Here is a 60,948-nt window from a genome sequence, read left to right on the forward strand (position 1 = left end):
CCTGTGATACAGTCAAAAATATTTTTCTTTTTCATTGTTTTTTTGACCTTTGGAATTAACATAGCAAAATAAAAACCTAAAACCAAACTAAACAAAGCAAAAAGAACAAAGCTCCTTTAATAAACAAAGAAACTGTTTAGGCCTTAAAAGAGAGAGATCAATGTATAATTGTGGGATGAGTAAGTTCTTTCTAAAATATAACATGAAATTCAGAAAACAAAAATAAATTCATAAAATTGACCACATTACTCTTGTATGGCAAAAATACTGTAAAATAGTCAAAATATAACAGATACTTTCTTTAATATGTAAAGAGATTAAACAAGGTAATAAGAAAAAATGAAAATTACGAATAGCAGGCAGGTCAAGAAGAAAAGGTAAGGCCGGGCACAGTGGCTCATGCCTGTAATCCCAGCACTTTGGGAGGCTGAGGTGGGCGGATCACCTGAGTCAGGAGTTCAAGACCAGCCTGGCCACCATGGTGAAACCCCCGTCTCTACAAAAAACACAAAAAATTAGCTGGGTGTAGTGGCAGATGCCTGTAATCCCAGCTACGTGGGAGGCTGAGGCAGGAGAATTGCTTGAACCCAGGAAGTGGAGGTTACAGTAAGCCGAGATTGAGCCACTGAACTCTAGTCTGGGCAACAAGAGCAAAACTCCATCTCAAACAAAAACAAAAACAAAACAAAACAAGAAGAAGAAAAGGTATACAGGCCAGGTATGGTGTCACACGCCTGTAGTCCCAGCTACTTGGGAGGCTAAGGCAGGAGGACCACTTGAGCCTAGGATTTTGAGGCTACAGTGAGCTATGATAGCGCCACTGTACTCCAGTTTGGATGACAGAGCAACTCTTCTCTGAAATAGAAAGGAAAAAAGGTATACAGATCATCAATAAACATAAGAACAACTTTATCAAATTACCAAAAGTAAGTAATAATAATACCAGTGTTGGCCAGAGTGTAGGGAAACAGACATCCATTGTAGGGGAGAGTATAAATTTGTGGAAGCTTTTGGAAGGATATTTTGCTAATAGCTAGAGTAAAAATGCTAACCAGGCAATTATACTGCTAATTTAATATATGAATGTAGTCATAAAAGTCACTAAGATATAGGTACAAGAATGTTCTTTATAACATTATTTATATATATGTATGTATATATAAATCTCATAAATGGGGCTAGTAAATAATCCTATTTCCAAAAAATTCAGCAATTAAAATGCAAAAGTATTTCCTGGATAGACTATTTAGTGGGAAAAGCAAAGTACAGGACAGTGTGAAACCATCTGTGTAAAATTTTTGAAAGGATATGTATGTTTTTCTTTTTTCCTTCCCCTTCTTGTTCCATATACAAGAAGCTATCAGGCTGGCTCACACCTATACTCTCAGGACTTTGGGAGGCCGAGGCGGGCAGAGTGCTTTAGCCCAGGAGTTCAAGACCAGCCTGGCCAGAATGGTGAAACACTGTCCCTACTAAAAATACAAAAAAATTGGCCGGATGCGGTGGCTCACGCCTGTAATCCCAGCACTTTGGGAAGCCAAGGCGGGTGGATCACCTGAGGTCGGGAGTTCAAGACGAGCCTGACCAACGTGGACAAACTCCGTCTCTACTAAAAATACAAAAAATTAGCGGGGCACGGTGGTGCATGCCTGTAATCCCAGCTACTCAGGAGGCTGAGGCAGGAGAATCACTTGAACCCAGGAGATGGAGGTTGCGGTGAACCGAGATCGCACCATTGCACTCCAGCCTGTGCAATAAGAGCAAAACTCTGTCTCAAAAAAAAAAAAAAAAAAAAAAAATTAGCTGGGTATGATGGCTTACTCCTGTAGTCCCAGCTACTCGGGAGGTTGGGGTGGGATCACTTGAGCTTCAGAAGTCGAGGCTGCAGTGAGCCATGATCGTACCACTGCACTCCAGCCTGGGCAACAGGAGTGAGACCCTGTCTCAAACAAAACAAAACAAACAAAAGCTATTAACAGTTCCCACCTTTGGGTAAAGGGATTAGAGATTTGGGGATCAGAGAATGGGGAGGAAGATATGAAGATGTTTGTTTTTCATTTCTTTCTGTATTGTTTCATTTTTATTTACTTTTTTCTTTTTGAGACAGGTTCTGGCTCTGTTACCCAGGCTGGAGTGCAGTGGCACGAGCTCACCTCTCCTTCCCAGGCTCAAGTGAGCTCAAGTGAGTCTCCTACCTCAGACTCCTTGGTAGCTGGGACTACATGCAGGCACCACCACGCATGACTAATTTTTCTATTTTTCGTAGAGGTGGTTTCACCATGTTGCCTAGGCTGGTCTAGAACTCCTGAGCTCAAGCAATACACCTGTCTTGGCCTCCCAAAGTGCTGGGCATGGTGGCGCATACCTGTAGTCCCAGCTACTTGGGAGGCTGAAGCAGGAGAATCGCTTGAAGCGGGGAGGTGGAAGTTGCGGTGAGCCAAGATTGCGCCACTGTGCTCCAGCGTGAGCACAAGAGCCAAACTCCGTCTCAAAAAAAAAAAAAAAAGCGCCTGTGTTATTTTCACATGTATTATTTTCGTGCTTTACAAATGTAAAAATGTAAAATAAGTGAAGCTATAGGGAAAAACTACCATAATATATTTTATCTAAAGCTAGGATACCGGTTATTTTGTTGTTTGTTTTTTTCCTCTAAGAAATCATGAGGTATAGGCCGGGTGCGGTGGCTCAAGCCTGTAATCCCAGCACTTTGGGAGGCCGAGACGGGCGGATCACGAGGTCAGGAGATCGAGACCATCCTGGCTAACACGGTGAAACCCCGTCTCTACTAAAAAAATACAAAAAACTAGCCAGGCGAGGTGGCGGGCGCCTGTAGTCCCAGCTACTCGGGAGGCTGAGGCAGGAGAATTGTGTAAACCCGGGAGGCGGAGCTTGCAGTGAGCTGAGATCCGGCCACTGCACTCCAGCCTGGGCGACAGAGCGAGACTCCGTCTCAAAAAAAAAAAAAAAAAAAAAGAAATCATGAGGTATATATACAGTTTTGTGGCTTCACCACTGTAATCCCCAAGGCTTTTCCAGTAAGGAACAAAGTAGAAAGTGTAAAGTATAAATGAACAGATTATTTGAGATTCATCAGTTCCCTGCACATAGCTCTCCCTTAGCCCCAATTACTATTCTTTCTACTTCAGGCTAAGAAATCACCCCATGGTTTTGAAAGTATTAAGGTATCATTTTATAGCAGAAGAACTAGAATCACAGGAGAGTTATAGGGACAGAATTAGAATTCCAGCTTCCACCTGTTTATTCTCTAGTAGAGAAAGGTAATGTTGTGAAATGGTAGACTGGGGACCACAGTGTTGTATTATAATAAGCTTAAGTTAATGCCAGTGATCTGGTTTGATCTTAAATGAACTGTAATGATTTGAAAGAAAGTACAAATCTTAAGATGTTGCTATTCCTTCTCTCCTTGTTCTAGATTGTTTTTCTCTTTTTTATAGTCTTCCTTAGAACTTTCCTCAATCGCTTGTCAGTTCTTGGAATTAGGTTTTCTTACTTCTTCCCAAATCACAGATGTTTTCCCACCCTGTAAAATCCAGGGACTGGCTGGCCGGAGTGTTACCGCAATTGTGTTCTTCTGGAGGAAATCCTTTCTTTATCTGCCAGGAATTTCTGGCTCCAAACTGGGGAAAAAAATTTGGTGCACTGCCAGGTAATTGCCTTCTTCCTTTTCCCTTTAGCTGTCTGCAGGCGACTAGCTGGAGCCCAGGGGTAAAACCACAGCCTCCAGGATTGGGAGGGAGCAACTTTCAGGGATCCTGAAGGTTAAGGCCAATCACTTATCCTCCATACAGACAGGACCTCATTTAAACGACAACCTAGCCTTTGTTAGTGCCTTCCAAAAGGAGAACTCATCTAAACTTTGTTGATCACGAATCTCAGTGTTAAAAACCACTATCATAAAATTTTTTCTTTCATCTACACCAGAGGTTGGCAAACGTTTTCCCAAAAGACCAGTTAATATTTTAGTTTTCACTGACTATATGATCTCTGTCGTGACTGCTTAACTCTTCCATTGTGGTGCAAAAGCAGCCACAGAGAATACCAAAACAAACGCGTGTGCTGTCTTCCAATAAAACTGTCTTCATGGACACTGAAAATTGAATTTGATTTTATTTTCCCATGTCATGCAATATTATTATTTTTTCCCCATCCCTATATAAATGGGAGAACCATTCTTAGTTCATAGGCAGTATAAAAACAGGTAGCAGGCTGTATATAGTTTGTTGGCCCCTGATCTTTTTATTTTATTTTATTTTATTTTATTTTATTTTATTTTATTTTATTTTATTTTGAGACGGAGTCTTGCTGTCTCCCAGGCTGGAGTGCAGTGACGCGGTCTCGGCTCACTGCAAACTCCACCTCCCAGGTTCACGCCATTCTCCTGCCTCAGCCTCCAGAGTAGCTGGGACTACAGGCGCCCGCCACCATGCCCGGCTAATTTTATTTTATTTTATTTTTTTTTTTTTTTTGAGATGGAGTCTCGCTCCGCCGCCCAGGCTGGAGTGCAGTGGCCGGATCTCAGCTCACTGCAAGCTCCGCCTCCCGGGTTCACGCCATTCTCCTGCCTCAGCCTCCCGAGTAGCTGGGACTACAGGCGCCCGCCACCTCGCCCGGCTAAGTTTTTGTATTTTTAGTAGAGACGGGGTTTCACTGTGTTAGCCAGGATGGTCTCGATCTCCTGACCTCGTGATCCGCCCGTCTCGGCCTCCCAAAGTGCTGGGATTACAGGCTTGAGCCACTGCGCCCGGCCTTTTTTTTTTTTTTTTTTTTTTTTTTTTTTGTATTTCTAGTAGAGACGAGGTTTCACTGTGTTAGCCAGGATGGTCTCAATCTCCTAACCTCATGATCCGCCCGCCTCAGCCAACCAAAGTGCTGGGATTACAGGCGTGAGCCATCGCACTTGACCTGCCCCTGATCTTAACAACTGGTTTTCCTTTTTTGTTTTTTTGAAACGGAGTCTTGCTCTGTCACCAAGGCTGGAGTGCAGTGGCACGATCTCAGCTCACTGCAACCACGGCTTCCCAGGTTCAAGTAATTATCCTGCCTCATCTTCTCGAGTAGCTGGGACTACAGGCGTGCACCATCACACCTGACCAAATTTTTTTGTATTTTTAGTAGAGATTGGGTTTCGCCATGTTGGCCAGGCTCATCGAGAAATCCTGAACTCAGGTGATCCGCCCACCTCAGCCTCCCAAAATGCTGGGATTACAGGCATGAGCCACCATGCCTAGCCAACAACTGGTTTTCAAACTGTGTTTTGGCAAGCCCTCTGAGGAGAGAGCTCGCTGGGCTAGGGAATCCGTCTTCCAGTACCCTTTTTTTCTGTTTTATATATTGTCCTTTCAAATTTTGTTTCAAGGGTTCTATAACCAAAACTTTAAAAATCACTAACCTAAGCAGAATCCCTTCTTTTGCAACTTTAGCCCATTTACTTTTGGTCTTCTCAGTGCAGGTGGAGAAGAGCTGGTTATTTGACTTTTTTTTTTTTTTTTTTTTTTGAGATGGAGTCATACTCTGTTGCCCAGGCTGGAGTGCAGTGGCATGATCTCGGCTCACTGCAATCTCCACCTCCTGGGTTCAAGCAGTTCTTCTGCCTCAACCTTCTGAGTAGCTGGGATTACAGGCACCTGCCACCACACCCGGCTAACTTTTTGTATTTCTAGTAGAGATGGGGTTTCACCATGTTGGTCAGGCTGGTCTCGAACTCCTGACTTCATGATCAGCCTGCCTCAGCCTCCCAAAGTGCTGGGATTACAGGTGTGAACCACTGCGCCCTGGCTATTTAACTCATTTTATAGGCCTCTCAAGGAAGTCATTAAATAATTGAAAGCTCAATCTTAAACCTTATCCTTTCATATACTTCATAAGTCTGTCATATTTTTCCAATCCTTTAATTTGTATTTATGACCCTTCTCTCCAAAATCATACAAATTTGCACACAGTGAAATAATACTCCAGATGGAAGAGTACCTTTCTATGTATCCCAGCATCTTTCCCTTATTATTCGGGGTCACCAGCAGCACCATGGCCAGAGGGAGTGTCCAGATAGTGCTAGAAGAGAGGCAAGAGGCAAGGCCAAGTTTGATGAGAGGACTAAGAGAGTCACTAAGTGGGAAAATAAAAAAGTCCTGAGGTCAGAATCCAGGAAAATCTCGCTCTGTTGCCCAGGCTGGAGTTCAGTGGTGCGATCTTGGCTCACTGCAACCTCCACCTTCCGGGTTCAAGCGATTCTCCTGCCTCAGCCTCCAAAATACCTGGGATTACAGGTGCACAGCACCACACCTGGATAATTTTTTTGTATTTTTAGTAGAAACGAGATTTCACTGTGTTGGCCAGTCTGGTCTCGAACTCCTGACCTCAAGTGATCCACCTGCCTCAGCCTCCCAGAGTGCTGGGATTTACAGACGTGAGCCACCTCACGCAGGCTTTTTGGTGTTTTTTTTTGTCTGTTTGTTTTTGAGACAGGATTTTACTCTGTCACCCAGGCTGGAGTGCAGTGGTATGATCATGGCTTACTGCAACCGTGACTTCCCAGGCTCAATTGATCCTCCCGCCTCAGCCTCCCGAGTAGCTGGGACTACAGGCACTTGCCACCATGCCCAGCTAATTTTTTGTACTTTTAATAGAGACGGGTTTTCACCATGTTGCCAAGGCTGGTCTTGAACTCCTGGGCCCAAGCAATCCACCCACCTTGACCTCCCAAAGTGCTGTGATTTACAGGTGTGAGCCACCACACCCAGCCTGTATGTTTGTTTTTTGTTTTTGAGGCAGGGGTCTTGTTGTATTGCCCAAGATACAGTGCTATGTTACTCAGGTTGGTCTCAAACTCCTGGCCTCAAGCAATCCTCCTGCCTCAGTCTCCTAAAGCACTGAGAGTACAGGCTTGAACCACCATGCCCAGCCAATACATTTTAGTGAGTCATAGCAAATATTTATATTAAAAGATAATTAAAATCACCCAAAATTCTACCACTCAGAGACAATCACTATTACAAAATTTGGTAATTTTAAAATTTTGTTATTATTATTATTATTTGAGATGGAGTATCACTCTGTCGCCCAGGCTGGAGTGCAATGGTGCCATCTTGGCTCACTGCAGGCTCCGCCTCCCAGGTTCCAGGGATTCTCCTGCCTCAGCCTCCCGAGTAGCTGGGATTACAGGCATGCACCACCACAGCCAGCTAATTTTTGTATTTTTAGTAGAGACCGGGTTTCACCATGTTGGCCAGGCTGGTCTGGAACTCCTGACCTCAGGTGATCCACCCACCTTGGCCCCCCAAAGTGCTGAGATTACAGGAATGAGCTACCATGCCCGGCTCATATATAAAACATTTGTATACACAGTATTGTCACTTTTATGTCCCATGGACAACTCAAACACACTATGTGCCCCCCCAAAAATAAAATTCTCCATCTCCCCTAAACCTGTTTCACTGTCACCTACTGTTCACTTCCAAACCTAGGAGTTCATGACCCACCATCTCCCTCACCATCCCACGGATCACCAACTCTCCTTGTTAGCTCTTCTCTTCCAGAAGTCATCCTAGTAACACTCTGACCCATTCTTTCTAAGACTGAAGTCTAGCACTTAAGAAAATATAAAATAGGCTGTGTGCAGTGGCTCATTCCTATAATCCCAGTACTTTGGGAGGCCAAGGTGGGAGGATTGCTTGAGCCCAGGAGTTAAAGACTAGCCTGAACAACATAGCAAGACTCCATGTCTACAAAAAATTAAAAAATCAGCAGGGCATGGTGGTGTGTGCCTGTGTACCCAGCTACCTAGGAGGCTGAGGCAGGAGGATCAATTGAGCCCAGGGGGCTGAGGCTGCAGAGAGCCATGATTGTGCCACTGCACTCCAACCTGGGCAATAGATTGAGACCCTGTCTCAAAAAAAAAAAAAAAACGAAAGCCAGGCGCGGTGGCTCACGCCTGTAATCCCAGCACTTTGGGAGGCCGAGGTGGGCGGATCACAAGGTCAGGAGATCGAGACCACAGTGAAACCCCATCTCTACTAAAAATACAAAAAATTAGCCGGGCACGGTGGTGGGCACCTGTAGTCCCAGCTACTCAGGAGGCTGAGGCAGGAGAATGGCGTGAACCCGGGAGGCGGAGCTTGCAGTGAGCCGAGATCGCGCCACTGCACTCCAGCCTGGGCGACAGAGCGAGACTCCGTCTCAAAAAAAAAAAAAAAGAAAATATGAAACATGTTTATTTCAAGAGTCTACATTTGCATAACTAAAAACTGGGCTCCCCAATGCAGGGTGCCCAGTGTCTCTGTCAGCTAATATTGTACTACCCGCTGGAAAATGAAAGTTGCCATTTTCAGGGAAACCAATAAAAACGGGTGTGAAGTCATGTTTAGTCATTTTGAAGTCAGAGGTCTATGTTCGAGAGTTGAATTCTAGAGGCCTCCAGAAATAAAAGGGGTACAGATTAGCTCTGAAATGAGTTGGTTGCAGAGGTGTCCAAATATAATAATGGTGAATATACCTTGCAATTTAGAATCTAAGGAAGGGTTATTTGGAAGTGGGTAATTAGTCTCAACTAACATTGGTGCCACTTCTCCTTACAGCCTGAGGAAACTGTGGAGGGAGAAGGTACCCAGATGACAGATCCACTTTCACTCTGCTATACGAATGATAATAGGTAACATTTATTGAGCACTGGGTGTGTACTAGGCATAGTGCTAACAGCGCTCTTTCTTTTCTTCACACCACCACTGTAAATTGAGGCACGTGCAAAACAAGAGGACAGAGAGGCTTAGCGAGGTTAGCTACTTTGTCTAAGGTCACATAGCTAGAAAGTGCAAGAGCTGGGATTGGAACCACGACCATGCAACTTCAGAGTCCTAGTTCTTAAGGCATTCAGCCTTTGCTGCCTATAACCATGATTCCACAGTAAGAACCAGGGTCAGAGAGAAGAGGAGGTGACCCAAGAGGATGATCCATCATAGTCTTGTGGAAGGTAGGGGCCTGGGAATAAACCCACTCCAAAGGGAGGAAAACTCCAGTCCAAACTGTGCCCCCAAAGCTTCTGCATTTGAACGAAGGCCTGAAACAGACATCTACAATAGAATGAGCCAGTTTGGACTGTTGAAGAGGCTCTGAGTAGGGAGTTAGCTACCCTGAAGAATAAGGCCAGAAATTTGCCAATTACCCAATTTCCGAGTGTCCACTACAGTCAGGGCAAGTTCTTCACCTGCTGCTCATCTCCTAATTTAGCCATCCATATGCACAGTTAACAGAACCTTTGGATTCCAAAAAAACACTGTTATTATATAGTATTCACTTCAACAACCTATTACCCTTGCCAGTTTCCAAATGACTGAAGATTAGTTATACACTCACTCAGCAGTTATTTACTGATTCTGTCTCCCAGACACTGTGTCAGATGCTGGAGATGTAGTGGTGAATGGGAAAACCAGAGTCCTTGTTTTCATGGCATAAAGGGGAGAAAGCAGATGGTATTTGAGTACTTTACAAAGTGTAAGGAATGACATGGTGGGAAAGTACATGAGTCTACACAAATACATAGCAAAGAGACTTTCCAACTCAGAAGTCAGGGAATGTCTCCTTGAGGAAATTACTTTTAAGTTTAGACTTGAAGAAAATAGGCCTTTGCCTATTGATAGGGTAGGTAATATTAATCGAAGGTGAAGAATCAGCTGGGCACGGTGGCTCATGCCTGTAATCTCAGCACTTTGGGAGGCCAGGGCGCACAGATGGTGTGGGCTCAGGAGTCTGAGACCAGCCTGGGCAACACGGTGAAACACCCATTGCTACAAAAGAGTTTTTAAGAAATTAGCTGGGCAGGGTGGTGTGTACCTGTGGTCTCAGCTACTCAGGAGACTGAAGTGGGAGGATCCCTTAAACCCAGGAGGTCAAGGCTACAGTACGCCAAGATCATGCCACTGCACTCCCCCCTGGGTGACAGAATGAGATCCTGTCTCGACCAAAAAAAAAAAGAAAGAAAGAAAAGAAAAAGGGTGAGCAATCTAGATGGAAGGAAAGTAGCCTTGGAGGTAGAGAAACTGCCAGAGGAGAAGAGTGAGATCAGCAGTTGGAAAGGAAAATGGGATTCAGGCAGAGGTTTTTTTGTTTTGTTTGTTTGTTTGTTTTGCTTTGAGTTGGGGTCTTGCTCTGTCGCCCAGACAGGAGAACAGTGGTGCTATCATAGCTCACTACAGCCTCGAACTCCTGGCTCAAGGGATCCTCCTGCCTCAGCCTCCCATGTAGCTGGGACCATAGGTGCCCCCTAGACAAAGGTTTTTGTCGATGATTTTGTTTTACAAAATGGGAGAGGTTTGAGCATGCTCGTGTCTAATGGGAAGGAGCCAGTTGAGAAGGTGAGACTGAGACAGTCTTATCCATAGTAGAATCTTATGCATAGTGTGAGGTCCCTAAGAAGATATGAGAGAAGCCAATCTAGGGCTCAGGAGCAGCATTTAGATTTAGGAAGGAGAAGGAAACTCTTTTATAACACACCTGAAGAAAATGAGGGTTACGGATTTGGACGGTTTGCCATTTGTTAGTGGGAGTTGGATTCTGTCTTTTCCGGAAAGGAGTGAGATCATCTGCTGAAAGTAAGGGGGTACATAAGGCACTGGGGACTTGAGGAGGCTTGGAAATAGCCACTGTGAAGGGTTGTGTCTGTGAATTTAGAGGGGCACTGGTCTGCCCAGGTGTGGGTTTTTATCCAGCAGCATTCAACAGCCCAAGCGTGGGTAGCTAGAAAGCTAAAAGTTGGAGTCATCCAGGCCCAGGGCTTGCCAGGCAGATGCAATGAAGACAAAGGGGCAAAGGAATATAGGACATCGGCAAGAAAGTGGGTGAAGTCAGGGGCTATGGAATATAAGTTTGTGCAGAGGGGGAAAAGACAAGAGAGGGCCAAAGAGAGAGAACACAGATGGGTCCATGGACTAGAGAGCAGAGAACTAGGGAAGTGGGAATAACTGAGCAGCTCTACTCTAAACATACACTGAATCTGATCGCCTTCTACCATCTCCGCTGCTACCAACCTGTTATAAACTATGATCATCTGTCTCCTGACCACTGAAATGGCTTCTTCCTTCTTGATCCCTCTGCTTCAATTCTTATTACCCTGCAATCCATTTCTCATTTACATTAAAATTGTTTTTTGTTTTTTCTTTTGAGATGGAGTCTTGCTCTGTCGCCCAGGCTGAAGTGCAGTGGTGCAATCTCGGCTCACTGCAACCTCTGCCTCCCAGGGTCAAGAGATTCTCCTGCCTCAGTCTCCCAAGTAGCTGGGGCTACAGGCGCTCACTACCACACCTGGCTAATTTTTGTATTTTTAGTAGAGATGGGGGGGTGGGTTCACCATGTTGGCCAGGCTGATCTCAAACTTCTGACCTCAGGTGATCCACCCGCCTCAGCCTCCCAAAGTACTGGGATTACAGGCGTAAGCCACTGCCCAGCCTCAAATTATCTTTTTATGTATAAGTCTCTGGTGCCAGCCAACATCATGTGCCTCCTCATGATGCACTGAAGAAAACACAACATCAGTTTTGTGGTTTTCCTGACAAAAATGGATATCTGATTAGAATCACGAGGAAACATCAGACAAACCAAAATGGAAGACCATTCTACAGAATGACTGCACTCTTTAAAAATGTCAAGGTTGCCGGATGCGGTGACTCATGCCTGTAATCCCAGCACTTTAGGAGGCCGAGGTGGGTGGATCACCTGAGGCTGGGAGTTCAAGACCAGCCTGACCAACAAGGAGAAACCCCATCTCCATTAAAAATACAAAATTAGCTGGGCGTGGTGGCGTATGCCTGTAATCCCAGCTACTCGGGAGGCTGAGACAGGAAAATTGCTTAAACCCGGGAGGTGGAGGTTGCGGTGAGCCGAGATTGTGCCATTGCACTCCAGCCTGGGCAACAAGAGCGAAATTCCATCTCAAAAAAAAAAAAAAAAAGTCAAGGTTGGCAGGGGGTGGTGGCTCACCTCTGGAATTCAAGCACTTTAGGAGGCTCAGGTGGGAAGATCACTTGAGGCCAGGAGTTTGAGAGCAGCCTGAGCAAGACAGTGAGACCTAATCTCTACAGAAAAATTTAAACATCAGCAAGGTGTGGTAGCACATGCCTGTGATTCCAGCTACTCAGGAGGCTGAGGCAGGAGGATCAATTGAGCCCAAGAGGTTGAGGTTGCAGTGAGCCATGATCATCCCACTGCACTCTAGCCTGGGCAACAGAGAGAGACCCTGTCTCAAAAAGGGGTGGGGGGAAATGTCAAAGTTGGGAAGACAAAGAAAGACAGAGGAACTGGTCTAGATTAAAGGTGACTAAAGAGATAATAATGAAATACAGTGGCCTGGCACGGTGGCTCACGCCTATAATCCCAGCACTTTGGGAGGCCAAGGAGGGCGGATCATGAGGTCAGGAGATCGAGACCATCCTGGCCAACATGATGAAACCCCGATTTTGTAAAAATACAAAAATTAGCCTGGCATGCACCTGTAGTCCCAGCTACTCGGGAGCCTGAGGCAAGAGAATCGCTTGAACCTGGGAGGCAGAGGTTGCAGTGAGCCAAGATTGTGACACTGCACTCCAGCCTGGGCGACGAGTGAGACTCCGTCTCAAAAGAAAAAAAAAAGAAAGAATACAGTGCTTTGTCCTGAAGTGGATCTGGACTAGGACACAAGTAGCTCTAAGGAACATTACTAGGATAATTAAAATGTGAACATGACCTGCAGATAAGATTAATAGTACTGCTGTTCCCATGTTAAATTTTCCAATTTTGACAATTAAAGTGACCTAAGAGAATGTCCTTGTTTTTAGGACATACGTGAAGTGTATTTAGGAGTGAAAGGACATGATCATCTGCAATTTACTCTTAAATGATTGAGAAAAAACTGTGTGTACATAAAATGTGTGTGGTGTGTGTGCATGTGAGAAAGAGAGAATTATGAAAGGAATGAGGGTAAAACGTAAACAGTTGGTGAATTTGAGTAAAGGGTATATGGGAAAAGTTAACCCTCCAAAAAAAAGTAATCAGTCATGTTAGTTCCCTGGTTGCAACCCATCAATGTCTTCCCGTGACAGTAAAATGAAAACTCCTCATTAGGGCCTACACCATCCCTGAAATATGCAGCCTGCTTGTTTATCTCTTTGGCCTCATCTCCTTTCATTCTGTTCTTTGATCACAGCCTTCCAGCCACACAGATTTTGTTTCTGATTCTGGAGCACTTAAGCTCATTCTTGCCTCCAGGCCTTAGGACTTCTGTCTCCCTCTGTCTGAAATACTCTTCCTCCAATTCACAGGGTTCATTCCTTATCATTCAGGTTGGAGTACTTGTATTACTTCCTCAAAGGAGCCCTCCCCAGCTACCGTTCTAACGTTGCCCCATCTCTCTCCCCAAAAGTTTTCAGCATACCAATTATTTACCTATGTCTGCCTCCTCCAGTAGACTGTAAACGTCCAAAAGCAGGATCTGTGTGGTCTTATGCATCACCCTCAATCAAGAGCAGGACCTATTTCCTCTTCTGTATCACCCTATCTCCTGTACCTCATTCAGTATAACAGGACATGCTCAGGGCTGAGCGCAGTGGCTCATGCCTGTAATCCCAGCACTTAGGGAGGCCAACGCAGTAGGATTTCCCCAAGGTCAGGAGTTGAAGACCAGTCTGGCCAACATGGTAAAACCCCGTTTCTACTAAAAAATATAAAACTAGCCTGGCGTGATGGCAGGCACCTGTAGTCCCAGCTACTCTGGAGGCTGAGGCATGAGAATCGCTTGAACCCGGGGGGCAGAGGTTGCAGCAGTGAGCTGAGATTGCACCACCGCACTCCAGCCTGGGCAACAAGTAAAACTATCTCAAAAAAAAAAAAAAAAAAAAAAAAAGACATGCTCAATAAATCATTTCTGAAGTCATAAACAAACAAGGAAGGAGACTGTGAACAGAGTATATTAGTGAAGAAAGTGGACCAGTGCTAATGAGCTCCATGTGTTAAGAGTGGGTGATTCGAGGGTCGGGCGCGGTGGCTCGTGCCTGTAATCCCAACACTTTGGGAGGTGGAGGCAGGCAGATCACCTGAGGTCAGGAGTTCGAGACTGGCCTGGCCAACATGTTGAAACCCCATCTCTACTAAAAATACAAAACTTAACTGGGCATGGTGGTGTGTGCCTGTAATCCCAGCTACTCAGGAGGCTGAGGTGGGAGAATTGCTTGAACTTGGGAGGCAGAGGTTGCAGTGAGCAGAGATCAAAGCCACTGAACTCCAGCCTAGGCAACAGAGTCAGACTCCGTCTCAAAAAAAAAAAGAGTGGGAAAGTCCCTGATGCGCAGTGGAAGCAGCTCCTTAAATGATGAATGGGCGGGGCACGGTGGCTCACGCCTGTAATCCCAGCACTTTGGGAGGCCGAAGTGGGTGGATCACCAGGCCAGGAGTTCGAGACTGGCCTGGTCAACATGGTAAAACCCTGTCTCTACTGAAAATACAAAAATTAGCCTGGCATGGTGGCGGGTGCCTGTAATCCTAGCTACTCGGGAGGCTGAGGCAGGAGAATTTCTGGAACACAGGAGGTGGAGGTTGCAGTGAGCTGAGATTGCGCTATTGCACTCCAGCCTGGGCAACAAGAGTGAAACTCCATCCCCCCCAAAAAATAAAAATAAAATGGTGAATGAAGAAAGTAAACGTCTATGAAGTATGGAACAATGATGGTGCATTGGAGAAAAATAGTTTCTCCTGCCCCCTTATGTCCCTCCCTTCTTTGGAAGCTGGAAAAGAAGCTGCCAGGGATGAACGCCTTTGCTTCTCCTCATCCTTGGAAACCATTAAAACTGCATCTGAATCTTTGCTGCACTCCTAGAGTATGGACTGGAAAATAGCCCAGAGGTGTAAAAATCCTGACTTTGATTCACAAGCATGCTTGAAAGAAAAGAGAAAGGAAGGAAGGAAGGAAAAGAGAAATTGTAGCTATGACCTAACCATAGCCAAAAAAATCTCTTTGACTTCCAGTGGTTTGGTGTTAATGGAAGCCTTTTATCTTCAGCACTTTGTGCTTGTGCTGCCAAGCGGAGGAAGGGAAAGTGCAGAAAGCTCTGTCTGCATAATCATGTGCTTGCTGGCCCTCCCCAAATCCAGAGCCACATGAAGGCTCACCCTCCTGGCTCTGGGAGCCCTAGGCTAGCTTGAGAAATCAGTGGGAAAATGTTCCTTCAGATGTCAAATCCACCTTCTCTCAGAAAAGGACAGATAAATAAAGCCGTAGGCAAGGACAGGCAGGCCCTTAGGTTGCTTATGCGAGTATTCTAAAAATCTCTTTATCAATGCTTAGCCTAGATTTGGTAGACCAAATGCTAATATGTTTTGCCCTAAAACACAGTTTATAAAATTAAGAGATCCTTTTCCAGGGGACCTCAGCCTCATGGCCTCTGTATCTCTTGTTAGGACCACTTCCTTTTTTTTTTTGAGACAGAGTCTCGCTCTGTCGCCCAGGCTGGAGTGCAGTGGCCGGATCTCAGCTCACTGCAAGCTCCGCCTCCCGGGTTTATGCCATTCTCCTGCCTCAGCCTCCTGAGTAGCTGGGACTACAGGCGCCCGCCACCTCACCCAGCTAGTTTTCTGTATTTTTTAGTAGAGATGGGGTTTCACCGTGTTAGCCAGGATGGTCTCGATCTCCTGACCTCGTGATCCACCCATCTTGGCCTCCCAAAGTGCTGGGATTACAGGCTTGAGCCACCGCGCCCGGCCTAGGACCACTTTCAAGGAGGAATAATTTACTCAAAAGTGCATTTTAGGCTGGGCATGATGGCTCATGCCTGTAATCCCAGTACTTTGGGAGGCTGAGGCAGGCAGATCACCTGAGGTCAGGAGTTCGAGACTAGCCTGACCAACACGGAGAAACCCCATCTCTATTTAAAAAAAAGAAAACCAGGCCGGGCACGGTTGCTCATGCCTGTAATACCAGCACTTTGGGAGGATGAGGCAGGCAGATCACAACGTCAGGAGATCGAGACCATCCTGGCTAACACGGTGAAACCCCGTCTCTACTAAAAATACAAAAATTAGCCGGGTGTGGTGGCGGGCGCCTGTAGTCCAGCTACTCGGGAGGCTGAGGCAGGAGAATGGCGTGAACCCAGGAGGCGGAGCTTGCAGTGAGCTGAGATCGCGCCACTGCACTCCAGCCTGGGCAACAGAGTGAGACTCCATCTCAAAAAAATAAAAAAATAAAAAATAAAAATAAAATTTAAAAAAATTAGCTGGATGTGGTGGTGGATGCCTGCAGTCCCAGCTACTCAGGAGGCTGAGGCAGGACAATCACTTGAACCCAGGAGGCAGAGGTTGCACTGAGCTGAGATCATGCCACTGCACACCAGCCTGGGCGACAGAGTGAGACGATCTCAAAAAAAAAAAAAAAAGAAAAGCATTTTATCCTGTGGTTCCCTCCAAATAATTACCTTTTCTCCCATTTTCTATAAGAATTATTTAAATAACCTTTTTATTTTGGAATATTAGATTTACAGAAACGATGCAAAGATAGTACAGAAAGTTCCATATACCCCTTGTTCATTTTCTCTTGTTAACACATTACTATGGTACATTTGATTCCATTTAAGAACTGACATTGTTTGTTACTATTAACTAAACTTGGCACTTTGCTCAGATAGTTTTTCCCTAATGACCCTTTTTCTGTTCCAGATTCCATCCAGGATACCACATTACATTTATTCATCATGTCTGGTCAGATACTGTGTAAAATGTCCCTCAAATTTGGTTTGTCTGGTGTTTTCCTCACATGTAGATTGGGATTATGGGTTTTCAGAAAGAATACCTGAGAGCTGAAGCACCCTTTTCATCGTGTCAGGGCAGACGACATACACATGGCATCAATGGTAAAGTTAACCTTCACTGCTTAGTTAAGGCAGAGTTTGCCAGCTTTCTGCATTGTGAAGTTCCTGTTTCTCCCTTTCTGTAATCTATTCTTTGGAAGCAACTCCCACTAAGTCTAGCCTACCTTCAAAAAGGTAGAAAGGGAATTGGGAGGGAATTAAGCTCATTTCCTGGAAAAGGGAGTATTTACAGATGTTATTACTGTTATTATTTTAAAATTCAGACAAGGTCTCATTCTGTCACCCAGGCTGGAGTGCAGTGGCACCAACTGCAACCTCCACCTCCCAGGCTCAAACCGTCCTCCTGCCTCAGCCTCCCAAGTAGCTGGGACTGCAGGCATGCATCACCCTGGCTATTTTTTTGTTTTTAGTAGAGAAGGGGTTTCACCATGTTGTCCAGGCTGATCTCCAACTCCTGAGCTCAAGCGATCCTCCTACCTCAGCCTTCCAAAGTGCCAGGATTACAGGCATGAGCCACCGTGCTCAGCGGGAGTATCTACTTTTTTTTTTTTTTTTGAAACGGAGTCTCGCTCTGTTACCTAGGCTGGAATGCAATGGTGCGATCGTGGCTCACTGCAACCTCCACCTCCCGGGTTCAAGTGATTCTTCTGTCTCAGCCTCCCGAGTAGCTGGAACTACAGGCATGCACCACCAGGCCTGGCTAATTTTTGTATTTTTAGTAGAGATGGGGTTTCCCCATGTTGACCAGACTGGTCTCGAACTCCTGACCTCAGGTGATCTGCCCACCTCGGCCTCCCAAAGTGCTGGGATTACAGGCATGAACCACTGTGCCCAGCCAGACCTACATATATTAAATGGGATTATTCTGTCTGAAAAATTAGTTTATTCTTCTCGACTAATTTTTATTCATTAATGGCCGGGTGCAGTGGCTCACACCTGTAATGCCAGCACTTTGGGAGGCCAAGGCAGGTGGATGGCTTTTAACTCAGGAGTTTGAGACCAGCCTGGGCAACATGGTGAGACCCCTGCCTCTATTTTAAAAAGTACAAAAATTAGCCAGGCATTGGTGGCTTGCACCTGTAGTCCCAGCTACACAGCTACACAGGAGGCTGGAGAATCCCTTGAGCCCAGGAGGCTGAGGTTGCAGTGAGCTGAGATTGTGCCACCTGGGTGACAGAGTAAGACCCTGTCTCAAAAAATAAAATAAAATAGAATAATAATTTTTATTCATTAATGTATTTATATCAGCCTGAACTCATATTTACAGTAGGCCTGTGGTATCCATGGATGGGTTCTGTACCATAGATTCAACCAACCATGAATCAAAAAACATTAAAAAAAAAAAACAGAAAATGAAAAATAACAATGTGACATTTAAAACTAATATGCATTTTTGCCGGGCGCGGTAGCTCACGCCGGTAATCCCAGTACTTTGGAAGGTCAAGGCAGGCGGATCACCTGAGGTTGGGAGTTCAAGACAAGCCTGACCAACATGGAGAAACCCCATCTCTACTAAAAATACAAAATTAGCTGGGCGTGGTGGTGCATGCCTCTAATCCAAGCTATGTGAGGCTGAGGCAGGATAATTGCTTGAACCTGGGAGGCGGAGGGTGCAGTGCACCAAGATCGTGCCATTGCACTCCAGCATGGGCAACAAGAGTGAAACTCCATCTCAAAAATAAATAAATAAATAAATAAAAACGAATATGCATTTTTAAAACAACACAGTATAAATACTATTTACATAGCATTCACATTGTATTCGGTATTGTAATTAATATATAGATGATTTAAGGTATAAAGGAGCATGTGCATAGGTTATATGCAAATACTACACTATTTCATTTCAGGGACTTTAGCATCCTTAGATTTGGTATTCCTGGGGGTCCCAGAACCAATCCCCAATGAATACCAAGGGACAACTATACTCATTTTATACTTTGGTTTATAATCCAATACTATGTTGTTTATTTTGTTATTCATATTGTTCCAATTTTAACCATCAGGAGCTCTTCCAAGTTGGTCCTTTGACATGCACATCTCTTTGACATGCACACCTTATTATAAAATATTAAAAATATAGAAATGAAAGATAATCACTTATCTTTGGAGGCACTTTATTTTTAATGTTACATACATGGGGATGCACTCAGTGTCTCATGCTTGTAATCCCAGCACTTTGGGTAATCCCAGCACCCGGTTAATTTTGTATTTTTAGTAGAGACGGGATTTCTCCATGTTGGTCAGCCTGGTCTCGAACTCCCGACCTCAGGTGACCTATCCACCTTGACCTCCCAAACTGCTGGGATTATAGGCATGAGCCACCGCGCCCGGCCATATATATATACACACACACACACACACACATACACATATATACACACACACATGCACACATACATATATATGCATATACACACACACACATATATGTATATATAGATATATATATATATTTTTTGGATGGATTCTTGCTCTGTCACCCAGGCTGGAGTGCAGTGGCTCAATCTCCACTCACTGCAACCTCCGCCTCCCAGATTCCAGCAATTCTCTGCCTCAGCCTCCCAAGTAGTTGGGATTACAGGCACCCGCCACCACGCCTCGCTAATTTTTGTATTTTTAGTAGAGATGGGGTTTCACCATGTTGGCCAGGCTGATCTCGAACTCCTGACCTCATGATCCACCCGCCTTGGCCTCCCAAAGTGCTGGGATTGCAGGCGTGAGCCACTGCGCCCGGCCCACTTACCAATATATTGTTAGATCTTTCCCATGTCACTATATACATTTTTTTTTCAAATGCAAACAGTCTTTATTATGAGAAAGCAGTGTTATCTAGAAAAGTCACACACCAGTTTCTTTCTAATACAATGACAAAGCAGGTTTCTTAAATAATTTACAGAGAGCAGAAATTGCTCTTGAATAGGGCTACCCCTCCCGGCACACCCACAGTGCTCTGCATTGAACATATACAGAGGTACCAGTGAGTCCAGGGTCTTAAGCCTGGAAATATCTCCTATGCCTTCCTCCGAGTCCCTGGTAGGGAAAGCAGGGATGAGAGTGGGACCCCCAAGAGCCTTGGCACTGGAAACACAGCGGGTGAGTGATTCTGCAGATGACTCCCCCAAAACCAGGCACCTGGGTGCACAGCTAAGAGCTCTGTAACATCTGATACTAGCACTTCACGTTATAGATGAGTCAAATACAAGGCTCAAGGTCAAGTGTATGATGAGTTTCTAAGCTCAAGAGTCCCCTGAGAAATTCTCCCCACCTCTGCAAGGTCTTCCCAAGACACTCTTAAGGCTGTGGCAGGCAGTCACTGATGTATCCAGATGTGGCCGGAGCAGGGGAGGCTCTGGACCCCTTGTTAGTCAGGTCCTTGTTAGCAGTGGCCCAGGGGTACTGACGACTCCTGGGGGCTTCCTCCAGGAAGCTCATGGGGAAGCACAGACACCTTGGGTATGAAGCCTTGGCGATCAGACAGGGCTTGTTTCCTGCAGGCCACTTCCTCAGCTATGAATGAGAGAGAGGATGTCAGCACCACTCTCTTCCGCCATAATGGCTTCATCTAGCTTTTGGGACAGCTTCTAGAAATGCTGAATTCCTGCCCCCATAGGCTCTAGGTCACTGTCAGACTGGCTGGGAGAGCAAAGGGGCTATGCTGAGGAGTAGGGGCTCCAGAAGGCAGCCTCCCACGTCGACCGCCATAATGGGTAGGCATGGGAGCCTATCTGGGCAAAGAGGTCATGATGCTCCTTTTCCCAGAGGTCTGTGGCTCGTGGGCAGGGGCGTCTCCAGACAGCCGGGTGCTCTTCTGGCTCAGGCTGTGAGTTGGGGATCCACTGCCCTTCTGTGCCCCTCTCTTCCTCCTCCTGGGCTTCACTTGGATTGCCACCAGCCACTTGGTGCCACTTTGGCAGGACTCCTGGATTCTCTGGGACATGGCACCCAAGGCACTCTTAGCTGAGTGAGCTATAGCCTGGAAGCCCTGCTACCCTGGCTCTGGGGTTTCCAGGCATTTCCAGGAAAGGCCTGCGCAGAAGTGGAGGTTGATGGCTCTCAGGGTCAGCCTCCTTTGGAACTGTCTGCACAGAGACCCCAGGGCCCACGTGGAGTTATCCTGATGGCTGGCTGGCCACAGGCTGCAGCTCCTTGCTGTCCTCCAGCTGCTCCTGGTGCTGGAGAGATCTCCAGTGCATAGAGGTCCCCATTCTCTGCCACCGAGAAGCCATCTGCCTGGCCAAGAGTGTTCTCTGCCCACTAGACCCCAACACGACCAATGCCAGTCACAACCCAAGCACAGCTGCTCCTCAACCACTGCCCACTATATACATTTAATGGATATTTAACTCCCTTTCTACTGTTTTTTTGTGATTATAAACATCCTTGTATATATTTAAATCATTACTTTGTGCCATAGCAACTAAACCAAGCTTGTTTCCAGACTGCAAATTCCAGCTTCCTAAGTCTTTACTGAAATAATTCAGCATGATTTTTAAATGCACTTACAGTGCCGACCTTATAGCCTGCATCATGGTAAAAACCAAAGCAGCTGAAGAAGGATTCCTGCTTATGATGTAAAAATGGAGGCAGAAGACATAAATCTAAGGCAATATATAATTTAATATGACAAAATTATGATATAGAGGGTATGTAATTGCTGAAGGAATTCCAAAGAAAGAAAAATAAATTCTGACTTAGCTAATGTTGGTGTCACATAATCAGTTTATATGTGGCAAAGACTGTTGGTGCTCACCAGTGATTGTATTCTTTTCTTCTTCCTGGCCTACAACCAGAGTCCCTCTTCCAGCCTCCAGTGCAGTTAGGTGGGACCATGTGACTGTGCTGGCCCGTGGAATGTGAGCAAGAGTGGTGGGCACCACTTCTAGGTCCATAAAAACCTCTCAAGCACAATCCTCACTCTTTGGCCATCCCTTCTCTTGCTGAATGGAGATGACAAAGAAAGGGACAAAGAAAAGAGTGGAACCACAAGATGGAAAAAGCCTTTGTCCTTGAGTAATCATATGGAGCAAGACCCCTTCCCTTATGCTACCTCCTTCTCCCACCATCCCCTCTCTCTCCCTTCTTACTTCTTTCCCTCTCTCTTCCTTCCACTCCTCATACCCTTCCAGCAACCCACATTGGACTGTGAACAAGAGAAATACACTTTTATTATGTTAAACTACTGGAATCGCAGGGTTTATTTATTACAGAAGCTGGAATTATTTAACCTATCTAACATACAATGGAATAGACCTATGGGGGGTTTATTTACCTGAAATGCCCTTCTTCTTGAGAACATTTCCCCTTCTTCAAAAATGGAAGTGGGTCTGTATAATGAAGAATTAACTTAACCCTGGCCAGGTGCAATATGGCTCATGCCTATAATCCCAGCACTCTGGGAGACCAAGGCAGGTGGATCACTTGAGGTCAGGAGTTCGAGACCAGCTTGGCAAACATGGAGAACCCCGTCTTTACTAAAAATACAAACAAATTTGCTGGGTGTGGTGGTGCACCCCTGTAATCCCAGCTACTTGGGAGGCTGAGGCAGGAGAATCATTTGAACCAAGGAGGCAGAGGTTGCAGCGACCCAAGATCACACCACTGCACTCCAGCCTGGGCGACAGAGCAAGACTCTAGCACAAAACCACCCAAAGAGAGTCCTGGCCTTTGCCCTCGGCTAGAGGGGAGGTGACCTCCAGGCCCCAGAAATGTCCTTTGTGATAGGAGTGTCTGTTTGCTTGGCGTTCTGGCTAGTGGGCAGTCTAACAATGGGATTTAGGCTCTGGGTCATGCTGTTTCAGTTCTAACCTCTGGAGGAACTGGAGGCTAAAGGTACTAACATGACTCTGGGAGAGGAGTATACTCAAGGGAAGCCACAAAAGCAGTGTGTGATCGAGCCCCAGTAAAAACTCTACAGACCTCAGACTCAGGCTCCAGTGAACTTCCTTGGTTGGTAATGCATGTGTGTATTGTCACACATCGTGACCAGGAGGAGATAACACTGTCCATGACTCCACAGGCAGAAGATGACCAAAGTACTACACGTGAACCTCTCCTGGACTCTGTGCTATGTGTCTCTTCCTTTGGCTGATTTTAATTTCCATCCTTTCTCTATAATAAACAGTAATTGGGAGTATAACTGTTTTCAGTGACTTCTGTGAGTCTTTCTAGAGAATTGTCAAACCTGGGGTGTCTTGAGGAAACCCCTGAACTTGCAGCTGGTGTCAGAAGTAGGGGTAATCTTGTGGGGACTGTTCCCTCCAACCTCACAGTTTGGCTAACCCTGAGTACAGCCCTATAGTTAAATTTACACTATGTGAACTGTCTGCCTTGGCTGTGGCTAATTGGACTAGATAATGGGTAAACACTCAACTCAAGACAAATCAATAGGCCGGGCGTGGTGGCTCACGCCTGTAATCCCAGCACTTTGGGAGGCTGAGGCGGGTGGATCACGAGGTCAGGAGATTGAGACTATCCTGGCTAACACAGTGAAACCCCGTCTCTACTAAAAATACAAAAACAAAAAAAAATTAGCTGGGCATAGTGGCCGGTGCCTGTAGTCCCAGCTACTTGGGAGGCTGAGGCAGGAGAATGGCGTGAACCCGGGAGGCAGAGCTTGCAGTGAGCCGAAATCACGCCACTGCACTCCAGCCTGGGCAACAGAGCGAGACTCTGTCTCAAAAAAAAAAAAAAGACGAACCAATAAGCATCTTCTGGACATTTGGACTAAGATCTAATATGTTTCTATTAAGTGCTTGAACCAAAATGTCATGAAACTTAAAATATATCTGTGGCCCTTTCTCACTAAGAGCATAGAGAGGGCTGGGCACGGTTGCTCATGTCTGTAATCCCTGCACTGGGAGGCCAAGGCAGGCAGATCACCTGAGGTCAGGAGTTCAAGAGCAGCCTGGCCAACATGGTGAAATGCCGTCTCTACTAAAAATACAAAAAATTAGCTAGGCATGGTGGCATACACCTGTAATCCCAGCTACTTGGGAGGCTGAGGCCGGAGAATTGCTTGAACGCAGGAGGCAGAGGTTGCAGTGAGCAGGGATCGCGCCATTGCACTCCAACCGGGGCAACAAGAGTGAAACTCTGTCTCCAAAACAAAAATAAATAAAGGAGCACAGAGAGGCAGAGGAAGCTACAAAAATAGAAGGAAAGTGAACAAATGGGAGACCACATGGTTCCAGAGAGACACAGAGATGGCATGGACTAAGTGGCTGTCATGATTCTTGATACCTTTCTAGTTTCTGGTTCCAGTTCCTCCTGAGCCCTGACTACTTCCTATCCCTGTATCTTTATAATAAATTATCTCCTAGGAATGTCTCTCCTGCTTGCAGTGAAAAAAGCCAGCTGGGCACTATGGGTCAAGACCAGCCTAGGCAACAGAGTGAGATCTTGACTCTACAAAAAATTTAAAAATTAGGCAAGCGTGGTGGTGCACACCTGTAGTCTCATCTACTGAGGAGGCTGAGGTGGGAGTATCGATTGGAGCCCAGCAGATGGAGGTGGCAGTGAGCTACGAACGCAGCACTGCACTCCAGCCTGGGCAAGAGTGAGATCCTGTCTCAAAAAAAACAAAAAATGAAAGAAAATAGCCTGAATTAAGATTATATATAAATTTTTTGAGACAGAGTCTCACTCTATTGCCTAGGCTGGAGTAAGGTGGCACAATCTTGGCTCACTGCAATCTCTGCCTCCTGGACTCAAGCAATCCTCCTGCCTCAGCCACCTGAGTAGCTGGGATTACAGGTGCCCGCCACCACGCCCAGCTAATTTTTGTATTTTTAGTAGAGATGAGGTTTCACCATGTTGGCCAGGCTGGTCTTGAACTCCTGACCTCAAGTGATCCACCTGCCTTGGCCTCCCAAAGTGCTGGGATTACAGGCATGAGTCAACACACCCAGCCAAGATGCTACATATTTTCAAAGTGCTTTGCATATAATATGAGGCAATAAAGTATACAGGGAAAAAGTGCCAAATCTGTGCTCTAGACCTGCTCAGCCACTTTCATGTTCTTAAGCCTTTGACACCTCTCTGGGCCTCAGTTTTGTTTTTTTCTTCTTTCCTTTTCTTTCTTTTTTTTGAAATGGATCTCATTCTGTTGCCCACGCTGGCATGCAGTGGCACAATCATAGCTCACTACAGCTTCGAACTCCTGGGCTAAAGGGATCATCATCACATCTCAGCCTCCTGAGTAGCTGGGACTACAGGTGGGTGCCACCACGTTGGTTGGGACTTAGTTTCATTATCTGTAAAATGCAGTGTGGTCCTAGATGGTATCTAAAGGCAGTTACACTTCTAATTTTCTTTAATTAAATTTCATGTGATTCTCACTCTAACCACATGAAGTCAGCAGAACAAATATTATCTCTCTTTCACAGATCTGCTAATCGAGTCCTCAGAGATAAGTCTGAACCCAAGGGAAATGAGACCTAAAAGCATCCCATGGGCTAAGGATAGAGTGGTGGAGCAGTGTAGAAGAATGTGGGGCTTTAAACATTCATTCTTTCTGAAAAATAAAGGGAAACTCAAATGAGAGATCCTACCTTGCAAAAAAATGTTTTATCTTTCTCTAAACCTACTATACACACAATGACTTCAGCACTATTTTTATCAGACAAAATCATACCAGTGTGAGCCAAAAAGTCCTAAAAGGAATAATAAATCATACATAGGCAGTTGCAGCCAGAATTATCCTAATCTAGGGATAATTCTGTCCAATAAAGTTAAAGGATTGCCTTGAAGTTCCAGAGCATGTTAGCAGTAGAGCTAGACAGAAACCCAGCCTTCTATCCCCAGGACTGGGCACCCTACAATGTTAAAAGGCTGCAGGGGTAAGGCCACAGTTGAGGACATCTCAATTTTCCCTTGGTAGCTATTCATGACCGATGCAAAGCCCTAGAGTCACTGTAAGCTTTGCCACACAACTCTGCCATGTAATACATTTTTTACAAAGGCAAGCAACCTCTTTGAAGTTCTTTCTTCTTCCCTCCCTCCCTGCTTTTTCTCTTTCTTTTCTTTTTCTTTCTTCTTTCATTCTTTCCTTTCTTTCTTTTTCTTTCTTTCTTCTTTTCTTTCTTTCCTTCTTTCTCTTTTTTTCTTTCTTTCCTTCTTTCTCTTTCTTTCTTTCACACGCTCTCTCTCTTTCTTTCTTTCTTCTTCCTCTTTCTTTTTTTGTTTTTTGAGACACAGTCTCGCTCTATTGCCCAGGCTGGAGTGCAGTGGTGCGATCTCAGCCCACTGCAACCTCTGCCTCCCAGATCCAAGCGATTCTCCTGCCTCAGTCTCCCAAGTAGCTGGGATTACAGGCGCCCACCACCATGCCCACCTAATTTTTTGTATTTTTTAGTAGAGATGGGGTTTCGCCATGTTGGTCAGGCTGGTCTTGAACTCTTGACCTCAGGTGATCCACCCGCCTCGGCCTCCAAATGTGATTACAGACATGACCCACCATGCCCGGCCTCTTTCTTTCTCTCTCTTTTTCTTTTTCTTTTCTTTTCTTCTCTTTTCTTTTCATTTCTTTCCTTTCTTTCCTTTTCTTTCTTTCAACAGTGTCTTGCTCTGTCGCCCAGGCTGGAGTGCAGTGGCGCCATCGCAGCTCACTGCAGCCTCAACCTCCCAGGCGCAAGCTGTCCTCCCACCTCAGTCTCCCGAGTAGCTGGGCTAATTTTTCTATTTTTTGTAGAGATGGGGTCTTACTATGTTGCCTAGGCTGGTCTCAAACTTCTGGCCTCAAGTGATCCTCCCACCTCAGCCTCCCAGATTGCTGACATTACAGGCATGAGCCACTATGCTGGGCCAGACTCTTTACTTTCCACACTTCTCCCCAATTTGATCATTCAAACCTGTGTGCTGAATGATGCCTTCGGAAGGTTGAATATTTTATCTGCTAAATGCTTCTCTTAGCTAGGATTTGGAGTCTAGTGAGCATGGGTCAAGCTGGCAGCATTCAATGTCACCCTCCTTCGCTGATAACTCAGCTGCCTTGTGCTGAGAGAGGCACTCCACCTTGGGCCCTGAACATGCCTGCATTCTCTTGCTGAGTAGGCCAGTCCACAAGACTTTCAGGCTCCTGATACCGAGCAATGTCTATAGCTACTCACACAGATATAACTAGGCCAAGGCAACTACTGTAATTACCTGTAACTGCTTGCTCCCTAGAGGGAGTGGGGATTGGCTTGTTTGCTACTTGCTCAATAAGTGCTGAGCCCTTGGCCCAGGGTTCCTCTGCTGTAATGCAAACCACTGCAGATACATGTGTCGTCTGGGCTTATTGTGTTGCCCCATTAGAACCTGAGGGCAAGGGAAACCAATGCAGATAGGCTGACACATGCTATCTGCTGTGCCATGAGTAATGAATTCCTTTGTCTCTGACCAGGGAGTGTCATGACTATTGCCAGCATCCATGAAACAATGACAGGCTAACATATTAGCTTGCAAGTGGCCTTCATAGTCCTTGCAGCCTCTTCTCCACTTGCTCCACTTTTGCACTCAACCAGAAGTCTCCCAGCCTCTGGTCCCCTGGTGCATGGGGCTACTTGACTCTTAGTATTTGCAGAGAAGCTAAGGCTGTGCAAAAGCTATGGACATCCAATCTATAGAGCCCTTAATTCGTGATTCATTCTGCAAATATTTACTAAGGACCTATGCCAGGAACTATTCTATGTGATGCAGATACAACAGTGAACAAAATAAACCAAGTGCCTTTACTTATGAAGATTGCCTTCTAGTGGAGGAGACAACCAATTAAGACAGTCTCGTCTATATATATATACTTAAGAGTATATAAATTTTCCCAGCACTTTGGGAGGCCGAGGCGGTCAGGAGATTGAGACCATCCTGGCTAACACGGTGAAACCCCATCTACTAAAATATAGAAAAAATTAGCCAGGCGTGGTGGCGGGCGCCTGTAGTCCCAGCTACTCTGGAGGCTGAGGCAGAAGAAAGGCGTGAACCCAGGAGGCAGAGCTTGCAGTGAGCTGAGATTGTGTCACTGCACTACAGCCTAGGCGACAGAGTGAGACTCCATCTCAAAAAATATATATACATAAATTTTCTGCGTTTTTTTTTTTTTTTTTCCTTTTGAGACAGAATCTTGCTCTGTCACCAGGCTGGAGTGCAGTAGCATGATCTCGGCTCACTGCAATCTCTGCCTCCTGGGTTCAAGCAATTCTCCTGCTTTAGCCTCCCAAGTAGCTGGGATTACAGGTGTGTGCCACCACACCCAGTTAATTTTTGTTTTGTTTTGTTTTGTTTTTTTTGAGACAAAGTCTCGCTCTGTCGTCAGGCTGGAGTGCGGTGGCATGATCTCAGCTCACTTCAACCTCCACCTCCCGCGTTCAAGCAATTCTGCCTCAGTCTTCCAAGTAGCTGGGACTACAGGTGCGTGCCACTATGCCCAACTAATTTTTGTATTTTTAGTAGAGATGGGGTTTCACCATGCTAGCCAGGATGGTCTCAATCTCCTAACCTCATGGTCCGCCTGCCTTGGCCTCCCAAAAGTGCTGGGACTACAGGTGCATGCCACCATGCCCAGCTAATTTTTGTATTTTTAGTGGAGACTGGGTTTCACCATGTTGGCCAGGATGGTCTCTTGACCTCAAGATTAGCCCGCCTCCACCTCCCAAAGGGATGGAATTACAGGCGTGAGCCACTGCGCCTGGCTTAATTTTTGTATTTTCAGTAGAAATAAGGTTTCACCATGTTGGCCAGGATGGTCTTGATCTCCTGACCTCGTGATCCGCCCACCTTGGCCTCCCAAAAGTGCTGGGATTACAGGGGTGAGCCACCGCGCCCGGCCTATAAATTTTCTTTAATGAGGTTACTTTACCTTTTTAATTTTAAAAAAAAGAATGTTTATTTATTTTATTTTAAAAATTTTTTTGAGACAGAGTCTTGATCTGTTGCCCAGGCTGGAGTGCAGTGGTGTGATCTCACTGCAACCTCCAGCAAAAGAGAGTGTTTAGATATTAAAGTTTTGGGGCCAGGCATGGTGGCTCCCACCTGTAATCCCAGCACTTCGGGAGGCCGAGGCAGGTGGATCACCTGAGATCAGAAGTTCGAGACCAACCTGGCCAACATGGTGAAACCCCGTCTCTACTAAAAATACAAAAATTAGGCTGAGTGCAGTGGCTCACACCTGTAATCTCAGCACTATGGAAGACCGAGGCAAGTAGATCACCTGATGTCAGGAGTTTGAGACTTACCTGACCAACATGGAGAAACCCCATCTCTACTAAAAATACAAAATTAGGTGGGCGTGGTGGCACATGCCTGTAATCCCAGCTACTTGGGAGGCTGAGGCAGGAGAATCGCTTGAACCTGGTAGGCAGAGGTTGAGGTGAGCCGAGATCATGCTATTGCACGCCAGCCTGGGCAACAAGAGTGAAACTCCATCTCAAAAAAAAAAAAAGACCAAAAAAAACCCCACAAAAATTACCTGGGCGTAGTGGTGTGCACCAATAGTCCCAGCTACTTGGGAGGCTGAGGCAGGGGAATCGCTTGAATCCAGGAGATGGAGGTTGCAGTGGGCTGAGATCTTGCCACTGCACTCCAGCCTGGGCAACTGAGTGAGACCCTGTCTCAAATAAATAAATAAATAAATAAATAAATAAATAAATAAATAGATGGCCGGGTGCGGTGGCTCACGCCTGTAATCCCAGCACTTTGGGACACTTAGGTGGGCGGATCATCTGAGATTCGGAGTTCAAGACCAGCCTGACCAACATGGAGAAACCCTGTGTCTACTGAAAAAATACAAAATTAGCCAGGTGTGGTGGTGCATGCCTATAATCCCAGCTACTCGGGAGGCTGAGGCACAAGAATCGCTTGAATCTGGGAGGGAGAGGTTGCAATGAGCCAAGATCGTGCCATTGCACTCCAGCCTGGGTGACAAGCAAAACTCTGTCTCAAAATAATAATAATAATAGTAAAGTATTTTGTCCTCAGCATCCTAATTTATCCCTATAGAAGAGCCAGAGGATTCCAGGCAAGATTATATAGGAACAGTGCTCAGTAATGTGATTTGAAGAGCATCATATATGCTTTCTTATTTAAAAGTATCTCCTTTACTTGCCTCGTTTCTCTGGAGAAACCTTTACTACAAACTCCAGTCTTTGTTTGGTGGCAGTTCTACCTGCCCTCAGACTTCTCAAGGTCTCCCCTTCAAACCCTCCTACTCCTTTCACCCCCAGGAATCCTGGGGCAGCTGTTCCATATATAATATTTTCCCATCATAACATATATGTTAACCCTAAATTGGTAAGTATAAAAGATATGTGCAAAGGGGAGTGGAGATCCACAGGAGGGAATGGCAACTCTCTTAAACAAGTCTAGAAAGGGTTTACTGGGAAGGTTGCAGGATAACTGGGATTTGAAGGATGGTTAGAATTTTGCCAGGTGAAAACAAAAAGGTTTTTCCAGGGGGAGGGAATAGCATGAACTTTATTTAATTATAAAATTTCTTTTTGAAATAGAAATATTCCAGTTAAGGATGGCCGGGCGTGGTGGCTCATGCCTGTAATCCCAGCACTTTGGGAAGCTGAGGCGGGTGGATCTCAAGAGATTGAGACCATCCTGGCCAACATGGTGAAACCTTATCTCTACTAAAAATACAAAAACTAGCCGGGCATGATGGCACGTGCCTGTAGTCCCAGCTACTCGGGAGGCTGAGGCAGGGGAATCGCTTGAACCCAGGAGGTGGAGGCTGCAGTGAGCCAAGATCACCCTATCAAGACTGTTTTAATAATGATGATTCCAAAGTGAAAAAGTAACAATAGTATTTTACATTTATATAGTGTATTAGTCTGTTCTCACACTACTTATAAAGAACTACCTGAGACTGGGTAATTTATAAAGAAAAAGTATTTAGTTGACTCACAGTTGACCCAATTTACAGGAGGGATGGCTGATGAGTCCTCAGGAAACTTACAATCATGACAGAAGGGTGAAGGGGAAGCAGGCATAATCTTCACACGGTGCAGCAAGAGAGTGCGAAAGGGGAAGTGCTACACACTTTTAAACAACCAGAACTCTTGAGAACTCACTATCACAAGAACAGCAAGGGGGAAATCTGATTCAGGCTGGGCCGTGGTGGCTCATGCCAATAATCCCAGCACTTTGGGAGGCCGAGGCAGGCGGATCACCTGAGGTCAGGAGTTCAAGACCAGCCTGGCCAACATGGCAAAACCTCATCTCTACTAAAAAATACAAAAATTAGCCGGGTGTGGTGACAGGCACCTATAATCCCAGCTACTCGAGAGACCGAGGCAGGGAGAACTGCTTGAACCTGGAAGGCGGAGGTTGCAGTGAGCCAAGATTGAGCCACTGCACTTCAGCCTGGGTGACACAGCAAGACTCCATCTCAAAAAGAAAAAGAAAAAGAAATCTGATCCAATCACACCATGATCCAGTCACCTCCCACCAGACTCCTCCAACACTAAAGGTCATAATTCAACATAAGATTTGGGTGAGGACACAGAGCCAAACCATATCATATAGAATTTTAGAATGTTCAGTGGACATTTTTGCATTCGTTAATTTATCTGACCCTGACTGAAGTAGTTAAAAGACACTAAGACTCAAAAATATTTTGATCACTAATTCACAGATCACTCTCCTAACGAGTAAAGCTGGACTAGAATCCAGGCATCCTGATGAGGTCTAACATTATTTTCCTTGTTCTTCTGGAACAAATTAACCCTCAGGGTGACATTCAGAGACTTTTAACAGAATCTACAGGAAGGGATATAGCCAATAGTTCCAGGCAAAGATTGTGAAAAAGTACAGCTTTCTGAAAAACAAAGGGCCAAACCATGTAATGTTGGATGACTGTTTTTGAATTCCCTTGATTTCCTATCAAGTTGAGTCCTGCACAGACATTGAGGTTCACCCTTTGTTTATAACTTGGCTTGAGTCACTAAAGGCAGCTGACCAGCAGCTGTAGTGCAGCCCAAACACCTGAGGGCTGATTTCTTCCCACTTCTGCTTTATGATGAAAATTTCTTGAGTGAGTGAGTGGGTGTTATTTGCTGAGAAGCAGCTTCACTGAAAAATGCCTAGCAGACAGCAAAGGAGTCCTTGTTTTTTTCTTTGTTATGTTTCTTTTTCTCAAGAAATTTTGAGTAAATAAGAAGGGAAACTTAGTTGAAATTTTTTTATTATAACTTGTTTGGGTTAAACTCTGTATTACTTACTTTCTTTTTTCTTTTCTTTTTTTGAGACAGAGGCTTACTCTGTCACCCAGGCTGCAGTGCAGTGGCACGTTCATGGCTCACTGCAGCCTCAACTTCCTGGTTTCAAACGATCCTCCCACTTCAGCCTCCTGAGTAGCTGGGACTACAGGCATGTGACACCATGCCTGGCTTTTTTTTTTTTTTTTTTTGAGACAGAGTCTCGATCTGTTGCCAGGCTGGAGTGCAGGGGCACAATCTCGGCTTACTGCAACCTCTGCCTCCCGGGTTCAAGCAATTCTCCTGCCTCAGACTCCCAAATAGCTGGGACTACTGGCATGCACCACCATGCCCGGCTAATTTTTTGTATTTTAGTAGAGACAGGGTTTCACCATGTTGGCCAGGGTGGTCTTGGTCTCTTGACCTAAGGTGATCAACCCACCTCGGTCTCCAAAAGTGCTGGGATTACAGGGATGAGCCACCGTGCCCGGGCTGGTTTTTATTTTTATTTTTTTGGTAGAGGTTTTTGCTGTGCTGCTTAGGCTGGTCTGGAACTCCTGGACTCAAGTGATCCTCCTGCCGTGGTTTCCCAAAGCGCTGGGCTTACAGGCCTGAGCCACCACCATGCCTGGCATTGATCGTTGTTTACTTCCATTTATTTTATTATAGCTTTTCCTGTTCAAACGTTTTTTGTTTGCTTTATTACAGACAGGGTCTCACTCTGTCACTCAGGCCAGAATGCAGTGGCATGATTATAGCTCACTACAGCCTTGAATTACTGGCCTCAAGTTATCCTCCCACCTCAGCCTCCCAAAGTGCTGGCATTATTACAGGCATGAGCCACTACGACTCACTTCAAGCATCTTTTAAGTTAAAAAATTATTTAACTTAACCTCCAAATTAGGAGGTCTGCTGGAGTACTTCTCTGAATAATATTTTTCTATAAAGTGTACATGTGTACTATACTTTGAGTCCTTGAATGCCTGAAGGTGTGACAGTACTTTCTATGGGACTGCATGAGAAGTACAGCTTAACTGGATATAGGATTCTTAGGTCACAATGATTTTCCCTCAAACTTCGCAGATGTTACTTCGCCATATTTTGGCACTTGGTGTTAACGTGGAGAAGTATGATGATATTTGATTCATATTCTCTGATGTAGTCTTTTTAAATAAAGTGTCTCAATATCTGAGATTTCTTTTTTCTGTCCTTAAAATATTTAAAACTTCTGACTACTGAAGATTGGAGATTACCAAACATTTGGAAAGTACAGAAAATTTAAAGTATAAAATTTAAAATAACCCATGAACAAATACTTCACGATAACTCTCATTAATATTTATTGGTGTGTTCCCTTCCAGTCCAGGCCAGACTATTTTAAAATAATAATGGATATTTAACGTATCTATTCAACGTATTTAAAATATTTTTAGAGCATTCAAAAGTTCCTCTATACACTCCAAGTGAGAAGCCTTGATGATAATGACTAACATCTATTCAGTAATTCTACATGCCAGGCATTCTTCTAAACGTTTTACATGTATTAATTTAACCTTTATCATAAGCCCATGAGGAAGACAATATTTATCTTTTTTTTTTTGTGAGACACTGCTTTCACAGACCGTACGTATTCATACTGAAAATCAAGATCAAACGGGCTTTTGCTATTCTGCTCCACGGGAGGTTTGTCCTCCCTGAGCTCGCCTTAGTTTTTTGTTTTGTTTTGTTTTTTTTGAGATAGTCTCACTCTGTTGCCCAAGCTGAAGCGCAAAGGCACAATTTCAGCTTACCGCAACTTCCATCTCCCGGGTTCGAACGATTCTTGTGCCTCAGGCACCTGAGTAGCTGGGATTATAGGCGCCCACCATCACACCCAGCTTTTTTTTTTTTTTTTTCCGTTTCTTTGAGATGCAGTCTCACTCTTGTTGCCCAGATTGCAGGACAATTGTGTCCAGAATTGGTGGGTTCTTGCTCTCACTGACTTCAAGAATGAAACCACATACCCTCATGATGACTGTTACAGTTCTTAAAGATGGTGTGTCTGGAGTTTGCTCCTTCTGATAGTCAGACATGTTGAGTTTCTTCTTTGTAGTGGGTTCACGGTCTACACTGTCTTTACGAGTGAGGCTGCAGACCTTCGCGGTGAGTTTTACAAGTCTTAAAGCAGCGTCTCTGGAGGTGCTCTTTCCTCCCAGTGGGTTCATGGTTTCGCTGGCCTCAGAAGCGAAATTACAGACCCTCAGAGTGAGTGTTACAGCCCACAAATGTGGCATGAACCCAAACACCGAGCAGCAACAAACTATAGTACAAAAACCACAACAACAAGCACGCCATGCTACAAACGAAAATCAAAGCCCATTGTTAAAGGAAACGCAGGCAGCCTGCTTTTATTCCCTTATTTGACTCCACCCACATCCTGCTGATTGGTCCATTTTACAGAGAGCTGATTGGTCTATCTTACAGAGAGCTGATTGGTCCATTTTACAGAGAGTTGATTGGTCCATTTTTGACAGAGTGCTGAGTGGTGCATTTACAATCCCTGAGTTAGACACAGAGTTCTGATTGGTGCATTTACAATCTTTAGCTAGACACAGAGTGCTAGACAGAAAAGTTCTCCAAGTCCCGGCTAGATTAGCTAGATACAGAGTACTGAGAGGTGTATTTACGAACCTTGAACTAGACACAGGGTGCTGATTGGTGTGTTTACAAGCCTTGAGCTAGACACAGAGTGTTGATTGGTGTATTCACAATCCCTTAGCTAGACATAAAGGTTCTCCAAGTCCCCACTAAGGAGCGCAGCTTGCTTCACCTAGTGGCTCCCACGCAGGGCCGCAGATGGAGCTGCCCGCCACCTGTGGGCCTGCACTTCTCAGTCCTTGAGCGGTGGATGGGAGCGGGCACCAGGGAGCTGCGGCCGGCGCCCTTGGAGGAGGGTCAGGCCTCGCGGGAACCCACAGGTAGGGGTGGCGGCGCGGGGCTGGGGGGGCCCTCGGGCAGCGGCAGGCTGCGCGGGAGGGCCGGCACTCCTGTGGGACGCGGCGCACCCTCCGCAGCTGCTGGCCCTGGTGCTAAGCCCCTTACTGACTGGGGCCCGCAGCGCAGCGTCCCCCGGCTGCTCTGAGTGCGGGCCCGCCAGCCCGCGCCCACCCGGAACTCACGCTGGCCCGCCCGCGCCTTGCGCAGCCTCGGTTTCCGCCTGCACCTCTCCCTCCACACCTCACCGCAAGCAGAGGGAGCTGGCTTCAGCCTCGGCCAGCCCGGAGAGAGGCTCCCACAGTGCAGCGGCAGGCTGAAGGGCTCCTCAAGCGCGGCCAGAGTGGGCGACGGGGTTGAGGAGGCGCCCAGAGCGAGCGAGGGCTGCCAGCATGCTGTCACCTCTCACAATGGCGTGATCTCAGCTCACTGCAACCTCCGCTTCCAGGGTTCAAGTGATTCTCTGCCTCAGCCTCCTAAGTAGCTGGGATTACAGGTGCCTGCCACCACGCCTGGCCAATTTTGTATTTTTAGTAGAGATGGGATTTCACCATGTTGGTCAGGCTGGTCTCAAAACTCCTGACCTTGTGATCCGCCCACCTCAGCCTCCCAAAGAGCTGAGATTACAAGCATGAGCCACTGCGCCCGACCCATTATCTTTACTTTTTTCTTTTTTTCTTTTTTTTTTTTTTGTTTGAGATGGCATCTTGTTCTGTCGCCCAGGCTGGAGCGCAGTGGCGCGATCTAGGCTCACTGCAAGCTCTGCCTCCCGGGTTGATGCCATTCTCCTGCCTCAGCCTCCCGAGTAGCTGGGACTACAGGCGCCTGCCACCACACCCGGCTAATTTTTTTGTATGTTTAGTAGAGACGGGGTTTCACCCTTAGCCAGGATGGTCTCGATTTCCTGACCTCGTGATTCGCCCGCCTTGACCTCCCAAAGTGCTGGGATTACAGGCATGAACCACCGCGCCCGGCCTCCATTCTCTCTACTTTTCATATAAAGAACTTAAAGCAGCAGGGCATGGTGGTTCAGAGGCTGAGATGGGAGGACCGCTTGAGCCCAAGAGTTTGAGACTGGCCTAGGCAATGTAGTAAGACGTTCTTTCTACCAAAAAAAAAAAAAAAAAAATTAAAAATTAGCCAGACATGGTGTCAAACACCTGGAGTCCCAGCTACTTGGGATGCTTGAGTCTGGGAGGTTGAGACGGCAGTGAGTGATGATCATGCCACTGCACTCCAGCTGAGACAACAGGGCAAGAACGTGTCTCCAAAACAACAAAAACAAAAACCCAAAACTTAAAAACAGGCTAACTGACTTTTTCAAGGTCACAAAACTAGAAAATGACAGAACTGAGACTTTATTTCAGGTGATCTAACTTTAGGGCCCATATACTTAATCATTTATCTGTGTTACCGCAACTGAGTTTTTGTGAAGGCTCAGTTGAAGCAACTTTTACAGTTAGTTGGGAAAGTTCAATGCCATGCTGGTACAGCTAGTCTGGCTAGGACACCTAAGAATCCAGACTTCATAGTGGCTACCACACTCTGGAGACCATTTTTCTGTACTGAACCATTAATAGAGGGCCAAAAAAGGGCTTTGAGGCTGCTGTGTATATGCATACACTAAGTTTTGGTGATTTTAAAACATATTCCCCAGTTTTTTGAAACTGCTCATTGAGTGGTGGTCTTTGTCTCCTTTCCTTGAACTTGGAGGGTCTTTGTGACTGCATCATGACTCTACATGTGTTGCAAGGCTAGATTATGAAAATGTCATGCAGCTTCCAACTTGGCCTCTCGGCATGCTCACTTTCAGAACTTAGCCATTATGATGAGAGGAAATCCAAGCAACTCCACGGAAAAGCCACATGACAGCACAAACTAAGGTCCAGTCTGAGGGGCAGCATCGACCATCACACATGTGAGTAAACAAGCCTTCAGACAATTCCAGTCCCAGCTGCCAAGTCACCCTCAGCCCTGAAGTCTTCCTAGTTGAGTCTCTAGATATCCTAGAGCATAGATAAGCCATCCCTACTGAGCCCTCCTCCAATTACAGATTTGTGAGCAAAATACATGGATTATTATTTTAAGACACAAAGATTTGGGATAGTTTGTTGAGCAACAATGGTAACTAGAAAACCAAGTATATATTACTCTCCTCATCACATGCTTGCTTATACACACACACCAGGCTCATTGACTTTACCTGATGTTTAGTCAGCTGCCTATACAATACGTTTGGCCCTTTTTCCCTGAAATTGCTTTCCAGCTAACTTTGAGCTTAATTTCTTTTTTTTTTTTTTTTTTTTGAGACGGAGTCTCGCTCTGTCGCCCAGGCTGGAGTGCAGTGGCCGGATCTCAGCTCACTGTGAGCTCCGCCTCCTGGGTTTACACCATTCTCCTGCCTCAGCCTCCCAAGTAGCTGGGACTACAGGTGCCCGCCACCTTGCCCGGCTAGTTTTTTGTATTTTTTAGTAGAGACGGGGTTTCACCGTGTCAGCCAGGATGGTCTCGATCTCCTGACCTCGTGATCCGCCCGTCTCGGCCTCCCAAAGTGCTGGGATTACAGGCTTGAGCCACCGCACCCGGCCGAGCTTAATTTCCAAAGTAAGAGCAAAGACTAAGACACACAGGAAACACAAGGCTGCTAGCCTGTAGTTGAGTCTGGTAGTCCAAATATCTACTCTCCCCTTCTTTGGCCATAGAAACCCCATGTGATTTAGTTCTGGCCAACAGCATGGATTGAAAAGTTGCTGTGAGTATTAAATGAGTTATACATGCAAAGTACTTAGAACAATACCTGGAACATAAAAATTTATCACTGTGAATGAGGGAGCTGCTTTGGTCTTGAGGGCATTGTGAATTGGACAAAGTTGACCTAAAAGTTTTAATAATGCAAGAGGAGTAGATTCTACTCCCCAAATATCTGAGAATCCATCCTTTCAGCCTTAGCTCAGACCTTTATTGGTTCTCACTTTGGTTTTTTTGGTAAGCAGCTGCCAAAAAAAGTCTCTCTGCTTTATTTTCCTTCAATTCATTCTTTTTTTATTAAACAAGTATTTGAGTGCCTGTTATGTTCATTATAATCTAATCACAGTTAATTATTTAATGACAACAGTGTTAAGTTATATGTTTGTTTGTTTGAAATGAAGTCTCGCTGTGTCACCCAGGCTGGAGTGAAGTGGCACGATCTTGGCTCACTGCTGCAACCTCTACCTCTGGGGTTCAAGTGATTCTCCTGCCTCAGCCTCCCAAGTAGCTGGGACTACAGGCATGCACCACCACGCCCGGTTAATTTTTGCATTTTAGTAGAGATGAGGTTTCCCCATGTTGGCCAGGCTGGTCTTGAACACCTGACCTCAAGTTATCTGCCTGCCTTGGCCTCCCAAAGTGCTGGGATTACAGGTGTGAGCCACCACGCGCAACCAATAAAGAAATAACATTTCTCCAAAGAAGATACACAAATGGCCAATAAGCACATGAAATGATCCTTAACATCATTAACCATTAGGGACATGTAAATCAAAGCCACAGTGAGATCCCCATTCATACCCACTAGGGTGGCTAAAATAAAAGTGATAGACAATAAGAAGTATTGAGAAGGATGTGGAGAAATTGGAACTGTTATATATTGCTGGTGAAATTGTAAAATGGTACGGCTCCTTCGGAAAACAGGAAGTTCCTTAAAATGTCAAACAGAATTACCAAATGAGCCAACAATACTGCTTCTAGGTATACGCCCTAAAGAACTAAAAACAGGTGTTCAAATAAAAACTAATATACAAATGTTTATAGCAACAGTATTTGTAATAGCTAAAAAGCTGGAAAAAAAAATTGTCCATCAATGAACAGGTGGATAAACAATATTATTCAATCATAAAAAAGAACTAAGTGGCTGGGCACGGTGGCTCATGCCTGTAATCCCAGCACTTTGGGAGGCCGAGGTGGGTGGATCACAAGGTCAGGAGTTCAAGACCAGCCTGGCCAACATAGTGAAACCTCGTCTCTACTAAAAATACAAAAATTAGCTGGGCGTGGTGGCAGGCGACTGTAATCCCAGATACGTGGGAGGCTGAGGCAGGAGAATCACTTGAACCCGGGAGGTGGAGGTTGCAGTGAACCGAGATTGTGCCACTGCACTCCAGCTTGGAGTGAGACTCACAGAGTGAGACTCAGTCTCAAAAAAAAAAAAAAAAAAGAAAAGAAAAGAGAATTAAGTATAGATACATGCCACAACATGGATGAACCTTGAAACATGCGAAGTGAGAGAAGCCAATCACAAGCAGCCATATATTGTGTAATTCTATCTATATAAAATGTCCAGGGTAGGCAAATCCATAGAGACAGAAGTAGGTTGATGATTATCAGGGGCTAGAGGGAGGGGGCACTGGGGAGTGATTGCTAATGGGTAAGGGGTTCCTTTTTGCAGTAATGAAGTGTTCTAAAATTAAGTAGTGGTGAAAGTTGAATTGCAGATTATATAAAAACCACTGAAATGTGTACTTCAAAAAGGCGAATCTTATGAAATATGAATTATATCTCAATAAAGCTGTCATAACAATTGTTTTGAATGAAGAAGGGCTCTCCGAACACATAACCGAGAAGCCATAAAAGACTGATATGTTGGACTCCATAAAAACACAGCCTCTCACTCCTGGTCTCAAGGGATCCTCTAGACTGCAGGCTCACCACCATGCCTGGCTCCTACAAATGTTTAAGAGAGAGAAACGCCCCTATATCACTTTAAAAATGCAAATTAAAACCAAAACAGGCCAGGTTCAGTGGCTCACACCTGTAATCCCGGCACGTTTGGAGGCTGAGGTGGGTGGATCACCTGAGGTCAGGAGTTCGAGACCGGCCTGGCCAACATGGTGAAACTTCGTCTCTACAAAAAATACAAAAATTTGCCAGGTGTGGCGGTGCATGCCTATAATCCCAGTTACTCGGGAGACTGAGGCAGGAGAATTGCCTGAACCCAGGAGGTGGAGGCTGCAGTGAGCTGAGATTGCACCAGTGCATTCCAGCCTGGGCGACAGAGCGAGACACTGTCTCAAAAATAAATAAATAAAAATAAAATAAAACCAAAATAAACAATTATTTTTACCTACTAACTGCCGAAGCTTTAAACATTTTATAATACTCAGTATTGGTCAGAGAGTTAAGAAAAAGACACTTTTGATGGTAATGTAAATTAGTAGAAATATTTTTAAGGACAAAGTGACTTCTGTTATAAAAAGAAAGTATGGGCTGGGCGCAGTGGCTCACACCTGCAATCCCAACACTTTGGGAGGCCGAGGCAGGTGGATCATGTGGTCAAGAGATCAAGACCATCCTGACCAACATGGTGAAACCCCGTCTCTACTAAAAATACAAAAATTAGCTGGGCATGGTGGTGCGTGCCTGTAGTCCCAGCTACTCGGGAGGATGAGGCAGGAGAATCACTTGAACCGGGAGGTGGAGGTTGCAGTGAGCTGAGATCAGGTCACTGCACTGCAGCCTGGTGACATAGCGAGACTCTGTCTAAAAAAAAAAAAAAGAAAGAAATTTGGCATACCAAAATTCTAGTAAAAGCACAGATATATACACAAGGATGTTCATCAGAAAACTGGAAATAAATGTCCTTCAAAAATGATTGGATCAGTAAGTTATGATCTAGTCATAAAGTGGAAGATTATAATGCCACTGAAGAGATAGATCTACATGGAAAGATTTTCAAGATTTGAGTGGGAAAAATAAAAAGCCAGTTGCTGGCAGGACTGGGACTAAGGTGTGGCAAGGCCTTGGCCTACGGTACAGTGCTTAAGGTGACACTCACAATCAGGGTGGTACAAGTGCAGAGTCAGTCCCTGTGAGTGAGTGCCTCCTTAAATAGTACATCCTAGTCTCTCTCCTGTTGCCTCACTCTCGGCCCTCCAGAATAGTGTGCATTATAGAACCACATATCTATATGTAATAATTATTTAAACAAATAAATATATGTAATTGTATAAATCAGTACACACTTTTGGGATAGCATATACGTATGTATATTTATACATTAGTTTTATTATATATAGGTTATATAACATTTATTGCTTATATACACATTAGTGAAAGGGAAAATATTGGAAGAATAGATACCAAACTATTAGCAATCATGTTTCTGTGGTATGGGATTATGGGGGGTTTCACTTTCTTATATACTTGTATTAGTCCGTTTTCACACTGTTATAAATATACTATCTGAGACTAGGTAATTTATAAACAAGAGAGGTTTAATTGACTCACAGTTCTGCCTGCCTGGGGAGGCCTCAGGAAACAATCATGGCATAAGGGGAAGCAAGACACCTTCTTCACAAGCTGGCAGGAGAAACAGCCACTTTTCAGCCATCAGATCTTGTAATAACTCACTATCAGAACAGCATGACTGGGCACAGTGGCTCACCCCTGTAATTGCTGCGCTTTGGGAGGCTGAAGTGGGTGGATCACTTGAGGTCAGGAGTTCGAGACCCACCTGGCCAACATGGTGAAACCCCTTCTCTACTAAAAATGTAAAAATTAGGCTGGGCGTGGTGGCTCACACCTGTAATCCCAGCACTTTGGGAGGCCAAGGCGGGTGGATCACGAGGTCAGGAGATCGAGACCATCCTGGCTAACATGGTGAAACCCTGTCTCTACTAAAAATACAAAGAATTAGCCAGGCATGGTGGCGGGCGCCTGTAGTCCCAGCTGCTGGGGAGGCTGAGGCAGGAGAATGGCGTGAACCCAGGAGGCGGAGCTTGCAGTGAGCGAAGATCACGAGACTGCCCTCCAGCCTGGGCGACACAGCAAGACTCCGTCTCAAATAAATAAATAAATAAAATAAAAATTAGCCGGGTGTAGTGGCATGTCCTGTAGTCCCACCTACTGGAGAGGCTGAGGCACGAGAATCACTTGAACCTGGGAGGCAGAGGTTGCAGTGAGCCAAGATCGAGCTACTGCACTACAGTCTGGGCAACAAAGCGAGACTCTATCTAAAAACAAAAATGGTGTGAACCCGGGAGGCGGAGCTTGCAGTGAGCTGAGATCCGGCCACTGCACTCCAGCCTGGGCTACAGAGCGAGACTCTGTCTCAAAAAAAAAAAAAACAAAAAAAAACAACAACAATTACATAGTTTTTGGTTATACTAAAAAACAAGAAAGGTTTTAAAAATAATAGCATGGGCCAGGGACGGTGGCTTACACCTGTAATCCCAGCACTTTGCGAGGCCGAGGCGGGCGGTAACCTGAGGTCGGGAGTTCGAGACCAGCCTGACCAACATGGAGAAATCCCATCTCTACTAAAAAACACACACGCACACAAAATTAGCCAGGCGTAGGGCTGAGACAGAATTGCTTGAACCTGGGAGGCAGAGGTTGCGGTAAGCCAAGATCGCACCATTGCACTCCAGCCTGGGCAACAAGAGTGAAACTCCGTCTCAAAAAAAAAAATAATAATAATAATAATAGCATGACCATACAAAAGTATTTGATATGCTATATATGTGTGAATACTGAATTGAGCACTTTGTGTAACTATTGTTGCTATATAGATACTATGTGAGGATGAAATCATGAAAAAGATTAATGAATATTATATGCTTTTGAAACATGTATTTAAAAAATTATATAATAGCATTCCCTCTGCTAAATTACATTCTTGCCAAGTAGAAATTCAAGTTACACAAGCAAGAGCCTATTTTAACTTTTGGATGAATGTTGTCTTCCCATATATATATATGCCTTACCTATCTGCTCCTAGAAAAGATAAGGTTAAATGTCTTTCACATGGGAATTTCAAAGAGTTTAAGGGCAATAATTAGTCCTCATAATAACTCTGTGAAGTGTGTGTATTTTATCATACCTATTTTCACGTGAGAGAACCGACAGGCTAAATGGTTTCCTGGTATTCTGTACTCTATTATTTTTGAAACTAAGACTGTTATTGCTTCATTGGCCGCTTTTTTTTCTTTGAGAAGTAATAAAGCAACGTTGGGTCAATAAACCAAACAAAAATAGCTATTTACCTGTCATTTTTTTTTTTTTTTTTTTTTTTTTTGTGACACGGAGTCTTGCTCTGTCGCCCAGGCTGGAGTGCAATGGCATGATCTTGGCTCACTGCAGCCTCCTCCAGAGTAACTGGGGTGTGCCACCATGCCCTGCTAATTTTTGTATTTTTAGTAGAGGAGGGATTTCACCACGTTGGCCAGGTTGGTCTCAGACGCCTGACTTGAGGTGATCCACCCACCTTGGCCTCCCACAGTGATGGAATTACAGGTGTGAGCCTCTGTGCCCAGCCACATGTCAAATTTTTTTTTTTTTTTTTTTTGAGACAGAGTCTTGCTCAGTCGCCCAGGCTGGAGTGTGGTGGCGCGATCTCGGCTCACTGCAAGCTCCGCCTCCCGGTTTCACGCCATTCTCCTGCCTCAGCCTCCTGAGTAGCTGGGACTGCAGGCACCGGCCGCTGCGCCTGGCTAATTTTTTTGTATTTTTAGTAGAGACGGGGCTTCACCGTATTAGCCAGGATGGTCTCGATTTCCTGACCTCGTGAACCGCCCGTCTCGGCCTCCCAAAGTGCTGGGATTACAGGCGTGAGCCACTGTGCCCGGCCTACATGTCAAATATTTTTAAAATAATCCCAGCACTTTAGGAGGTCGAGGCAGGCGGATTACGAGGTCAGGAGATCAAGACCATCCTGGCTAACACGGTAAAACCCCGTCTCTACTAAAGAATACAAAAAACCGGGCGTAGTGGCGAGCGCCTATAGTCCCAGCTACTTGGGAGGCTGAGGCAGGAGAACGGCATGAACCCAGGTGGCAGAGGTTGCAGTGAGCCGAGATTGCGCCACTGCACTCCACCCTGGGGGACAGAGCAAGACTCCGTCTCAAAAAAAAAAAAACAAAACAAACCACACGCACAAGGATAGTATTTTTATTTTTTGGACTTTCTAAGCAGTCTTTAGCATTTTTAATTTACTCTATACCCAAATAGTTGATTGGGACAACATTTTCTTTCCTTTTTTCTTTCTTTCTTTTTTTTTTTTCCCATTTTTTTGAGACAGGGTCTTGCTCTCTCACCCAAGCTGGAGCACAGCAGCATGAACAGGACTCACTGCAGCCTCGACTGCCCACGCTCAAGTCATCCTCCTGCCTCAGCCTCCTGAATAGCTGGGACTATAGGCACAGGCTGCCACACCTGGCTCATTTTTGTATTTTCCTGTAGAGATGGGGTTTCACCATGTTGCCCACAAAGGTCTGGAGCTCTTGAGTTCAAATGATTCTCCTGCCCTGGCCTCCCAAAGTGTTGGGATTACAGGCATGAGCCACCATGCCCCGCCAGGACAATGTTTTCTAAATTAAAATATATTACAAAATAAAGAAATAATCAGAGTAGCTCTGCAGTAGCTTCACCTGAGATTTGCTCTGAATATTTCTTTAATTATAAGAAATGTACTTACAGATAAGTAATGTGGTTTAGTGACTAGGAGACCTATTTTTAAAGATCCTGTCCTGGCACACTATAAGAGTATGATACATTTTTGGAACAGACAGGGTTTAAATGTCTTTCACTGGTGCCACACACTATGCTAACCACTTTATATATATTATCTCATTCAATCCGCAACATGGTGAGGTAGTTTCAGCCATTATATTTCTCATTTTACAGATAAAGAGAGAGCCCAATAGTGAGACTTATTTAACATTACATAGGAGGTAAGAAGTTAGGCAGGATTCTAAACATCAAGCCATTTTGATCTTGCTATTTTCACCTCATTTTTTGCACTCTGAACTTGAATCACATATGTGATTTTGACCTGCCATTTTGAACCCTGTATGTATGAATATACCCATGTAAACTATTGTTATAACCAGTTTAATTCTTGATCAAATTTCTCTGCAGTACAGTGAAACTATTTCCAATTTTTTTTCTATTCTCATTTTTTTTCTTCCTTTTTTTTTTTTTTTTTTTTTTTTGAGACAGAGTTTCACTCTGTTGCCCAGGCTGGAGTGCAGTGGCCTGACCTCAGCTCACTCCAACCTCCGCCTCCCAGGTTCGAGCATTTCTCCCACCTCAGCCTCCTGAGTAGTTGGGACTACAGGCATGCACCATGCCCAGCTAATTTTTGTATTTTTAGTAGAGATGGGGTTTCACCATGTTGGCCAGGCTGGTCTCAAACTCCTGACCTCATGATACACCTTCCTTGCCTCCCAAAGTGCTGGGACTACAGGCGAGAGCCACCGCGCCCAGTCTCTGTTCTCGTTTTTATTTTACCAAAATTATGCTCAGGATAAATTTTTTCCATGTGTATTTAAAGATAAGATTCATTTCAGTCATTAGGTCTTTTTTTTGTAATTTAGAGATGGGTGTCACAGGCACCATCATAGTGCAGGACAGCCTCGAACCCCTGGCCTCAAGGGAGCCTCCTGCTTCAGCCTCCAAAAGTAGCAGGGACTATAGGCATGCACCTTTATGCTGGGCTATTTTAGACATTAGGTTTTTATCCTCATCAAACTCTGTCCATTTTAACTACTGCTATTGTGAACCTTCTTTTATAGCTGTTATTTCTGTGAAATTTGAGTTTTTCCTCTGACAGTCAAAACATTCATTGGATTAACATGGTAGGGTCGAAACATTCTTTTTTGCCTGGGATATAAGAATTCAGGCTGGGCACAACGACTCACGCCTGTAATCTCAGCACTTTAGGAGGCCAGCGCAGGAGTATCTCTTGAACCCAGGAGTTCAAGACCAGCCAGGGCAAGAGCAATGTATCAAGACCCCATCTCTACAAAAAAAAAAAAAAAAAAGAAAAAAGAATTCAATAAACGTCATTTTTTATGATAGTGATGATGAGACAACTAATACCTGCTTTAGCCCCCTCTCAGGAGGCTCCAGTGTAGAAAGATGTGACAGTGATTTGTAATCCGTGAAAGTTAAATAAATGCCTTTTTACTAATTGTTAAAATAAGTTGTAAAAATCCATCCTCTGAAACTTCTGAAAGGCAAGCACCTTCCTATTCCTGCTGTGATGTTATTTGCAAATATGCTTGCAGCCAGGATAGGCAGGCACTTGTAGTCCCAGCTACTGCGAAGGCTGAGGCAGGAGGCTCCCTTAGGAGCCCAGGAGTTTGAGGTCAGCCTGAGCAACTTAGTTGCAAGACCCTGTCTCCAAAAAAAATTTTTTAATTAAAAATAAATTCATTCTTGTAAGGACATTAAAAAAATATATGGTTGCAGACATCAACAGATTTCTAAGTATATCCTAGTAACACTTTACTCACTGCTGTCTTGTCATTTGTTTTCTAGCCCAGCCTCATTAATTTTTCTTTCTCTAGCCCTAGCATTGAAATCCTTTGTGATATAGAGACCAGCTTTGGCACTCTAATGGTTTCTTTACCATTGGTTATCCGTTTCGTCATCTTGATTGCTGTAACTGTTGCATAGGATTGAGTGAAATAGCATTACTGGCTGGCAGTTCTTGAGAAAAATTAAAACAAGCCCATTACCAAATGGATTTTGTCTCAGCAAGAGTGCAGGTACACTATTATCATAGGAAAATCTCCTCTTATCATAGCTCTCTGTCTCTTGCCTAATGCACCCCTGAAAGGTTTTTTTTTGGTTTTGTTTTGTTTTTTCAGATGGAATTTTGCCCAGGCTGGAGTGCAGTGGCGCGGTCTCGGCTCACTGCATTCTCCACCACGCGGTTTCAAGCGATTCTCCTGCCTCAGCCTCCCGAGTAGCATACAGGCATGTGCCACCATGCCTGGCTAATTTTGTATTTTTAGTAGAGACAGGGTTTCTCCATGTTGGTCAGGCTGGTCTTGAACTCCCAACCTCAGGTGATCCGCCTGCCTCAGCCTCCCAAAGTGCTGGGATTATGGGCATGAGCCACTGCGCCTGGTCAAGAAAATTGTTTTAAAGATGAGGTTGTATTAGGGTTCTCTAGAGGGACAGAACTAATAGGACAGATGTATATATGAAGGGGAGTTTATTAGGGAGCGTTGACTCACAACGATCACAAGGTGAAGTCCTATGATAGGCCGCCTGCAAGTTGAGAAGCAAGGAAGCCAGTCCAAGTTCTAAAATCTCAATGGCTAATTTTGTATTTTTTAGTAGAGACGAGGTTTCAACATGTTGGTCAGGTTGGTCTCAAACTCCAGACCCCAGGTGATCCTGCTGCCTTGGCCTCCCAAAGTCCTGGGATTACAGGCGTGAGCAACCACGCCCAGCCTTAGTTTAGCCTTCTTAATGAGTGTAAAGTGGTATCTCATTATAGTCTTGATTTTCCTAATGGCTAAAGATGTTAAGCATCTTTTTTTAATGTGTTTATTGGCCATTTGTATATCCTTCTTTAGAGAAATGTCTATTCAGATATTTTGTCCATTTTATCTTTATTTTTTAGAAACCAGGTCTTACCTTGTTGCCCAGGTTGGAGTACAGTGGTGTGATCATAGCTCACTGCAGCCTGGAACTCCTGGGCTGAAGCGATCCTCCCACCTCAGCTTCCCAAAGTGCTGGGATTACAAGGATGAGTCACTGTGCCTGGCCCCATTTGTCCATTTTTAACTTGGATTTTCACTTTTAGTTCAGAAAATTCTATTAATATATTCAACTCATTTGATAATTTCTCCTGATGCTTCTCTGCTCCTTAGAAAGTATGTTTTATATTAGATCATTGTTTATTCAAATAAGCACTGCATTTATTGAGGACCTAATATATGTCCAACTTAGACTAAATATTTGGGCGACAGTTGGAGACCTTAAGGAATTCACCATCTCTCTTCCTAAGGAGATGTTTTGCAACACAATGCTGTAAATACTGTTGCAGGCCTCACAGTAGATTAAAATGGCTTAACAGCAAAACCCCTGTGGGGATACGAACAAGAAGGTTTTAACTAACATTACAGATATAATACAATGGAGTTTTTGTGCAAGGTGGAAAAAGTCAAAGTATACAAATTTAATCTCTCACCAGTCACCACAGTACAGAAAACACTGATCACATCAAACATGAAGACAGCTGAGTAAGAGGTGCTGGCCTTAGAGCAGAGCTTGCAGAACAGAACAAACAGAACGAAGGCAATTTCCCAGTACTAAGTAAAACTGGGAACTTTTGTAGAGCACTGCCCAAGCCTCTTCAGCAATGCAGTTCATAAAATCTTTATTTGAAGTAATCATTTGGAAATTACAGGTTGATAAAGTATCACTGTTTTTGCAAATAGTAATAAAGGAACTGACCTCAGAAGTCACCTTGCATCCTAGCCAGACCTGCATGGTGCAAGAGAACAGGACACATGAAAGAAAATAATCACTGGTCTATACAAGAAGAGAAATTAAAATAGAAAACACAACTTAGGCATGTATGGCTAAGGGCTTTCACAGTTCTTTTTCTTTTTCCTTTTTCTTTTTCTTTTTTATTTTTAGAGACAGGGTCTCACTATGTTGCCCAGGCTGGAGTGCAGTGGCTATTCACAGACACAATACCACTACTGATCAGCAGGGTTGTTTTTTGTTTTTTGTTTTTTTTGAGACAGAGTCTTGCTCTGTCACCCAGGCTGGAGTGCAGTGGCGTGATCTTGGCTCACTGCAACCTCCGCCTCCTGGTTCAAGTGATTCTCCTGTCTCAGCCTCCCCAGTAACTGGGATTTAAGGCACCTGCCACCACGCCCAGCTAATTTATAAATTTTTAGTAGAGACAGGGTTTCACCATGTTGGCCAGGATGGTCTCGATCTCTTGATCTCATGATCTGCCCACTTTGGCCTCCCAAAGTGCTGGGATTACAGGCGTGAGCCACCACACCCGGCCTAGCAGGGAGTTTTTGACCTGCTCCATTTCTGACCTGGGCCAGTTCACCCCTCCTTAGGTAACCTGGTGGTCCCCACTCCTAGGTGGTCACTATATTGATGTAGAACTTATGCTGACACCTGATCAGCACAGCACACACTATAGCCCAGAACTCCTGTGCTCAAGCCATCCTCCTGCCTCAGCCTCCTGGGTAGCTGGAACTTACAGGCATGCACCACCACATCCAGCTCACTGTTTTGTAATGAAGAGAAAAATGAAAATAAATATCAAAATATCATAACCTTCTGCATATTGTTTATGTTGCATATAGACATGTTTGTGTGGACTGCAAATGAGAGCTTTTTTTTTTTTTCCTTTGAGATGAAGTCTCGCTCTGTCACCCAGGCTAGAGTGCAGTGGCCCGATCTCAGCTCACTGCAAGCTCTGCCTCCCGGGTTCATGCCATTCTCCTGCTTCAGCCTCCCATGTAGCTGGGACTACTGGCGCCTGCCACCACGCCCGGCTAATTTTTTGTATTTTTAGTAGAGACAGGGTTTCTGTATGTTAGCCAGGATGGTCTCGATCTCCAGATCTCATGATCTGCCTGCCTTAGCCTCTCAAAGTGCTGGGATTACAGGCGTGAGCCACTGCGCCTGGCCTTTTTTCTTTTTTTTTTTTTTGAGACAGTCTTGCTCTGTAGCCCAGGCCGGAGTGCTATGGCATGATCTTGGCTCACTGCAACCTCTGCCTCCTGGGTTCAAGTGATTCTCCTGCCTCAGCCTCCCGAGTATCTGGGATTACAGGAGCCTGTCACCACGCCCGGCTAATTTTTGTAATTTTAGTAAACATGGGGTTTCACCATGTGGGCCAGGCTGGTCTCAAACTCCTAACCTCAGGTGATCCACCCGCCTCGGCCTCCCAAAGTGCTAGGATTACAGGCGTGAGCCACCATGCCCAACCCAGAGCTCTTTTATACTGCAGATTTTAGACACTTGGTTAGTCATTTTTGCTGTCTTCATAAAGTCTTGCTCTAAGGAAGCATTCCCATTCCAGCTAAATATGTTAATCTTGTGGAATCTACTAGGGACAATCAAAATTCTGGTTCCTGGAATGGCTTATTTAAACCCTCTCTATTCCACCAAGGGCCCAAGGAAGCTTACTAGAATGATACAATATGATTTTTTGAAAAAAGTCATTGCAAACCTAATCTATGATAAACCAGAGTGCTAAATAGAATATTAACATATCCTGGAGGCTTCAATAAATATTAAGATTTAGTGCTGATAATAAAGTGTCATCTGTGAAGTAATTTGTATTTTTATAATGAACAGAGAGTTTACACAATTTTTTTTTTTTCCTTACCTTGAGTATAATTTTTGTTCTGAGGCCAGGTGCAGTGGCTCACGCCTGTAATCCCAGCACTTTGGGAGATTGAGGTGGGTGATCACCTGAGGTCAGGAGTTCAAGACCAGCCTGACCAACAGGGCAAAACCCCGTCTCTACTAAAAATAAATTAGCCGGACATGGTGGCGGGCGCCTGTAATCCCAGCTACTCAGAAGGCTGAGGCAGGAGAATCACTCAAACTCGGGAGGCGGAGATTGCAGTGAGCCAAGATCGTGCCATTACACTCCAGCCTGGGCAACAAGAGAGAAACTCTGTCTAAAAAGAAAAGCAGGCCGGCTCGGTGACTCACACCTGTAATCCCAGCACTTTGGGAGGCCCAAGTGGGTGGATCATGAGGTCAGGAGTTTGACACCGGTCTGGCCGAGATAGAGAAACCCTGTCTCTACTAAAAATGCAAAAATTAGCCGGGCACAGTGTCAGGCACATGTAATCCCAGCTACATGGGAGGCGGAGGCAGGAGAATTGCTTGAACCTGGGAGGTGGAGGTTGCAGTGAGCCGAGATCGCACCCCTGCACTCCAGCCTGGGCGGGAGAGCAAGACTCTGTCTCAGAAAACAAAGCAAAACAAAACACTGTAGGAGGCCAAGGCGGAAAGATCTCTTGAGTGCAGGAGTTCAAGTTCCCGTGATCATGCCACTGTACTCCAGCCTGGATGACAAAGTGAGACCCTATTTCTTTTTCTTTTTTCTTCTTCTTCTTCTTCTTTTTTTTTTTTTTTTTTTGGAGACGAAGTCTCGCTCTTGTCCCCCAGGCTGGAGTGCAATGGCATGATCTTGGCTCACTGCAACTTCCACCTCCCGGGTTCAAGCGATTCTCCTGCTTCAGCCTCCCGAGTAGCTGGGATTACAGGTGCATACCACCAGGCCCAGCTAATTCTTTTTACATTTTAAGTAGAGACGGGGTTTCACCATGTTGGCCAGGCTGGTTTCGAACTCCTGACCTCAGGTGATCTGCCGGCCTTGGCCTCCCAAAGTACTGGGATTACAGGTGTGAGCCACCGTGCCTGGCCAGGTGAGACCCTGTTTCTAAAAATAAATTCTAGGACATTAAAACATATAAAAAAGAATAAAGAAGAAAATAATATTTAAAGTCACCCATAATTCTTTTCCTCCCCAAACCAAAACCATAGGAGAGGAATGTTATACTACTCCAGAGTGTGAACAAATCTCTTTGGGAACATAGAGGACAAGGCAAGTAATGGTGACTGGGGAATTGGAGAATGGTTAACGTTCTCCAGTTGGGAGATGACAATTGATGCTGGCTTTAGCCTGGAGAAGGGGCAGGGAAAGGCGCTGAAGGCGGAGGGAATAGTCAGTAGGAAATGATAGAATCACTCTCTTTTTTTCTTTAATTAGAAAGAAGATAAACTTTGGGAAAGAGCCTGATACATTCTGAGAACTCTAAGAGGTTCAGTGTGTCTAGACTATAAGAGGTAAAAGGGGGGGATAAGGTTGGAAAAAGTGTGAAGACCTTTGTTCATAAAGCTAAGGAATTGGGCTGCTTTCTGTAGGATTGTCCTTAGTTATACTGAGATAGGCAAGGTAATTGACAACTGGAAGCATGATGCTGTTCTTTAACCCCTTAACTAGAAAATTGTTACTTAGCCCGACTGGGTGTGGTGGCTCATGCCTGTAATCCCAGCACTTCGGGAGGCCAAGGCGGGCAAATCAGGAGGTTAGGAGATCGAGACCATCCTGGTTAAGATGGTGAAACCCCGTCTCTACTAAAAATACAAAAAAATTAGCTGGGCGTGGTGGGCACCTGTAGTCCAGCTACTCGGGAGGCTGAGGCAGGAGAATGGCATGAACCCAGGAGGCAGAGCTGGCAATGAGGTGAGATCACACCACTGCACTCCATCCAGCCTGGGCGACAGAGTGAGACTCAGTCTCAAAAAAAAAAAAAGAAAAGAAAATTGTTACTTAGCTTAATCACCCCACCAGATTTTCCTCTACGTCCTCATTTTTCTGTGACCAAAGTTGATGGTTAGGAAAAAAAAAAAAAAATCCTTACAGGAGGATGCAAGAAGACAAGATAATGGCAAATGTTGGGGCTCAGAAAACAATACCCCAAAGTATGGTGCTTTGGCATGCTGAGCATTTTGAACTAAAGGAAATTAAAAGGCCTTAGAAGCAGCCTCAGAACCAAGAACTTTATGTCTCCTGTTCTGAAGCTCCCTTATCTGAAGCTCCTCCAGAAGGAATATAGTTGCCTTTGATCACTGAAATTTCAAAACAGAGAGGATGAAACTCATAGAGCAGAAAGACTGAGGAAAGTCACCTCATCTAGACAGGCTTTGTCACAAGCCATTGTGTGTTCTTCAGGTCCCATTCACTTTTCAAATAGAATCATTTACAAATGATTGCCTATTCTTTGGGTCCAGTCAGCTCTCTCGAAAATCATTTACTGCCTCTCAAAATTGCCTACATTTTTCCCGTCTCCCTTCTCCCTCTCCCTTATAAATCTTCAGCCATCTGGCCCTTCTTTGAGTTTCATATTTTGTATGGCTGCTGTGCACATTTGCATGTTAATAAATCTGTTTGCCTTTTCTCCTATTAATCTATTGTCAGTTTATTTCAGCGGACTCGAAACTTTTAAGACGTAGAAAAAAATTCCCTTCTCCCTGACAAAAAATAAGATGTCTTACAGATGTTCTACATAAAGATTTGGCAAACAGAATGCATATGAGTAATCCTTAGCTGTGAAACCATTCTCGTAATAGTTTGTGTTAGGTGCATTTTCTTAAAGACATTTATTTTTGGCATATGGAAAGATTATTCTGTAATATTTGAAAGGAGAAAAAAACCCTCACAGTTCTGATAGTTCCATTTTTTATTCTGCACTTTATGAAGGGTAAATGTGTGGAGTCTGTTTCTGGATGGTAGCAGAAATGTTATAGGAAAGGGGTTCCGATCCAGACCCCCAGAGAGGGTTCTTGGATCTCCGGCAAGAAAGAATTCAGGGCGAATCCGTAAAGTGAAAGCAAGTTTATTAAGAACGTAGAGGAATAAAAGAATGGCTACTCCATAGACAGAGCAGCCCCAAAGGTTGCTGGTTGTCCATTTTTATAGATTTTTTTTTTTTTTTTTTGAGACGGAGTCTCGCTCTGTCACCCAGGCTGGAGTGCAGTGGCGCGATCTCTGCTCACTGCAAGCTCCGCCTCCTGGGTTCACACCATTCTCCTGCCTCAGCCTCCCGAGTAGCTGGGACTATAGGCGCCCACCACCACACCTGTCTAATTCTTTGTATTTTTAGTAGCGACGGGGTTTCACCGTCTTAGCCAGGATGGTCTTGATCTCCTGACCTCGTGATCCACCTGCCTCGGCCTCCCAAAGTGCTAGGATTACAGGCATGAATCACCACGACCGGCCTTTTATAGATTTTTTTTGAGATGGAGTCTCGCTCTGTTGCCCAGGCTACAGTGCAGTGGCATGATCTCGGCTCATTGCAACCTCCGCCTCCCTGGTCCAAGCGATTCTCCTCCTTCAACCTCCTGAGTAGCTGAGATTACAGGCACCCGCAACCACACCCGGCTAATTTTTGTATTTTCCGTAGAGATGGGGTTTCACCATGTTGGCCAGGCTGGTCTCGAACTGTTCACCTCAGGTGATCCACCTACCCTGACCTCCCAAAGTGCTGGAATTCCAGGCATGAGCTACCTCAATGGCCCTATTTCTTGATTATATGCTAAACAAGGGGTAGATTATTCATGTCTCCCCTTTTTAGACCATATAGGGTAACTTCCTGACATTACAGTGGCAGTTGTAAACTGTCCTGGCCCTGGTGGGAATATAGCAGTGAGGACGACCAGAGGTCACTCTTGTCACCACTTTGGTTTTGTTGGGTTTTAGCTGGCTTCTTTACTGCAATCTGTTTTATCAGCAAGGTCTTTATGACCTGTATCTTGTGCTAACCTTCTATCTCATCTCATCCTGTGACTTAGAATGCCTTAACCGTCTGGGAATGCAGCCCAGCAGGTCTCATCGTCATTTTACCCAGCTTCCCCGGCCGCTTTTTTTTTTTCCCCCAGAGGGAGTTTTGCACTGTCGCCCAGGCTGGCATGCAGTGGGGCGATCTTGGCTCACTGCAACCTCCGCCTCTCGGGTTCTAGTGATTCTCCTGCCTCAGCCTCCTGAGTAGCTGGGATTACAGGCACAGGCCACCACACCTGGCTAATTTTTGTATTTTTAGTAGAGACAGGGTTTCACCATGTTGGTCAGGCTGGTCTCGATCTCCTGACCTCGTGATCCGCCTGCCTTGGCCTCCCAAAGTGCTGGGATTACAGGTGTGAGCCACTGCACCTGGCCACCCAGCCCCTATTTAGGATGGAGTTGCTCTGGTTCCAATGTCTCTGACAGATATACACTGAAAAAACTGGTTAGATTGATAACTATATAATGGGAAAAAATCCCCCTAGGAGGATGAGTCAGTAAGTAAAACGTAATCATAGTTCTGAAGGAAAAGAATGCCAAAAATGCCAGATATACAGTAAGTCTCATGCTGGATTAAATAGAGACATGTCCTAAAATGCCTAAAAGGAGGCTAATGATTAGCCCTCTTTTTAATCATTATTATTATTATTTGAGACAGGGTTTCACTCCATTGCCCAGGCAGGAATGCAGTGGTGCGATCTGGGCTCACTACAACCTCTGCCTCCAAGACTCAAGCAATCCTCCCACCTCAGCCTCCCAAGTAGCTAGGACTATAGGCACATGCCACCACACCCTGCTGACTTTTTTTTTTTTTTTTTTGTAGAGACGGGTTTTGCCGTGTTACCTAGGCTGGTCTGGAACTCCTAGGCTCAAGAGATCTACCTGCCTGGCCTCCCAAAGTGCTGGGATTAGAGGCGTGAACATCATTCCCAGCCTAATCATTATTTTTATAGTTAAAACTTGTATTTTTCTCTATAAAAAGGTGTGGAAGGTTATCTTGCTTTTTTGAAAAAGGTTGAGACCAAACCTAGACAAAAGTTTTATCCTAAATTTGTTGTATGATTTGATTTCCTACTGCAACATGGGTTTTAAAATCAGCTTTTATTTTAAGGGAAAAGGAATACATTCAAGTGGAAGAGGTTCAAATTTTAAATCATGATTAGTTTTGTATTTGGAAAATAAAACCATCACATTTCAGCTCCAAATATCTAATCGGTTTTAACTAGGGAAATTCTAGATTAAGAAAGAAGAAAGTAAGTTTTGACATGGGTGTTTCTGTGTTTCAGGGGCCTCCAAAAGGATGAATATGTACTTATCTTACACGGGGTGAAGGCTGTGAGAGTGAGTATTACAGTAGCTTCATTATTACACAGATCCTGCTCTTGAAATTATTTGTGTAATTTTTGCAAGCAGATAGCCCAGTGCAGATATTTGGAGGTCACTATGAAGGGCCAGATAAATATTACTGAAAGCCAGAAAAACTAGAAAGCAAGGCCATAAGAAGGTCTTGTTTCCTTTTTTTTTTTTTTTTTTTTTTTTTGAGATGGATTTTAGATCTGGTTGCCCAGGCTGAAGTGCAATGGCCTGATCTTGGCTCACCGAAACTTATACTTCCTGGGTTCAAGTGATTCTCTGGCCTCAGCCTCCTGAATAGCTGGAATTACAGGTATACGCCACCACGCCTGGCTAATTTTGTATTTTTAGTAGAGACGGGGGTTTCTCCACGTTGGTCAGGCTGGTCTCAAACTCCCCACCTCAGGTGATCTGCCCGCCTCAGCCTCCCAAAGTGCTGGGATTACAGGTGTGAGCCACTGCGCCCAGCCAAAAAGGTCTTGTTTACTGACTTCAGTGTATTTCATATGCTTATGCAACAGCCTTACCTGCTAAGTAAGACAAATGTAGACATGCTTAAGAACTGGCAAAAGTATTGAAAAGGTATTAAAGGTTTGTATAATGTGCAGTACATGGTATTATTCACATTCATTATGATTTTTTCTAATCCTGAAGATAGAAATATAAGCCTACACAGGATCAAATATTTGCCTTGTTTTGTGTCTTCAATTGGCTGGCTTTTTTTTTTTTTTTTTTTTTGAGACAGAGTCTCTGTCACCCAGGCTGGAGTGCAGTGGTATGATCTTGGCTCACTGCAACCTCTGCCACCTGGGTTCAAGCAATTCTCCTGCCTCAGCCTCCCAAGTAGCTGGGATTACAGGCGGCTGCCACCACACTCGGCTAATTTTTTTAGTTTTTAGTAGACATGGCGTTTCACCATCTTGGCCAGGCTGGTCTTGAACTCCTGACCTTGTGATCCACCCACCTCGGCCTCCCAAAGTGCTGGGATTGTAGGCGTGAGCCACCGCACCTGGCCCTGGCTGGCTTTTCACTTCAGTGGCTGTGAACATTTTCTGGGTATTTAGCAGTATATGATTTAGTCATCAATCTCTGATATTATAAATCTTTCTGTGGAAATAAGATTTTCACACATTAAATAATTGTACATGAAATAATGACAGAAAAATGCTTTATGATTTTATCACTTCTCTTTAGATGACTATGCTATGCTCATCATACTGTAATACAGAGCTTTTAGAGATTAATATTGGGCCAAGAGCGGTGACTCACGTCTGTGATCCTACCACTTTGGGAGGCCGAGGTGGGCTGATCAGGGTGGTCAGGAGTTCAAGACCACCCTGGCCAATATGGTGAAACCACGTCTGTACTAAAAAAAAAAAAAAAAAAAAGGCCAGATGTGGTGGCACGTGCCTGTAGTCCCAGCTACTCAGGAGGCTGAGGCAGAAGAATTGCTTGGACCTGAGAGGCGGAGGTTGCAGTGAGGTGAGATTGTGCCACTGCACTCCAGCCTGGATGACAGCAAGACTGCGTCTCAAAAAAAAAAAAAAGAAAAAAAAAATATTAGTATTGATATAGCATTTGTACAAAGTTATATACCCAGAAGGGATTCAATAAATGCATGCTTGCTGATTAACAACTTTTATTAAGTCATAGTACTTCTATGTAAGTTACAAAGTGTGATTCAGACCTTTTGGGGAGTCATAAAGGAAAAATCATATTCTCTGATCATATTAGGATCTATGTTTAAATGGAAAAATCTCCAGCTTCTACATTCTGGCTATGAGCAGTAGGAATCATGACATATATATATATTTTTTTAATGTAAAAACAATTTTTTTTTTGAGACAGAATTTCGCTCTTGTTTCCCAGGCTGGAGTGCAGTGGCGCGATCTTGGCTCACTGCAACCTCCACCTCCTGGGTTCAAGCGATTCTCCTGCCTGATTTACATTTTTCCAGAATTTTCTAAGTATATGTTTATAGAGAATTGAACATACATACAGCTGGGATAATGTATTACTTACATTTAACATTCTGGTTTTCCAATTTAATACTATATCATGGGCATGTCCCCATGATATTATTTTCTATAAATACCATTTTAATAGCTCTATAGTATTTCATGCTATTTATATTTCATGGTTTACCCAGCTGTTATTTTATTGTTAGATATTTAAATTAATTCCAGTTTTTTAGTACTATATATAAACAATGCTGTGATAGACATTTTTGTCTGCCTTTCTGAGTATTTCCTTAGGACATGGCTATTCTTAATTTTTTTATTTTTTATTTTTGAGACAGGGTCTTGCTCTGTTGCCTAGGCTGGAGTACAGTAGCATGATCATGGCTCACTGCAGCCTCGACCTGCTGGGCTCAAGTGATCCTCCCACCTTAGCCTCCTGAGTAGCTGGGACCACAGGTATACACCATGGCCGGCTAATTTTTTCATTTTTTGTAGAGACAAAGTCCCACTATGTTGCCCAGGCTGGTCTCCAACTCCTGGTCCTCCTGCCTGAGTCTCTCAAAGTGCTGGGATTACAGGCATGAGCCACCCCACACCCAGCTTAGTGTAATATTTTTCAAGAATTTCATTTCATTGATTCTATAAATGCATAAATCTTAAATTATTTCAGACTCTAATCATATAAACTACAAATGTAAAATATGCACAAATATATTCAGGGTCTGAGCAGAAGTTATCTATGAAAATTTTTCTTTAGTAAGTCAATTCAAAAGCATGAATAACATTTCGTGAAGCATTTTTCTTTTCTTTTCTTTTTTTTCTTTTTTGAGACAGTCTTGCTCTGTCACTCAGGCTGGAGTGCAGTGGTGCGATCTTGGCTCACTGCAAGCTCCACCTCCCGGGTTCACGCCGTTCTCCTGCCTCAGCCTCCAGAGTAGCTGGGACCACAGGTGCCCGCCACCATGCCCGGCTAGTTTTTTTGTATTTTTAGTAGAGACGGGGTTTCACTGTGTTAGCCAGGATGGTCTCGATCTCCTGACCTCGTGATCCACCCGCCTCTGCCTCCCAAAATGCTGGGATTACAGGCGTAAGCCACTGCGCCCGGCCAGCATTTTTCAAGTGGATCAATTTTTACTCACTTTTATAGACCCATTATTTTATTTAACTCATGGTTATTTTGACACACAATGTTTCCTTACATCATATAGGTTAGGCCTCATTTACTCATTCACTCAGGTGGAGGTGCCCTTTCCCCTGACTTAATCTGTATTAGTGAGTGTTTGCCGTATTACCTCCCATTTTAAAACAGTGTAAGTCTAGGCTGGCTGTGGTGGCTCACGCTTGTAATCCCAGTACTTTAGGAGGCCAAGGTGGGCCGATGGCTTGAGCCCAGGCGTTGGAGACCAGCCTGGGCAGCATGGTGAAACTCAGTCTTGACGAACAATAAAAGAACGTAGTGGGGTGTGGTGTTGTTGCACCTGTAGTCCCAACTACTTGGAGGCAGAGACAAGAGGATCACCTGAGCCCACCAGGTCAAGACTGCAGTGAGCTATGATCATGGCACTGCACTCCAGCCTGGGGACAGAGCAAGACCCTGTCTCAAAAAAATAGAATAGGCTGGATGAGGTGGTTCACGCCTGTAATCCCAGCACTTTGGGAGGCCAAGGCGGGCAGATCATGAGGTCAGGAGTTCAAGATCAGCCTGACCAATATGGTGAAACCCCGTCTCTACTAAAAATACAAAAATTAACCAGGCATGGTGGCACACACCTGTAATTCCAGCTACTCAGGAGGCTGAGGCAGAGGATTGCTTGAACCCAGGAGGCGGAGGTTGCAGTGAGCCAAGATTGTGCCACTGCACTCCAACCTGGGCAACAGAGTGAGACTCTGTCTCAAAAAAAGGAAAAAGAAAGGCCAGGTGGGGAGGCTCGGCTGGGCGGGGTGGCTTATGCCTGTAATCCCAGCACTTTGGGAGGCCCAGGCAGGAGTATCACGAGGTCGGGAGATTGAGACCATCCTGGCTAACATGCTGAAACCCCGTCTCTACTAAAAATACAAAAGAAAAAAAAATTAGCCAGGCATAGTGGTATGTGCCTGTAGCCCCAGCTACTCGGGAGGCTGAGGCAGGAGAATTGCTTGAACCCGGGAGGTGGAGATTATAGTGAGCTGAGATTGCACCACTGCACTCCAGCCTGGGCGACAGAGTGAGACTCTGTCTCAAAAAAAAATGTGTGTGTGTGTATATATATATAACAAATATATATATTGCAAGTATATATATTACACGTATATATATATTACAAATATATATATATGCACAGACACACCCACACAAAATTAGCTGGGTGTGGTGGCGAGTGCCTGTAATCCTAGTTACTTGGGAGGCTGAGGCAGGAGAATCGCTTGAACCTGGGAGGCAGAGGTTGCAGTGAGCCGAGATCGCACCAGTGCACTTTAGCCCGGACAACAGAGCAACACCCTGGAGTCTCACAGAAAAAAAAAAAAAAAAAAAGAATTCAGCCAGCAACGTGAATAAGCTTAAAAAAGGAGATTCTTCCCCTGTTAAGCCTCCAAGTGATAACACAGTCTGGTTGACACTTTGCGATCTTGTGAGACTCTGAGCAGACAGCCCAGCTAACCTGCCCAGACTCCTGACATGGAAACTGAGAGATAATCAATACATGTTGTTTTGAGCTGCTACGTTTGTGGTAATTTGTAACACAACAATAGAAAATGAATTTAAGTAAGTACCATCAAAAGATGAGAGGAAGGAACTTATCTCCCTTGTTCCTTGCTGTATGTAGTACCTGAAACAACGACCAGCGCATAGTTCAGTAAACATCTGTTGGTTATATATATGACGGAATAAATGTATGGATGGAGGCAAAGGATTGGACTGGATTCTAACAACATGGCTAGTGGCTATAGGCTAAGAAATAGTAATTTCTGGCTGGGCGCAGTGGCTCATGCTTGTAATCCCAGCACTTTGGGAGGCCGAGGCGGGCGAATCACAAGGTCAGGAGTTCAAGACCAGCCTGACCAATATGGTGAAACCCCATCTCTATTAAAAATACAAAAAGTAGGCCGGGTGCGGTGGCTCAAGCCTGTAATCCCAGCACTTTGGGAGGCCGAGACGGGTGGATCACGAGGTCAGGAGATCAAGATCATCCTGGCTAACACGGTGAAACCCCGTCTCTACTAAAAAATACAAATAAAAACTAGCCGGGCAAGGTGGCGGGCGCCTGTAGTCCCAGCTACTTGGGAGGCTGAGGCAGGAGAATGGCGTGAACCTGGGGGGCGGAGCTTGCAGTGAGCTGAGATCCGACCACTGCACTCCAGCCTGGGCGACAGAGCGAGACTCCGTCTCAAATAAAAAAAAAAAAAAATACAAAAAGTAGCCAGGCATGGTGGTGCACGCCTGTAATCCCAGCTACTCGGGAGGCTGAGGAAGGAGAATCGCTTGAACCCGGGAGGCAGAGGTTGCAGTACTTTTTTTTTTTTTTTTGAAACAGAGTCTGACTGTCACCCAGGCTGGAGTG

The 60,948-nt window shown here is 44.9% G+C and overlaps 1 long non-coding RNA gene and 1 pseudogene across 1 annotated transcript; one reads left to right on the forward strand and one right to left on the reverse strand.

Annotated features, from left to right (window-relative positions):
- Positions 1–20,350: 20,350 nt before the first annotated feature.
- Positions 20,351–21,064, reverse strand: LOC139357032 (protein PIMREG pseudogene; annotated as a pseudogene).
- Positions 21,065–34,585: 13,521 nt separating this feature from the next.
- LOC139357192 (uncharacterized) lies at positions 34,586–57,505 on the forward strand. The gene is made up of 4 exons (XR_011609984.1): positions 34,586–34,968; positions 36,798–36,902; positions 55,382–55,436; positions 56,643–57,505. It is a non-coding gene; the product is annotated as an uncharacterized lncRNA (long non-coding RNA).
- Positions 57,506–60,948: the final 3,443 nt, after the last annotated feature.

Source organism: Macaca nemestrina, chromosome 11 (genome assembly GCF_043159975.1).
Source record: "Macaca nemestrina isolate mMacNem1 chromosome 11, mMacNem.hap1, whole genome shotgun sequence".
In the NCBI taxonomy this organism is placed as follows: Eukaryota; Metazoa; Chordata; class Mammalia; order Primates; family Cercopithecidae; genus Macaca; species Macaca nemestrina.